The sequence below is a fragment of the Pleurodeles waltl genome, chromosome 12, assembly GCF_031143425.1.
Source record: "Pleurodeles waltl isolate 20211129_DDA chromosome 12, aPleWal1.hap1.20221129, whole genome shotgun sequence".
Lineage (NCBI taxonomy): Eukaryota > Metazoa > Chordata > Amphibia > Caudata > Salamandridae > Pleurodeles > Pleurodeles waltl.
In genome coordinates, this window is record NC_090451.1 from 310,645,387 (window position 1) to 310,717,475 (window position 72,089).

Sequence of the window (72,089 nt, forward strand, 5' to 3'; positions counted from 1 at the left end):
AAGTGCCGAACAAGCATAAATAATGTGAACGCTAATGGTGCCATGGTGCGCCATATATTAAATACAGCACACTCATGGTGGCATTAGGGGAGTGCTGAGGGGTGCAAGAAAAGTGGCACTGCAGTGAAATCAGACCCTTTGAGTATTACTTCCTTGTCCTTCTTCATTGCGGTATTCCTTATACAGGAAGATATAAGGAAAACAGAGGGTGCCCTTGAGCAAAGTACGCAAAGCTGAGATCAATGCACACAAGCAACTAGTTTAATGTGGGACAAATACCAATAAAAAATGAATCCCCGAAAAGGTAGAAATGGACAAGGGACCATGGGCCAGATGTAGCAAACCATTTGCGACTCGCAAACGGCGAAAATCGCCGTTTGCGAGTCGCAAACGTGGGTTTGCTATGCAGAAATGCATATTGCAAGTCGTTACCGACTCGCAATATGCATTTCCGACTCGCAAATAGGAAGGGGTGTTCCCTTCCTATTTGCGAGTCGCAGTGGGATGCAATACCATTTGCGACCGCGTACGCGGTCGCAAATGGCATCGCAGTTACCATCCACTTCAAGTGGATGGTTACCCACTCGCAAATTGGAAGGGGTCCCCAAAGGGACCCCTTCCAGTTTGTGACTGGACCCAAAAATATTTTTTCAGGGCAGGGAGTGGTCCAAGGGACCACTCCCTGCCCTGAAAAAATACCGAAACTAAAGGTTTCGTTTTTTTTTTAAGTGCAGCTCGTTTTCCTGTAAGGAAAACGGGCTACACTTAAAAAAAAAAAAAAACTGCTTTATTTAAAAGCAGTCACGAACATGGAGGTCTGCTGACGACAGCAGGCCTCCATGTTTGCGAGTGCCTATACTCGCTATGGGGCCGCAATTTGCGACCCACCTCATGAATATTCATGAGGTGGGTCATTGCGACCCCATAGCGAGTCGCAGTCGGTGTCTGAGACACCGTACTGCATAGCAATTTGCGACTTGCAAATTGCGAGTCGCAGGGACTCGCAATTTGCAAGTCGCAAATTTTAAATTTGCTACATCTGGCCCCTAATCCCAAAAAAAAGAAGAAGCCAGGGGGCAGGCAAAGTGCAGCAGCATCACTGAGGATAGCAGCTACAGAGGAGGCAGAGGAAACAATCAGCTCAAAGTAGTTTTCAAAAATTAGAGTGGAACACCAGATGACAGTCATACAAATGCCAAGAGTCACACACTGTTACATTCAGCCCATCAAATACCCATTTCCCTAGTGCACCTACACTGTATTCCAAAAGAAAACGGCACCCAGAGGACTTGAAGCCATGGGAATGCAAGATGCATCAACACATTTATGGTGGAAACAGAAGGTATGCAAACAAAATTCCCAAAATAGTCAACCACAAAGCTTTGAAATTTTGGAAGATTTCATATGGGACAGGAGATTACTAATTTGCGGGAATTAAAATCAGTCCAAGCCAGCATCAACCAATTACGAACAAAGGTTACATCACACCCTGAGACATATGAAACAATAAGTTTTGACACAAAATAGAGCAACCAACTGCTCCAAAATGTGACTGAGGTAATTTCAAATCAGAAGCACAACTTCATGTTTGACATTTTTGAGCCACATATTGCAAATATTAAAAAGTAATAGCTATCAGAGCCCTATCCACAAAAAACACAATTCAGTAGGGTAGAACTCGGCGTACACTAGCCCAGAAAAGACCAAAATTATGCTGAATGTGAAAGGGTCATAAAATGCAGCCATACCCCTGCAGTACTCCCCTACCATCTTTATGGTTACTAGATGAGTAGATAATAAAGGAGACATACCCAATTCCAAAAGCCGTTTTAAAAGTCAATGATACTCATGGGGTCATATGATGAGGAGGAAAAAGATTGGACCTCAGACCAGGAGCAATATGATTTTCATTGCTTAGTGTACACCTTGAGTGTCCAGGGCCACCTGGACTACTATCATATGCCCACCGTTTCTACTGGCACCCCAGGTAAACAGAAACCTTGCAATTCAGCTTCCATGCAACCTATGCTATTGAGGACGCAATAACAGGATATAAGCAAAACTGTAAATGCAGATCCAGCTCTTTCACAGGCTGAGTTCTCCTGAAAACGTTTTCCATAAGCTTAGGAAGGGCAGGCAAAATGTAAGGCTACATGACTTCCTAAACGTTCAGCTGCCTTTGATATTGGTGAGGCCTTTTGCCAGGACCTCCCCTCTGCTGTTTATCAAGAGTCATTCTTCACACCCTCAACAGTCATTGCCTACATTTCATCATTCACCAGAGGTTGTACTTTCTCATCCATGCCTGGAGATTTGGTTGCTGTAGGAAGAAGCAAACATGCATCCAAAACAACATCAACTGAGACTTCAACAAGAGGCTTTAAATATTCACTGATCACTGAAGCCAATGGCTGGCCAAATAGGGCAGCAGAAACACTGGTCAAAGAAATTGCTTCAAGAGCATCAAAGTGGGCCTAGAAAGAAGAACTTTTTTTCTGAAGCAACGAATTGGGCCGGTTTTAGGACCTATGGAGGCATTTTGGTATTAGGGCTTCTGATTTCTTCCCCCAAGGCACAGTCCAAGGTTTTTATCCATGTAGCTCTATCTTTAACTCCTGGTTTTCTTGCTCTATAGTGGTTACCTCTGTCTGGAGAGTCGGGAGGGCACTACCAAGATATGAGAGACATGGGGTTTCTTGCAAAAGGGCCTGTATCAAGTCCTGGGTCTGAAGGGTGTCTTAGGAATACCTCTTCACCCAGGCAGACCTTGTATTCATGGGCTTGACTTTCTGCTGAATTCAAGAAAGCATTAATCTGGATTGTCCTAGGAGTCTGAATAAGCAAAGCCGAGACCACAAATCCCCCTGAAGGCGGGCTCCGTTCACATTGCACAGACAACTGTGTACTGGGAGCAGCCCCAAAATGAAAGGGAGTTGGGAAAGAGAAAAATAATTAGGTAGGTGTTGCCTGACTTTCTAGGTCGTTCATCTCCAAGGTCACCCTGTTAGTGCAGCTGATGATCCATTTTGTTAAGAGGAAATAGGGGAAAGGTTTTACTCTCTATTACCCTTTCCCGCCATGTTCCACCCAAAAACCACTTCCCAGTTGTGTACCTTGTCTCTATGAGGGATAGAGTGAAGAGCTCCTAATGACTTCTTCTGTCGTGATGTGTCAGTATGTAGCATGGCTGATAATCAAGTATCTCTCTCCCAAATGAGAGTATGTGGTTTCTCATTCCCTAAAAACACAAGGAGTACATTTGCCTCAGAGTTAATTAAACAATGCAATACAAGTGTGTTTGTACTTTAAATCTGTTGCATCTTTTGTGGGTTCTTCAACTTGTCTTGCCAGTTCTAATTTTCAGAGGGGCTCCTTGCCCTCAGGGTCCTCTTATTGTTTCTCTTCTGGCTTAATTGTTGTTGCCTTTTCATTGTGAATGTCTTTGACTGCTGATCTAATCTAAGTAGCAAAAAAAAAATCAGCATACCATTGTCCAACTAGCCTGTGTTCAGTTGCTCCACTCTTTTTCCTAGCTAGCACAAGCATGCAATAATTGATCTTACGGTGCAAGTAATGACTGTCTCTTTTGTTTTCTTGCAGGTGATTTTCCAAAAGCAGAAAATGTCAACCTAGGATAAAGAATGGACATTAGATGCCACAACAAAGTCCAGTCTGCAGGATCAGATAAGTGATGTCAAGCCTTAAAAAAAAAAACAGGACCTCAGGACAAGCAGATGGTCAAGCAGATGGCACATGCAGGGGTGCAGCTTGTTTACACAACTGCTCCCTTGATGGTAGCCATTCCCCAAGGCCATGTGAGTAGGCAAGCTTTCCAGGGGCAGTTGGAAAGAGATCAAAATTAAAAGGCTAATGGCGGTAGGAAGGAGGCCAAAACTGAAAGGGCAATGGCAGCATGGGGTCTTGGAGCACTGAATAACAGGAGCAGGAGTATGGGGAAGGTCAAGATAAAAGGAGGAAGAGGGTGGATCAGAGCTAGGGTGACAGGAGATGTACAGGTAGCACAAACGGTGCAAGTGGAGCGAGACATGACTCACTACACCAAGGGGAGTATAGGTTCATGTGCCTTCTGTGAATCCAAAAATATATTCTCATCTTCACAAAGGATCCCCTTTATCCTTGGTTTGTTCTGCTTCTGTCACAGGTGTTAATGTTAGCCATAGAAGTAGGGCAGGCTTTTTGATTAGGACAAGTGTGAAAGTGCATTTATCATTTTAACATATATCTATTCGATTGGAATGGTTTTAAAATATATTTTTGTGTGATAGTTTTAAATAGAAGTGCATTTTTTAAATAAAATCTGAAATCTGAAAGCGTGTGATTCCTGGGATGTAGGAATTGTGTGGATCCCTTCAGATTTCACAAGTTTTTGTCACAGAAAGTCCTGAAAAATGTGTGATTTTGGAAATGTTTTAGGATTGCAGGGCACTGTGGGTAAGAAACCACTGTGGCATTCACTCAAGGTACACCATCCTGGACTCCAACAGGTGTCAAGCTTTGGTAATTTGTCCTGGGTGGACACAGAGCCTGAGCCTAAATACCACAGCCATCCACATTGCCAAATCAGGTCATTTTTTGACACAAAATGTTCATGTCTCCACATTGCATTTTTGTGCCTTTCCTATCAATGGTGCCAGATCGACCCATACAGTGGGGTGCCATTTTTATTGGGAGACATGTAGAAGTGTTGAGTAGTGGGGAAATTGTGGATCCCCACAGATGTCTTAACTTTCTCCCACATAAAAGTGAGAAAAATGTATGTTTTTAGCAAAAGGTTGAGGTTTGGAAAGCCTCCTGGTAAAAACCGTTGTGAGAGCCACAAAAGTCACACCACCCTGGACTCTCTTGTGTGACCCCCTGGCTTTGATAGTGTTAGAAATGGGGTCTCCAATTGGCAGTCAGTTTATACTCTGATCAAGTAGGGACCCTCTCTGTAGTCAGGGTACTGGAGACACAGCTCAGATAACCCTGCTCACCCCCTTGGTAGCTTGGCACAAGCAGATGGGCTTATCTCAGAGGCAATTTGTAAAGTATTTGTACATACAGTAAAACAGTGAAAATTCCACAAAAGGACTCCACACCAGTTCTGAAACATAGCCAATATTTATCTGAATAAAACAAGACCAAACTGACAGATATCTAACATACACAAGTAAAAGATATTGCATTTTAAAGTTGGAAAAGAGTCTTAATTCATAAGAATCTATGGATGTTTTTCTTTAGCACTAACCACCTGGTATGCATCAAAAATAAAGCTGCAAGGGCGAGGGTACATCAGAAAAGCAAGGGATCCGTTGATTCCTTACTCGCAAGTGAGGCCATGCATCGATTCTTTCCCTGCCAGGTAGACAATGAGTCAATTCTTTCCCCTGCAGGAGAACAATGCGTCGATTTCCGGACACGCAGCCTCAGGTCCTTGCTGCAATGTTGAAGATTTGACACACTGAATCGATGTGTGGAAAATTCTGACATGCTGTGCGAAGGGTCGGTGTTGAAAACAGGTGCTGCACCTAATTTTCAGCCGCGGGACAGGCGCTAAGTTGATTTTTCTTATGCGAACTCAGCGGTGCATAGATTTTCTCCCGTTGGTTACCAGCTTCCAGTTCCAAGGACCCAGAGACTGGATTTGGCACTACTTAGCAAGTCAGGACTCTAAGCAGAAGAGCCCAGGCACTGGCAGATAAAGTGTTTGATGTTCCTGAGACTTCACCACAGGAGGGAAACTCAGTTCAAGCCCCTGGAGTACCTTGGAAAGCAGTATGAAGAAAGCAATGTCCAGTCCTTTCACTCCCAGGACAGATGCAGCAGTAGCAGGCCAGCACAGCAAAGCGACAGGCAGAGTGGCAGGTCCTCCTCAAGCATCCAGCTCTTCCCCCTAGCAGAATGGCCTCACTCCAGGAGTGTTCTGACGTTGTGGGGTCAGCAGTCCAATACTTATACTCATTTCTGACTTTGAAGTAGGCAAACCTCAAAGCAAAGTATTAGTAGTGCACAAGACCCTGCCTATCCCTGTTCTGGTCTCAGACACACTTTAGGGGGTTGGAGACTGCTTTGTGTCAGGACAGGCACAGCCCTTTCAGGTGCAATTGTCAGCTCCTCCCTCCACTCTAGCTCAGGAAGACTCATCAGGATATGCAGGGTACACCTCAGCTCCCTTTCTGTGACTGTCTAGAGTGAACTCACAAACAGCCCAACTGTCAGTCTGATCCAGATGTGGATTCAGCAGCCAAGCAGAGGCACAGAAAGGTTAAGCAAGAAAATGTCCACTTTCTAAAACTGGCACTTTCAAACTTACAATCTAAAAAACAACTTTACCAAAAGACGTACTTTTAAATTGTGAGTTTAGGGACCCCGAACTCCACATCTCGATCTGCTCCCACTGGGAAATTACACTTAAAAGGTACTTAAAGGTGATCCTTATGTTAACCTATGGGAGGGATAGGACTTACAATAGTAATACCCAAATTTGGTAGTATTTTGCTACCAGGACATGTAAACATTCCAGCACATGTCCTACCTTTTTAATACACTGTGCCCTGCCCATGGGGTTGCCTTGGGCCTACCTTAGGGGTAACTTATATGCAGTAAAAGGGAAGGTCTAGGCTTGGCAAGTGGATGCACTTGTCTGGTCGAACCTGCACTTCAAAACTGCCCACACTGACACTGCAGGGGCAAGTCTGAGACATATTTACAGGGCTACTCACGTGGGTGGCACACTCAGTGCTGTATGCCCACGAGTAGCATTTGATTTACAGGCCTTGGGCACCTCTAGTGCACTTTACCAGGGACTTAGTAGTAAATCAAATATACTCATCAGGAATAACTAATCATAATCACAATTTAGATAGAGAGCACTTGCACTTTAGCACTGGTCAGCAGTGGTGAAATTCCCAGATTTCTAAAACAGCAAAAACAGATCAGAGTAAATAGGAGGAAGAAGGCAAAATGTTTGGGGCCAATCCTGCAAAAAGGGTCATTTCCAACAGCTAGGGTTTTTTGGGTGCCACCTGAGCTAGGGCCCAAATTCTGCAGTCATCCACATTGCAAACAATGGTCTGTTTTCATTGGAACAATTTGATCTATTGATGTTGCGTTTTGGATTCTTTCCTGTTGCAGGCACTAGGCACACTCACACAAGAGGGCACAACATTTATCAGGAGACATGTGGGCACACAGGGTGGCAGAAAATGTGTGGATCGAAATAGATTCTGGAACTTTCCCCACAGAAATGTAAGAAAAATATGTGTTTTTGCCAATGTTTGAAGTTTTGTTAAATTTATTGGGTTTGGTAGGTTTCTGTAGATATGGCCAATCCCAGACCCAAATGTCAATACTACCTACACTGCAAAGGAAGGATTGGTTTGGAGTGAAATAAATGAAATGTTTATGTTGTCTATTGGGCCCGTTCCTGTTTCCTGTCACAGGCACTACCCCCACCCATTGAAGTTAAGTACCTCTTTCATAGGGCGAAGTGTGGGAACACAGAATAGTAGAACATATGATATGAATTGGAATTCTCTGCATTTGTGGCTTCAAAATGTAAGCCAATGTGAACGAAAGAAGATGTTTTACAAATTGCTGTCTGACTCACATAATAATATGGGTAATCACAAGTTCAGAGGTGCACAAATAACATATGTTCCTAAACTGAGCATCTTGTGTTTCAGAAATGCCTAGATTTCCTAGATTTCCCTCATGCCCATTTTTCATTCCTCATATTTCACCATATGTATCGTCAATACACAATCAAAATTCATTGTAAAGAGCAGTTCAGTTGTTGGCTTTAATTATTGTGTGTTATTGGAGAATTCTACATACCTTAGATATGCCAAGACCAGAAGGGTCTATCAGCTATAACTGTATTTACTTTTGTAAATTAGCCATTTTAACAAAGAATTTATCATGAAAATGTCGTCACTAATGCTGTTGTTTCCCACTCATTTTTACCATTTTTTATTTTAAAAGTTAGTTTATTTGGTGAAACACTGAGGTGTCTACTCAAGTGAGCCCTTGCTGAATTCAGAATTGTATCTACAGTTCAGAAAGCTTTCTGGGATCACCCCTAAGTTTTCCACCAGTTTGTAGCACATTCAAGTAAGTTAAAACCTTGAGACGACAAAAATTAGGAAAGATAAACTACCTCTTAAAAAAATGAAAAACAGTGGTAATAAAATGTGTTTTTATACAACTCTGCTTGCTCATGAAAACAGGGAAGATTATGATTGTAGCACAAGCCTTTTGTTGATGACATTTTTAGAAAAAGTAGCGTGCATTTTCTTGCGCAGCACTTTTTCCCATATTTCCCACAACATCCAAAATGTAGCTAAATTTTGGCTATTTTTTCTGTTCTCACCAGGGTAATCTACGAAGCCTAGGAACCTTTGACACAAATACCCCAAATATCAAAAAGAGAGCTCAGCACAGAGACTAGCAAAGCAGCTAAAAGTTTATTATCGGTGACTGCTACTTTACTTTCTTGACATAACTTTTACCTGTGTTCATAGTTGTTGTCTTAGTTAGACATAATGTATGCCTCAAACGTATCAATGCATTGACTATATTATGTGAACTTGCATGAAAACATTGGATGGCTGAGCAAATCTTCTAAACCTAAAGTTCTGTTCACAGTTGCATTAGTCAATAATCATTGTGAGTGAGCATCATTAATGAGTGAAACATTTTATGATGGTATTATTAGTGATATAGTTGTAATGCCAATCAGGCAAAATATGATGGAAATAATATGTTCTCGTTTGTAATACTGTGGCTCCTAGAGCGGATCATTTTAATGATGAACCCTCTTCAAACTATCTGAAAGCAGAAGGCTAGTGATAACGATGTCAAACAGGTTGAATCAGACTATCATCTCTTTAAGGCTGCCAGAATAAACTCTATATAAAATTGGATGATAAAATAAAAGGGCACAGCCTCCTTATAAACACATTTGGGTGCTTAACAGAAGCATGGAAGAATGATGATATAATCAAAAGAGGTACTGTGTTATTAATCATACATATCAAATAAGTAGTCAGGAAAAAATAAGAAATTTAATTAACTGATTTACTGTCCAGAAAGTTTTACATTTATTTGTAATGTTGAAATGTAGGCTTTGAACATTTTTGCCTCTTACACAGAATTTATACCAAGGACATGGATCATCCAGTTATGTTACAAAGTAATGTACAGAATCCAGAACTTTTCTGAGGTGTATTGGCCAATTCAACACATTTTTTACAACCACATTGTTGAATTTTAACATCCAGATCAATCTGTGCAGAATCTTAAACTATTTAAAATTGATGTGCAAAATAGTTTCCAGCTGAATGCAAAACCTTTTAATAAATGTCCAAAATCTGTAAAGAGCTATAAAGGGTTTAACTGGAGGAAACTGTGTTTTAAGTGTTATCCACTGGTGGCTAACACTCCCAATCCATTGTCACTGAGTTTGCAGTGAGTGAGTCTCAGAGCCTGATTAGGAATCTGGTGGGTGCAACGTCAGAACTACAATACGGTGTGGGCAGGTGGGCCTCCACACGGCTGTATTATGATGTTTCCGCTGGGCTGGTCGGTGGAAGCAGTGTGGCAGCATTGGCCTCAGCTCTCAGGGAGCTGAGACTAATGCTGTCAGAAAGACGGTGCCTCCAATACCTTCGTAATGCACACTGTCTGCCACAGGATCTCTGATCCTGGTGGCAGCGGCAGTGTGCTGGCCGCCCGACTGCCAGCATTATAATATGAAGCTTGGGCCGCCAAGGTTGCGGTTGTCCAACCACTACCGCAGGTATGATGGTCCATGGACCACAGTACTATAATGAGGCCCTCAGTTAGTAGATTTACTCACAGAAAAAAGTTGGTAAATGGGTCAAAATCAATTTTCCTATACCTAGCAACATGAGCCATAAGCCATCAAAGCCTTGGTGAAAACCATACAAGAGGAGGTAGCCTATGCAGCCTGCAATTCTGCAAGGCAAATAGTGAATTGCAACAATAGATTTTATGCTGACTCTTGTAAAGTAGATGCTCCATGCAGATCTCAGGGTTGACCTTTTATTATACAACAGTGAACTGAGTGGGACAGAAATGGGATGCCTTCATGACAACAAGCCCTATCCATCCTAAGCTACTCACAGTCCAAGCCACCCAAATGCAGCTTTTGATTGAGTCGAAGTATACAAGCTGCACACTTCACCTATAATTTAGCCGTAGTAGTCATACTTCAAATATACGCTCTTTTCTATATTTCTAAAGCACACTATTTTAATTTTAACCAAAACATTGATTAAATGACTTGGGTATGTAGCAACATTAACAAACAGTGACAAAGAGCTGGATGTGATGCTGAGTCGTGTGTGAAGTGTAAAGTTGTATAGTCTTGGTTACCTGATGAAGGGACATTTTCTTTTTTTGTAGCTGCAGCAGTTAGGGCAGGTGATTGAACTACAGTGTCTAAATACCATGTCACTCACCAAAGAAGGTTTGGTGTGCTATGGTAATAAACGTGACATGATGCTTTCTCATCTACCAAGAGCTGCTACAACCCTACTCAGCAAGGCATATAAACTCTCAGTGAGGCAAAGCCATGACGTTTCAGTATTACTTTATAACTAAAATTGAATACTTAATAATATATCTTAGAAGGACTGTCCTTGTAATGCAGAAGTATTGCACTTCTCAGCAGACTTCACATACTTTAAGTTGCATAGAAACACCAGCTCTTATCAGAGGTGCTAGAGGTTTCATGTGCTACTGGTTCACTTTTTAGTAGAACTGACTTACTTTGATGGCTATTGCAGTCTCAGTAAAGAGATTAATATGTTAATGCCATTGAGTGTTGACTTTCCTTGTATAATTATTGGCAGGTCTAAAGGATAACAGTATGGTGTACACGGAGTGGCATCAGTTCTCATACACAGTAAAGTTGCAGCACAGGCAGCAGAGTGTACGCTTCACATAAACCCAGAAGAGGTACAGCACTGGTGTCAGCGGTGCCATCCTCTATAACAGAAAAACAGGGCTGGTAAAGAAAGTAGAGCATCACTGCTTCATTTAGACCTTGAGAGTACAGTACAGACTGCATCAGGATAATTTGATCTCTATGATAGATGTCAGTAGTTCATCCGGTCTTGTTTGTCTCTTAGAACCTGCTGTGCACAGGTTTTGACCAAAAAGTCTGAAATATTGTGTTACTAGATTATCACCACAAGAATATTGTAGCGTCAGAAAAATCATCAAAATAAATACTGCAGGTATGAATATCATTTCTTTTTGCGTTGTTTTCAATAGTGTTGCTAAACATATTGATGATAAACTATTTCATTTGTTGAGTTTTTTTTAAATATTATAAGTGTTATATATTTTTGTATTAAAATGTATATGTTGTTCTTTTTTTATATATTTCTTCTGTTTTTAAATTGTAAATAAATAGATAGTTGAGAAAATTGGATGACATAATTGTCATTTGAATTGCAACATATTGTACTGATTTAATTATTTTATTTGTAATTTAGTTATTTATGTTTAGTAATGGGATTTAAAATATAAAGGAGGAATGAGTGGTTAGATTATTAACAATCATTTTAATGCATTTATTACAATATAATAAGTGCTATATCTTTGTATTAAAATGTATATGTTTATTTTTTTTCATATGTTTCTTCTGTTTTAGAATCGTAAATAAATAGATATTTGAGAAAATTGGATGACATAATTGCATTTGCATTGTAATATATTATACTGATTTAATTAATGTATTTTTAATTTAGTTATTTATATATAGTAGTGGAGTTTAACATTTAAAGGAGGAAAGTATGGTTAGATTATTAAAAATCATTTTAATACATTTTAAAACATTCAGCAAAAAAAATTAATTGGTTTTAGTGTAATATTAATTAATATAACTGATGATTTTTTAAATTGCGTTTTACACTAAATACGTTTCTTTTTGTTAATTACTTTATGTTATCCGAGAACAATTTTAAACAAATGGCTAAATCAAATTTTATCAGTTTGTTTAAATGTACATGTAATAATGAAAAACTATTTAATAATGAATGCAGCATTTGTAAAATGTTTTTATAAACAAAGCATATTTTATAACTCATAAAGAAAATTATTAATTTAAAGTCATAAAACTAATATTTTTTAAAGTGTAAATTGTTTTGCATTGTATACATTTGTATATATTTAGGTTTTACGTTTTATTTTTGAATAATTATTAGAAATGTAACAATGTGAAAATCTGAAACAATTTCAAAATACTAAATACTTTAAAGTTGTTTAGCTTTCAAGACAATTATTGAAAATTATATGTATTTATTAAGGAAGAAAATTTTAATTTATTTTCAATTAGAATTTTTAAAATGTTGGGTCTGATTTAGAGTTTGGTAGAATGGTTACCCCATCCGCTGTATTACAATTCCCATAGGATATAATGGGATTGTTATACGGCGGACATCTTGTTTACATTGGAGTGGGGAAAGTAAATGTAACCCCTTTAATGTCTAGTGCCTTCCCTTTGTAGAATAGATTGAATTAGGAATAATAAATGTAACCTCTTTAATGTCTAAAACCTTCACAACATAAGGTAAATTGGCATGAGAATAGTAGATGCTACAGTGTTAATATCTAACACCTTCCCCAGTGTAGCTTAGATTGGAATGCTAATAACATGTATAGTACCTTTAAAGCCCAACACATTCCCCAAAGTAGCTTCATTGGAATAGGAATAGTAAATGTAACCCTTTAATGTCCTACAAATTCTCTAATATGGTGTAGATTGGAGTGGAATAGTAAATGTAAACCTTTTACATGTAAAGTTTTGGAGTCCATAAAAGGGCATTCCTTTGATGCAAGCACCAGAGGGATTTTTTGCCCTTAGTGTGAAGGAGTGAAGTTGACATTCTGCATATTGGGAGGTAGTGTTGAGAACATGAACACCATCTTTCCTGCACTTAAGGGATTACAGATTTTGATTAGCACTGATGTGAAAGTCAGTTATAATACATGAAATGACATGAAATGTAACCACAATATTGAACTACACTAATGTCACCAAAAACATATTGGCGTACTAAATATCTAAAATATCATGAGATTGAAAACAAAATATATAGTGACACAAAATATCATGATATCATTAAACTGAACCAATGCTGTCTTAAATAAATACAAAATCTATCATGTAAAAATCATATATAAAAACTTACAAAAATCCAGAAAATTATCAAAATATATTTTTGAAACATAGAAATTAATGTATTTCATATATAATCACAAAATAAAACAATAATTATTTTTACATTAACTTCAACTCACAATAAAACTTAAATAAATATGGAACAATCATAGACTTTGAATATAAAAATATATAATTAGACCAATAAATAAATAATTAAAATAGAACTACTAAAATATTTCACAATAAACCATTATTAGTAATTATAAAAACATTGAAAAAATATACCACTATATAAAACTATACATATATATATTTATATATATATATATATATTTATATATATATATATATATATATATATATATATATATATATATATATATATATATATAACATAAATGCTAAATCTTCACTAAAGCGACCCTCCATGGATTTCAGAAAGTCAAAACAAAGCCACAAGCTGCTTTCAAGACAAAGAATACCAGATAATCTAACCACTACACAAAGTAAGAAATCCTTTCTCATGTACTTTAATGATGATAAAGACAACTGAAAGTAACAGTCTTACACTAACTGAAAGCTAAACTTGGATAATAAATAATGGATGGCACTGTTGGTGCCCTCCACGATCCATGGTGAACATCATAACACAAATAGACATTTAGGGCCTAATTACGAGTGTGGCGGTCTGGACCACTGTCAATGCGGCGGTCTGACCACCACATTACAACCCTGGCTGTCGGACCGTCAGAGAACCGCCTGCTCCACCAGAATCTCAGATCCCAGCAGTCTGGAGGATGGTGGCGGTCCTAATCCGCCAGGGCAGCACTCAAGCAGTGTTGCACTGGGGATTATGACCTCACTCTCCATCAGCAGTTTCATGGCGGTACCACTGCCATGAAAAGGCTGATGGAAAACAGGTGACAAGAGCCTCAGATGGGCCCCTGCCTATGCACTTGGCATGGGCAGTGCAGGGGCCCCCCTGGGTAGCACCATCGCAATGTTCACTTTCTGCTTTGCAGACAGTGAGCATTGCGAGATTGCTGGTGCGCTCTGCAGGTTACAGAATTACCACTGGCTCGATTACGAGCTGGAGATAGTACTGTGGCCTATTTCCCGGTAGGCTAGCAAGTGGAAACTGAGTTTTCTGCCCACTGACCTTGCAGGAAACTCTTAACAACTCTGGTGTGGAGGTCACTGGGTAGGCGGCTGCCACTTTGTTAGGAGTTTGGCGGACAGGCTTTCCGGTTCGTCAAACTCATAATAGGGCCCTAAGTTTATGCACTGCTTCCTAACGAGCAAAGTGCTACCAACTGTGAACTATCAACAAATCCCCCTCAAAAATATGATTCTCTTTGAATGAGCAATTATAAACACAATATTAAAAATCTACCTACACACTACCTCACAAGCCTGTTATTTCCATTTTAACCAAAGCATTTGGATACACCTCCAAAAACCTATCCTATGGGGCCAATTAGAACTTTTGTGGCGGCCCGCCAGGCTGTGGTGGTGGTGTTCAGGACCAGGCCTCAAAGGCAGTGGCATTCTGACTGCCACATTATAATATTCCTGCGGGGCTGGAGGTGTGTTGCTTCTGCAGTCATGGCGATGCCATGCTTCAGCTCAGTATAAGCCCAAACCCAATACCGGTCATGCTTCGGTGCCGCAAGCCAGTCGGGAGTACTGTGTTACTAGTAAGTGACACAGTGCATGCACATGACCAGCGGGCAGTGGGGGTGCAGCTAGTGAGTGACAGCTCACATTTGGTTAGGGCAGAGTCACCCAAGGCCATTGCTGTGGCCCTTTTCCGGGCTTGCTGCCAACCTTCACCCAGCAGGGTACCTGACAGTTGAAGGTCGTGGTGAGACAGGTCATGATCAAGCTGGCGGTGGTAGATGCGAGCCCCCCACAATGGGCCGCCTCTGCCTCTTCGACTGCAAGAGTTTGGATGTTTTCAGAGGTGGCAGTCTTGTGGCAGTTTCCCCAATACCCTTGTAATTGGGTAGTGAGAATGCCATGGAGGCGGATGGGAAGACAGCAACAAATGCTACAGTCGGACTCTTCCTGCCATAGTTGTAATCAGGCCCTAAGTGTAAAATGTGCAACAAATGCCCAATTTGCCTATGAAGTACAACATAATAGCCCTACCATAGACATAGCTAACCACTACAACCTCCACATAGACGTGTCTTATTGGCAAACATATAAAGACAAACTAAGTCTCCTAATGTATTATTTTGAAGGTTCTTGGGTTGACATAAGACATTATTCAGGCCACAGATGTCAGCGCATGTACGGAATACAGTGGTGGAAACTATATGACAGCACCATAGCCCAACAATCCAAATCAAACAAGGCAATTGAAGGATGGCACAACGCCTTCCAAGTCACACTAGGCCAAAGCACCCTACTCTCTATCAATTGTAAGAATAAAAAAAAAAATAGCAAAGCTACCAAAAATTTCAAGTAATACTATTTATTACCCAACTTAAGCCTAAAATATCCAAACAAACCAAACAAATGTATGAATTGCTGCAGCACACAGTAAAAGGTATTTATTATTCACAAAGACCAACCATTCCTAGAGTGCTTAGCAAGAACACTACTTTAAGAAGGCTACCAATTGAAACTACTAAAAAACAACCTTGAAGATGAAGCAAGCCACATAAGTTTATTTATGAATATTATTTTGTTACTAATAATTGTAAACTATATAAATTGTTTAAAAGAAAACCTAATAAAAATGCATTAACATAACAAATAACAACAACCAATTACTAATAAACAATAACAAACAATTACTTAAATGCTGACTTAAAATAAATAATTTAACACAAGTAAACTTTTCCCACCTATTAACAATACCAGAATAATATCTCAAATTGCTGTAGCTGATGTCCATAATCTTCCTTAAATGTGCAGAAAATAGATGTACTAAAATGAATAAAACAAAAAACAACAACCATAAGGCAGATTAAAGTCATATCTATTGACATAATCCCTAGTCTTTCTAATACATCAAAAACCAGAACATTAAAAATGAAAAATTGCTCCTTGAACACTGAAACAAATGAATTTTAAAATTAATGATGGTTAAAACATAACCAGCTCAATTTCAATTTTTTAAAGCAAACACTTCCAAAAATAAGGGAAATCCTCTGCATATAATATAATGAGGTAAATATAACAAATTCCCCAAATACATTAAAACAAAACAACATTCGTTTAAACACAACATTCACATATTACAAATAATTATTAAACTACACTATACTGCAAACAATTCACTAAGCCCTACCACACAAATTTAGAAAAACCCACACTACAACCTAACAAAACTACTCAGACAAGCAATATAGTACACTCATCTCACTTTAGTACCCCTACCTGCATTCCCCTTCCTCATCTGCCTATGATGCAGAAAGCACAAGGGATTCCAGGATTTTTTTAATTAAAAAGAATGAGGTGAGAGCCGTCCCTTCCTTGTATTAGGCTGCAAATCAACCTCTGTAGCCGAAACAGTCATTCTGCCTCTTGTGGGCAGATTGGAAGATTTCCTTACAATCTGCCTTGAAGAGGGTCTGAAACCACACTGTACTTTTATGATTTTTTTAAAGAAAAAAATGGTTGGTTCATCCTGTCCCGGCATTAAGCTACACCACACACCCTTGAAGCCCAAACAGTCCTTCTGCCTCTCTGGGAGATAATAATATAGACAATATAGATTGCTCCAAAGTGCATATTGCACTGGCAGGATAAGAAGGTAGTTCTTCCTCATGCGGGGTGGTCTCGCTGAAATTAGGATTTGCATCCATGCCATAATACATAATTTAGTGCAGATGCAAATAACCTGTCAGGAGGAGCATTGACTTTGCACTGCACAGTGGTAATGCACAATCAGTGCATGTCTGAGAGTACTCTAGTCCTCCTCAGGTTGAAGGTTGCAGGAACACACTGCACTCTACTGCAAGAGGATGTCTTTCTCCTCGTCAAAGAGAGGTTGATCCATTTCCAGCAAAAGATGAAATTGCAATTTTTATCTTTGCCCTATCATTCACTAAAGCACTTGTAATTAGGGTGCATATTTATACAAACGGGGCAGTGTGTTCAGAGATTTGTTTTCTTTACAAATAAAAAATGGGGTTTAGGGAGGGCTGTTCTGGCACGAGGTCATACTATGCCCACCCCTGGAGCCTAAACAGTCTTTCTGCCCCTGAGAGGCAGGTAGGGGGAAAGCACATTAAAGTCACAGATTGTATTTTTTTTTTTATTCCACAACTGCTGAGGCTTTTCCACCACACTGAGCCCTTTATATATTTGGGATACCTCAAGCTTATACCTTCATAACTTTTCCCACAAAAATGGTGTCCTCTTTTCCCCAATTCCTGTGTACCCTCAAAGTACCAAGGGGCATATTTATACTCTGTTTGCGCCGAATGTGCGTTAAACATTTTGACGCACATTCGGCGCAAACCTTGCCCCATATTTAAACTCTGACGCCCGACCCCGCGGACATCGAAATTCTACTGTGTTCTTCATTTTTTGGAGGCGGGAAACTGCCTTGCGTTAATGATATTCAAGGTAGGAGTTCCAATCCAAAAAATGACTTTAAGGCCTGGGCGCCTTATTTATACCCCAGCGTCATTTTGATGCACAGGAGGGGGTGGGCCTTAAAAAACGGCGCACAGCCTGATGTGCGCAGTTTTTTAACGCCTTGGTCAGGGCAGGCGGTCAAGGACCTGTGGGCTCGGAAGGAGTCCGGAGGTGCCCTTCCCTGCCCCCAGGGACACCCCCTGCCACCCTCGCCCACCCCCTGGAGGACACCCATGGATGGGGGGACCCATCCCAGGTTTGTGCAGGTAAGTTGAGGTAAGTATTTTTTTTAAAAATTTTAAGGGGGCATAGGGGGGCCTAATATGGGCCCCCTACATGCCACTGTGCCCAATGACCATGCCCAGAAGTCCCCTGGCATGGCCATTGGGGAAGGGGACATGACTCCTGTCTAGAATCATTTCAATGGGGGTTGTGCGTCATAAAATGCTGCAAGTCCGCTTTGAGGCCTGATTTTTGCCTCAGACCTGACTTGCACCATTATTTGACGCACAACCCCCATTTTACTCTACGCTGACGCTGCCTGGTGTGTGCCATTTTTTTTTTTACTCAGACAGTCCGCAGCGCCGGCTAATGTCATTCCTTAAATAAGGCGCCCACATGGTGCGTAGGAATGGCGTTAGCCAGCATTAACAATTTTGATGCACAACAGCGCAGTTGTGCATCAAAAAGTATAAATATGGCCCCAAGGGCTTGAGGATATCCCTGAAGGTCATTGAGAAAGTAGGCAAAATAGAGATGCATTTTTGGTCATTTGGAAATAAATGAGCAAAAAGTGCTGGTCAAGAAAGCATATGTTTTCTTTGTTAAAAGGTGGCATCAAGGAAAGGTTGGCTGGGCTAGAATTACTATCTTCCCAGCCATCAGGGACAAACAGAATTGCATACATTTCTTTTATTTAAAACAGTTTTAGCATTTAATTTTTCAAAATTTTTTGTGCTTTCAAACTACTTGCAGTTTGTGGTAGAAACAGGTGTGAAACCTATGCATAATCCTGGAAAGCGATTTATTTATAAAAGGTAGACTAAAAATCTAAAATCAGCAAGTGGTCATTTGAGAATATATCTCAAAGATTTCCTAAAGAATTAACCATTGAATTAAAAAATGCTAAAAATAGGTAGAAAAAAAAGAAATTGGTACCAACATTTTCATCTGTGATTTGTTTTATCACAATGGCCGATTTAACAACACAACTTACTGTTATATCTGACAGACCCTTCTGGCTTTAAGTATATTGAAAGTTTGTAGATTCTCTAAAAACACACAATACCGTGAGCCAACAACTGAGCTGCACTATAGAATGATCTTTCACTGTGTACAACTTATGCATCAAATCACACAGTACAATATAAGGAATGAAAAATGGCTATGAAGGAATCCTATGTATTCTGAAATGTGCACAAGATACTGAGTTAGAGACAGGGGTTATAAGTACACCTCTGAATTTAGGTTACCCATAGCATCATATGATTCAGATGGCTATTTGCAAAATGTGTTCTTTCTTGCACTTTGACTTACTTTGGGAATCTAGAAATACTGATAAATCCAATTGCAATATTCTAAGATTCTGTGCTTCCACACATATCCTGAAAAAACAGTACACTACTTGTGTGGCTGACCTAGCACCTGCAAAACAAAACACCCTACCACATGACCTAGACACATCACATTTCACCCTGAAAAAAGATCACTTTTTGTTACAGTGTGAGTCCTGCTGAATTTTGGCCTCAGCTCAGCTGCCATTTAGAGAAACCTACCAAGCCCAGATATTTCTGAAACCTAGGCAACCAGGAGAGTCCTATGTTGTGTGACTTGTGGGGATTTGTCTCACCAGTAACTCCTGCAAAGCTTAAAGTGGGTAGAAACTCAAATTTTCTTCACACTTCTATGCTAGAAAGTACCAGAATCTATGGAGATTATTTGCCACTCCTTGTTTACATACAATAACGAGCCAATAGGTCTCGCTTTTGGGACCTTATAACGGTTTAGCAAGAGCTATTGACTTTACCAATGTCTTTAAGCTATATTGTAGAGCAATGTGGGTATTACACAATGATAGATAGATAGATAGATAGATAGATAGATAGATAGATAGATAGATAGATAGATAGATAGATAGATAGATAGATAGATAGATAGATAGATAGATCTGCTGTTTGGAGACTATGGGCCTGATTTACATCTTGGTGGATGGAAAACTCCGACAGAAATGTGACGCATATCCTGTTTGCAAACATTACAAGTGCATTACATCCAATGGCACTTGTAATACTGTGGATGGCATATCCGTCCCCTCTGTGACAGAGTATTCCATCCTCTAAGATATAAATTAGGCCCTAAGTCTAATTTGTGTATAACCTGAGGGATAGCTCTGATGTTTGAGGCACATGTTTTAAAGTCCTGGTTAACTTGAGGGTAGCCCTCCTGTGTGAGGTCCAAATTCTTAATTTGTGTATAACCTGAGGGATAGCTCTGATGCTAGAGGCCTGAGTCATTCACTTCTATGTAACCTGAGAGGGATAGCCTTCCTGTGTAAGGCCTGACTATTGATGTTCATTTATGGGTTGATTTTTGTGGAATGGCGAGGGCTGTAAGCTTTGTTTCCAGGGAAATAGCACTGATGTCTAACGTTAGAGCCTATGGGGCATATTTATACTCTGTTTGCGCCGAATGTGCGTCAAACATTTTGACACACATTCGGTCAAACCTTGCCCCATATTTAAACTCTGACGCCCGACCCCGCGGACGTCGAAATTCCACTGTGTGCGTCATTTTTGGAGGCGGGAAACTGCCTTGCGTTAATGATATGCAAGGTAGGCATTCCTGTCCAAAAAATGACTTTAAGGCCTGTGCGCCTTATTTATACCCCAGCGTCATTTTGATGCACAGGAGGGGGTGGTCCTTAAAAAACAGCGCACAGTCTGATGTGCGCCATTTTTTAACGCCTGGGTCAGGGCAGGCGTTAAGGGATCTGTGGGCTCGGAAGTCCAGAGGTGCCCTTCCCTGCCCCCAGGGACACCCCCTGCCACCCTCGCCCACCCCTGGAGGACACCCATGGATGGGGTGACCCACCCCAGATAAGTACAGGTAAGGTGAGGTAAGTATTTAAAAAAAAAAAATTATGGTGGCATGGGGGGGCCTAATTTGGGCCCCCCTACATGCCACTGTGCCCAATGACCATGCCCAGGGGATAGAAGTCCCCTGGGCATGGCCATTGGGCAAGGAGTAATTTCAATGGGGGTTGTGCGTCATAAAATGGCACAAGTCTGGTTTGAGGCCTGATTTTTGCTTCAGACCTTTTTTGACGCACAACCCCCATTTTCCCCTACGCGTGCGCTGCCTGGTGTGCGTCATTTTTTTGACTCAGACCAGTCCGCAGTGCCGGCTAATGTCATTCCTTAAATGAGGCGCCCGCATGGTGTGTAGGAATGGCGTTAGCTGGCGGTACAAATGTTGACGCACAACTGTGTCCGCGCAGTTGTGCGTCAAAAAGTATAAATATGGCCCTATGTGCCCTATGTAACGTTTAAGGTACATATGTTATCAGCATGTAAATGCAGTCTCTGTCTGTAACCATTATGATTCTTTTGAAATAAAAAACCCTCTTTAACTGCTTCTGTGCCTTGGACGAGGTGACCTCGTCCAAGGCTACAGTTCCCCTGTGCCTTGGACGAGGTGACCTCGTCCAAGGCACAGGGGAACTTGGGGGAAACCTAGCACGCCCCCCCGAGCACCCCCCTCACCCCCAACGCGGGGATGGAAGGTGAAGACCTTCCCCTTCCACCCCCGACCCCCCTTGTGACGTCAGCACGCGAGCGCGCGCTGATTAGTCACAGGGGCCTCCCCCATTGCATTGAAAGAGAAATGGTCAGCATTTCTCTTTCAATCACGTGGGGGAGGCCTGGAGGGCCTTCAAAGGGAAGGAAATGTATTTCCTTCCATTTGAAGTCTCTCCCAGGGTTATAAACCCCACTAGACACCAGGGATTTTTTTTTTTTGTGAAATTGAAATAAGGGAGCGACCCCTTGGGAAAGGGTCGCTTCCAGGGGGGGCATTTTTTCGGGAAGGCCTTTTCTGCCCCCCAGGGGAGGCAGAAACCTCTAGGCACCAGGGATAATTTTTTTTGTTTTATTTTATTTTTTTAGGTGGGGAGCGACCCCTTAGGCAAGGGTCGCTCCCCTTGGGGGAAAATTATATTTAGGCCATTTCTGCCCCCCTTGGGGGAAGATTGGCCTATTTTGATGAGGCCAATCTGACCCCAAGGGGGCAGAAACCACTAGACACCAGTTTTTTTTTTCTTTGCGTGAATTTCACGCAAGGAGGGCCGACCCCTTATGCAAGGGTCGCTCCCTGGCAAACTTATTTTAGGCCATTTCTGCCCCCCCTGGGGGCAGATCGGCCTATTATTAGGCCGATCTGCCCCCAGGGGGGGGCAGAAACCTCTAGGCGCCAGGGCAATTTTTTTTTGTTTGTTTTTTTAGAGATGGGGAGCGACCCATCAGGCAAGGGTCGCTCCCCTGGGGGGCAAATTGTATTTAGACCATTTCTGCCCCCCTGGGGGCAGATTGGCTGATTTTAGGTCAATCTGCCCCAAAGGGGGCAGAAACCACTAGGCACCGGGGATTTGTTTTTTGGCGCCAATGTCTCGCAGGGGGAGCGACCACGTAGGCAAGGGTCGCTCCCGGGGAGGGGGGTGGGTGTTGGGGGGCAAATTTATTTTAGGCCATTTCTGGCCCCCCTGGGGGCAGATCGGCCTATTATTAGGCCGATCAACCCCCGGGGGGGGCAGAAACCTCTAGACGCCAGGAGAAATTTTTTGTGTGTGTTTTTTTTGTTTGTTTGTTTGTTTATTTAGAGATGGGGAGCGACCCATCAGGGAAGGGTCTCTCTCCTGGGGGGCAAATTGTATTTAGGCCATTTCTGCCCCCCTTGGGGGCAGATTGGCTGATTTTAGGTCAATCTGCCCCCAAGGGGGCAGAAACCACTAGGCACCTGGGATTTGTTTTTTGGCGCCAATGTCACGCAGGGGGGGCGACCCCGTAGGCAAGGGTCGCTCCTGGGAGGGGTAGGGGTTGGGGGGCAAATTTATTTTAGGCCATTTCTGGCCCCCCTGGGGGCAGATCGGCCTATTATTAGGCCGATCTGCCCCCGGGGGGGCAGAAACCCGTAGGCGCAAGGGCAATTTTTTTTTTGTTTGTTTTTTTAGAGATGGGTAGCGACCCATCAGGCAAGGGTCGCTGCCCTGGGGGGCAAATTGTATTTAGACCATTTCTGCCCCCCTTGGGGTCAGATTGGGCGATTTTAGGTCAATCTGCCCCCAAGGGGGCAGAAACCACTAGCCACCTGGGATTTGTTTTTTGGCGCCAATGTCACGCAGGGGGAGCGACCCGTAGGCAAGGGTCTCTCCCGGGGGTGGTGGGGGTTGGGGGGCAAATTTATTTTAGGCCATTTCCGCCCCCCCGGGGCAGATCGGCCTATTATTAGGCCGATCTGCCCCCAGGGGGGGCAGAAACCACTAGGCACCAGGGCAAATTTTTTTTTTGTGTTTTTTTTTTTTGTTTGTTTGTTTTTTTAGAGATGGGGAGCGACCCATCAGGCAAGGGTCGCTGCCCTGGGGGGCAAATTGTATTTAGACCATTTCTGCCCCCCTTGGGGGCAGATTGGGCGATTTTCGGTCAATCTGCCCCCAAGGGGGCAGAAACCACTAGGCACCTGGGATTTGTTTTTTGGCGCCAATGTCACGCAGGGGGAGCGACCCAGAAGGCAAGGGTTGCTCCCGGGGGGGGGGAGGTTTGGGGGGGGGAAATTTATTTTAGGCCACTTCTGCCCCCCTTGGGGGCAGATTGGCCTATTATTAGGCCGATCTGCCCCCAGGGGGGGCAGAAACCTCTAGGTGCCAGGGCAAAATTTTTTTTGGTGTTTTTTGTTTTTTTAGAGATGGGGAGCGACTTATCAGGCAAAGGCCGCTCCCCTGGGGGGCAAATTGTATTTAGACAATTTCTGCCCCCCTTGGGGGCAGATTGGTTGATTTTAGGTCAATCTGCCCCCAAGGGGGCAGAAACCACTAGGCACCGGGGATTTGTTTTTTGGCGCCAATGTCACGCAGGGGGAGCGACCCCATAGGCAAGGGTCGCTCCCGGGCAGGGGCGGTTTGGGGGGGTGGGGGTATCAAATTTATTTTAGGGCATTTCTGGCCCCCCCCCGGGCCAGCTGAGCTAGAGGCCAAACTCCACAGGTAGGCACTTTGCAAAAAACACCTCTGTTTTCTGTGAAAAAATATGTTGTGTCCACGTTGTGTTTTGGGCCATTTCCTTTCGTGAGCGCTAGGCCTACCCACAGAAGTGAGGTACCATTTTTATCGAGAGACTTAGGGGAACGCTGGGTGGAAGGAAATTTGGGGCTCCTCTCAGATTCCAGAACTTTCTGTCTCCGAAATGAGAGGAAAAAGTGTTTTTTTGGCCAAATTTTGATGTTTGCAAAGGATTCTGGGTAACATAACCTGGTCCGAGCCCCACAAGTCACCCCATCTTGGATTCCCCTAGGTCTCTAGTTTTCAGAAATGCACAGGTTTGGTAGGTTTCCCCAGGTGCCGGCTGAGCTGGAGGCCAAAATCTACAGGTAGGCACTTCGCAAAAATCACTTCTGTTTTCTTTCCAAAAATTGGATGTGTCCACGTTGCGCTTTGGGGCGTTTCCTGTCGCGGGCGCTAGGCCTACCCACACAAGTGAGGTATCATTTTTATCGGGAGACTTTGGGGAACACTGGGTGGAAGGATATTTGTGGCTCCTCTCAGATTCCAGAACTTTCTGCCACAGAAATATGTGGAACATGTGTTTTTTTTGCCAAATTTTGAGGTTTGCAAAGGATTCTGGGTAACAGAACCTGGTCCGAGCCCCACAAGTGACCCCATCTTGGATTCCCCTACGTCTCTAGTTTTTAGAAATGCACAGGTTTGGTAAGTCTCCCTAGGTGCCGGCTGAGCTAGAGGCCAAAATCTACAGGTAGGCACTTCGCAAAAATCACCTCTGTTTTCTTTCAAAAAATTGGATGTGTCCACGTTGCGCTTCGGGGCGTTTCCTGTCGCGGGCGCTAGGCCTACCCACACAAGTGAGGTATCATTTTTATCAGGAGACTTGGGGGAACGCTGGGTGGAAGGAAATTTGTGGCTCCTCTCAGATTCCAGAACTTTGTGCTACAGAAATGTGAGGAACATGTGTTTTTTTAGCCAAATTTTGAGGTTTGCAAAGGATTCTGGGTAACAGAACCTGGTCCGAGCCCCACAAGTAACCCCATCTTGGATTTCCCTAGGTCTCTAGTTTTCAGAAATGCACAGGTTTGGTAGGTTTCCCTAGGTGCCGGCTGAGCTAGAGGACAAAATCTACAGGTAGGCACTTTGCAAAAAACACCTCTGTTTTCTTTAAAAAAAATGGGATGTGTCCACGTTGCGTTTTGGGGCGTTTCCTGTCGCGGGCGCTAGGCCTACCCACACAAGTAAGGTATCATTTTTATCGGGAGACTTGGGGGAACATAGATTAGCAAAACAAGTGTTATTGCCCCTTGTCTTTCTCTACATTTTTTTCTTCCAAATATAGGAGAGTGTGTAAAAAAGACATCTATTTGAGAAATGCCCTGTAATTCACATGCTAGTATGGTCACCCCAGAATTCAGAGATGTGCAAATAACCACATTCTCAACACCTTATCTTGTGCCCTTTTTGGAAATACAAAGGTTTTCTTGATAGCAATTTTTTACTCTTTATATTTCAGCAAATGAATTGCTGTATACACGGTATAGAATGAAAACGCACTGCAGGGTGCAGCTCATTTATTGGCTCTGGGTTCCTCGGGTTCTTGATGAACCTACAAGCCCTATATATCCCCGCAACCAGAGGAGTCCAGCAGACGTAACGGTATATTGCTTTCGATAATCTGACATTGCAGGGAAAAGTTACAGAGTAAAACGTAGAGAAAAATTGATGTTTTTTTCACCTCAATTTCAATATTTTTCTTTTTCAGTTGTTATTTTCTGTAGGAAACCCTTGTAGGATCTACACAAATGACCCCTTGCTGAATTCAGAATTTTGTCTACTTTTCAGAAATGTTTAGGTTTCTGGGAACCAGCATTGGTTTCATGCCCATTTCTGTCACTGACTGGAAGGAGGCTGAAAGCACAAAAAATTGCAAAAATGGGTTATGTCCCAGTAAAATGCAAAATTGTGATAAAAAATTGGGTTTTCTGATTCAAGTCTGCCTGTTCCTGAAAGCTGGGAGTTTAGCACCGCAAACCCTTTGTTGATGCCATTTTCAGGGGAAAAAACACAAGCCTTCTTCTGCAGCCACTTTTTCCATTTTTTTTTAAAAAAACTAAATTTTCACTGTATTTTGGCAAATTTTTTGGCCTCCTTCAGGGGAACCCACAAAGTCTGGGTACCTCTAGAATCCCTAGGATGTTGGAAAAAAAGGACGCAAATTTGGCTTGGTTAGCTTATGTGGACAAAAAGTTATGAGGGCCTAAGCGCAAACTGTCCCAAATAGGCAAAAAAAGGCCTGGCACAGGAAGGGGAAAAGGCCTGGCAGCGAAGGGGTTAAACCTCCATGTGCTCTTCAGAAGAGCGCACATGCCCCAGCTACAGACCCAGGCCTTGTGTTGGCATTACAGAGCCCTGGGCAGAGGGAGCGGTTTCATAGATAAGGACTTCATGCACTGCACGCGCATTACTGATCTTTCAGAAGTGGCATACCATATCCTGAGGACAGTGTGAAGCCTGTGTTGGCATTGCAGAGTCCTGGACAAAGGGAGACAGAAGTCTGGCTTTGTGAGGATAATAATGGCTGGTACATTCTTAAGACGAGTTAAATAAAAATAGCGTCCTGGTAGGGGCTTTAGGCAGGCCCCTTCCTGAAGCAGTCTATGTGGAGCAGCGGGGATAGGGGGGAAGCAGGTCTAACTCTTCAGGGTGTTCCTTGGTGAGCCCAAGTTCACTGGATATCTTTGAGAAATGGGAGACTTGTCATATTCTATAATAAACATGGCACCCTACTTGAGGGTGTACCCTCAGCACCTGGGACAGGAAAGGGCCAACATCGCAATATAGACAGATCAAAACGTTTCTCTCAAACCCAACTGTTTTTTGCAAAATGAATAGCTGTGGATTTTAGGCTCAGGCTTTTCCGTCACCTAAGTAAACCTACCTAAACCACACATTTCTGAAAACTAGACACTGCATCAAGTATAAACTTTGCCACAAGCCAAAAAGTGCAAAACATGCAGTCTTTTTAGTGGAAGCATATACATTCGGCCCAATCAAATTTTGTAGTCAATGGGACCAACATGTGTGTGGAGCCTAAGCTCCTCTATGAGTAGGACCCTGAAAGCTCTTTTTTGTGAAGGCATAAGGTCAGGTGACAGTTGCACTGTCAAACCAGGAGTAAACATCCATATATGTTTAAAACTGCCATCCTCCCATGTGCAGTCATACAAAAACACCATAGATTGTCTAGTAAACTAAGACACTTTGATAGCCTTACAATGCCATGTGTAAGCCCCTCAAAGTTCAAGCTCAGGTAGTTGAATAAGTACAATGATCACAACTGCATGGAGGGCATGCACGTTTTTGTAGAGCACACAACTTCTGCCTAATCAGAACGTGTACTCCTGGCTCCCATCAAGTGAACTTAGCTAAAGCCCTCTTCTGGTGATCATGACATACGTGTCTTGTGACAGCTGAGCCATGAAGCCGGATCATAACAAGGGCTCAGCCCTGGGGGTGGGGCATGGGGTAGAGGGAGAGAATTCCTAGCACTTACAGTGTTAAACAGCAGACTGGCAGGTACCAGAATGATTAGATGTGGTCTCATGACTGACAGACGTCATTTGCAATCCATTGTCATGTATCAGTTAAATGCACAGAATGTGGAAACAATGGGATAGACCCTAAACCTTTTTGTCCACTATTTGATTCATATTTTTGTGTAGATTGCCAATGCAAAGGAAAAGAAGCTGTTAGGTTAAAAATGTAAAGTATTCAAAGCAAATATTTTATACAATACAAATAAACGATCTTTGAGATGACTAAGACCCTCATTACAACCCTGGCGGTCGGTGTTAAAGCGGCGGTAAGACCGCCAACAGGCCGGCGGTAAAAAAAATGGAATCACAACCATGGCGGAAACCGCCAACATAGACAGCCAATTTAACACTCCGACCGCCACGGTGATACAAACAAACAGCATGAATGTGCAGATGGTGTGTTTGGCTGACCAGTACATCTCCCATGTGAGCGTCAAGTTTCCTGGCTCAGTGCGTGATGCTTACATTCTGAGGAATAGCAGCATTCCTTATGTGCTGGGGCAACTCCAGAGGCACCGTGTGTGGCTATTAGGTGAGGACATGGACCCTATACAGTGTGAATAGTTGTCTGGGTTGTCTCTAAGGGTTAGTGTGTGTCTAACAGTTGTCCCTCGACATTTGCAGGTGACTCTGGCCACCCCAACCTGTCATGGCTACTGACCCCAGTGAGGAATCACAGGACAAGGGCAGAGGAACTCTACAATGAGGCATATGGGCGAACTAGGAGGGTTATAGAGAGGACCTTTGGCCTCCTTAAGGCCAGGTTCAGGTGCCTCCATATGACAGGTGGTTCCCTATACTACTCACCAAAGAAGGTGTGTCAGATCATCGTGGCCTGCTGTATGCTGCACAACTTGGCTTTGCGACGACAAGTGTCTTTTCTGCAGGAGGATGGTCCTGAATGAGGTGTTGTGGCAGCTGTGGAGCCTGTGGACAGTGAAGAAGAGGAGGCAGAAGAGGACATAGACAACAGAAACACCGTGATCCATCAATACTTCCAGTGAGACACAGGTAAGAAGACATCACTGCCTCCTACATCTGATAAAATTTTCAACCTCTCATCTGTCTGTCACTTTCATCCAGTGTATGGACCCTGATTTGTCACTTTGCCTTTCGATTTCACAGATGTGGGTCCCACTGTGTGACCTCGGCTATGTTACCGCATGGACTAGAGCTGTATCACATAGGTATGTTGACAATACAATGGACATTGCTATTTCCCTCAGTTATTGCAAATACACAATTGTGAAAGCACAGACTGACTCCAGATTGTTTTGTGATTTAAGGGTGTTTATTTAAGTGCTAAATAGTGAAGGGGTTGTAAAATGGTCAGGGGTGATGGTGGAGGAATGTCCATGGCAGAGTCCAGTCTATTTGTCTCACAGGTGCATTGTCCAAAGGGGCATAGGGAGTGGAGCTAGGGCAGTTTAAGGATGGACAGGGTGACAAAGTGGGACAGAAGGATGACAATCAGGGTGGTCTAATTTCTTGGCGGGGGTCTTGGTATTGTTCTCTGTCTTTTTCCTGGATCTTAGGGACCGCTTGCGGGGTGGTTCTCCATCTGCAGGGGGTGGGGTGCTGGTGTCGTGGTCCTGTGGCGGTGCCTCCTGTCCACTAGCGCCGGCGGAGGTGGTGGGCAGTTCATCGTACAGGCTAGTGTCAGGGGCCCCTTGTTGTGCCACAGTGTCCCTCCTGGTGTTCACGAGGTCCTTCAGCACCGTACAATGGTGCCCAGAGTGGTATTGATGGATTTGAGTTCCTCCCTGAACCCCCAATACTGTTCCTCCTGCAGCCGCTGGGTCTCCTGAAACTTGGCCAGTACCGTTGCCATCGTCTCCTGGGAATGATGGTAGGCTCCCATGATGTTGGAGAGGGCCTCGTGGAGAGTGGGATCCATGGGCCTGTTCTCCCCCATCGCACAGCAGCCCTCCCAGTTCCCTGGTTTTCCTGGGCCTCTGTCCCCTGAACCGTGTGCCCACTACCACTGCCCCCAGGTCCCTGCTGTTCTTGGGGTGGTGGGTTAGCCTGGGTTCCCTGTAGTGGTGGACACACTGCTGCTTGACGTGTCCTGGGGACAGAGGTATGGGCCCGCTGGGTGGGTGCTGTGCTGGTGTTTCCTGAGGGGGGAGGCTCTGTGGTGGCCTGTGACTGTGTGAGGGGAACCAACTGTCCCGAGGTCCCAGATGGGCCAGGCTGGTCAGCTAGATCGAGTTGGATAGAGCTGCTGTCATCACTGTGGGCCTCTTCTGTGGGTGGAGTGGACATATCTGGAACCTCCTGCCCGGTGACATTGGGTAGGGGTCCTGCAGGGGTGTAAAGGCATGATTATTGCATCTGTGTGTGCCATGGTGTGCAATGGGTGGGTGACCCTGTACCCCAGTGCTTTCATTCCTGAGTAGGACCTTGTATGATAATTGTTTAGGGGTCTGTGTGGGTATGTGTAGTGTACATGCATTGGTGATGGGTGTCCATGCTTTGTTGTTGCATGCAGGGCTTGGTGTTGGGATGTGTGGTTTGTGATAGTGAGACATATCTGAGGAGATGGAGGTGAGGGCGAGGGTGGGGGTGGGGGGTATGTGATAGCATGCAGGTAGGGTTGGGGATGAAGTAGTGAAAGATTTAACTTACCAGAGTCCATTCCTCCAGCTACTCCTGCGAGGCCCTCAGGATGCAGTATAGCCAAGACCTGCTCCTCCCATGTTGTTAGTTGTGGGGGAGGAGGTGGGGGTCCGCCGCCAGTCCTCTGAACCACAATGTGGTGTCTTAAGACCACGGAACGCACCTTCCCCCGTAGGTCATTCCACCTCTTCCTGATGTCATCCCGGGTTCTTGGGTGCTGTCCCACTGCGTTGAACCTGTCCACAATTCTGCTCCAAAGCTCCATCTTCCTAGCTATGGTAGTGTGCTGCACCTGTGATCCGAATAGCTGTGGCTCTACCCGGATGATTTCCTCCACCAAGACCCTGAGCTCCTCCTCAAAAAACCTGGGGTGTCTTTCCGGTGTCATGGGGTGGTGTGGGTGATGTGTGAGGTAGTGTATGTTGTGATGTGTGGGATGATTTTTAGGGGTGTGTGGTGTTTTGTGCGTGGATGTGGATGTGTGATGGTGTTGTGTGCCTCTGCATGCTGTTCTTGTCTTTGCTTTGCTGTCTCTCTGGCCTTCTTCAAAATTTTGGGCTGTAAGGGTTTGTGGGTAATGTGGGTGTGTGTTTTATATTGTATTGGGTGTGTGGGAGTGGTGTGTGTATGTGTATCAGGTGTGTGTATTTCGATTTGTCCAATTCGGCTGTGTTTTGTAAATGTGTGTGTATTTTGAGCGCAGCAATGTGTACCGCCAATGGAATACCGCGGTTGAAAGACCACTGCGTGGATTCGTGGGTCGTGATAGTGTGGGTGTATTCCTGTTGGCGTGACGGTGGAGGTATTGTTATCGCCAGTTTATCACTGACCTTTGGTATGGCAGACTTGTGTGGGTGTCTAGATTTTGGCAGTTTCTGAACTGGGGGTCGTAATGGCTGTGGCGGAATTCCTTGGCCGCGGCGGTGTGTTGGCGGTCTTCTGCACGGTGGTAAGCAGCATTTACTGCCAATGTTGTAATGAGGGCCTAAGCTTGGTAGTATTGCTAAATCTTGATTGTATAGCGTATTTGTTTTACACATATAAAATTAAATTCAATGGACAGCTCGATAAAGAGGAAAAAGATAAAAACACAATTCTATGGTTTAATTTTTGTTTCACAAGTTTTAGGATTAAAAATAAGAACAACAGAATTGTTTGCTGATTTGTTTTTTGTTTCCTACTTGGAAACAAGCCATTGAACAGAAAACTGTTGGGATAAACCTTTGGGCTTTAATGTGCAGATTATGTATATTTCAGTGTAAATAGAGGGCTTGATAGCTTAGGTGACTATAACTGCTTCTTCCATACTTCTTCCTTTCGAAGCACATCTTACACACCACTACTCAAAACAATGAATCTAATAAATATGGCACAAATGCCCCACCCACTCTCAGCTTGACAGCTTGTTTTCCATAGCTTAATGCATGGCTGAATGTGTGGGAAGATAAAGTGCAGGGAATATTAAGACGGATGATCAGCATGTTTTGAGAGGTGAGAGGGAAAAAGGTGCAGATGTATCTCACTCCTGGAGCCGGAGGAAACCTTTTATCTGAAGCTCTAGTGCCCTGAGAATCCAACTATCTTACTCATGCATAGTGTCAGCCTTGGTAGGTCTTGTGTCTCTTTTATGTTAACATCTTCAACATGCGCCATGTGTCCCTTGGGCCATCACCGGAATGCACCCAATTTCCTGGCGTTGTAATGCACAGCAGCTACTAATTGGGTGAAGTGGGCCATTGAGCCCGGTGCCACCTTACCTCCTGCACTATTGATAACTGTGTCCCCTGCTACTGCCCAATACTGTGGACCGTTCTTAGCCACTGTATTTCAGGGCAATAAAAGGCATGCATCTTTTCTTATTTATAAAGTATTGAATGATAAAAGAGAATTCCACTGACATCCATAGCAAATATATTTACAAACATGTTGCACCAGATTTATCTATTAAAAAATTACACAGTAAAAGTAAAACCTTTCTCTTTACAGACATGCTATGAAATCTAAACACAAAACATATCTTCTATATCAGTATAAAAGTGTTCCATTATGTGAAATGTAAAACATAAACTGGCCAAGTCATCTTCACTTAAATTAGATTTCACTTACCCTCAGATCCTATGGACAGAGGTTTGAGTAGAGTCCTGGGACCTTTCTCCTGATTTAGGGAGTGGAAATGGATTATTTCCAAACTACTGCATCCTGTAGGAAGTGTGCCCTATTTATTGTAATAGGACATGCCTGCTTTACACATAGGTGACAAACTGAAAGTGTTATTGGACATGAAGCCTGTCTCCATTTAACACCCAACCAATGAGTACATTCCTGTTTCAAAGTGATGCACATTTCAATCAGAAAAAAAGAACACATTTTTCTACAGGGAAAAGTGAAAGGTTCTAGCAGAAAGGAGCAAGAGGAAAACAATGACATTTTCAGATACGCAATAAATAACCAAAGTGAAAGTTTCATTGTTTTTATTTATTATTTTCCTTTTAACAGGATCTGCAGGTCAGTAGCATTGCATTAACACCTAACAGAACAAGCATCTGACTTCATTTGTACAAAGTTGTGGTTCACATTACTGCCATCTTTGCATTAAATATGTTTTAACTTCTGCCAGTGGATAAAAAAAAAACGGTCATGTCCCTGCAATAAGTAAGAGACTCTGGATGGGGTTTTCTGTGCACTACGTATTGTTAGCACATCTGACCTTAATAAGTAAGCTTACAAGGGGACGCGAATAGGTCGATGAACCTTTTGACTCGCAGTTAAGATGTTTCCACCATAACTCCAGTACATGCAGATCAATAATCAATGACCAATACAAAATCTCAATAATCAACAATAATCAAAAATATTAATAATCAATAGAGTCAGTAATTTTCACGCACCATGACCTTTCAGCCATGGATAACCATACCTTTTAGTAAAAGTTAGAATATTTATTTCCCTGTATTAACAATGCTAAAGTCCTGTGAATTAACCTCAAAATCAAATGAAGCACACATAGAAACAACACTGGCTGTCCAAAGTGACAGAAGAAACGTAATCTAGTCAAAGCTTGAACTATTACACATTCTAATGTTTTAGTACAAATAAATAACAAGGACAATTTCGTCAACGTGATAACATACAAGTAGATTCACCACAAGAAACTCATCGAGTATTATTCCCTGTTAGCAGATTTTCATTAGTGTGGATCCTAAACTAACATCAGATTAGCATCAGCATGTTGGGCTTCATGCAAAACAATTCAGCAACATGAATTTGGAAAAACATCTAACTATGGCTCTATCAAAACAGTGTGGTTGGTACCTTGAAAGAAAAAGCAAATATGCATAACAGACACATAGATTCAATTATTACCTCCCCTCAATTGGATTGGCAAGATAAGATAGTCTTTGTCATCAGGACATCAGTCGATCAGCAAAGCATCAGGATTCAGCATCAAAGTTCAGAAAACGCAAATGTGGTCATTACAATCCTGGCGGACGGTGTTAAAGTGGCGGTAAGACCGCCAACAGGCTGGCGGTAACAAAATTGCAATTACGACCGTGGCGGAAACCGCCAACAAAGACAGACACTTTAACATCCAGACCGCCACGGCGGTACAAACAAACAGCACGGTGGTCACCGCCAACAGACAGACGGGAGACAATGTACCACCCACAGTATCACAACCTACCAATCCGCCATCTTTTCGGGGGCGGATTCACCACGGATAAAAACACGGTGGAAACAGGAATTTCGAAGGGAAAACACTCACCTCTACACACTCCCCATGAACGAGGACACCATGGAACCGAAACTCCAAATTCTCCCTGCGATAGTCTTCCTGCTCCTCTACCAGGAGCACGAAGTAGGCAGCGAAGACCACGGTGAGTACAGCACCTCCGACACAGGGGAGGCAAAAAACAGGGACACACACACACAGCACCCCCACCCTCACCCACCACAACACACACACTAATGCATATCAATACATCACAGTTACACCCCCCAAACCCCCCGGAAGAATGCAAAGACCAAAAAAAATGAGTGTAACCATCGGAATATATTAAAAACAAGTAGGCAGTAATATATATATATACACAATGTACAAAATAAATACCAGGCATAGTAGTCCAGGTACTGCACAAAGAAAGTCCCTGGAACACTGGGACCACACGGTATGGGCGAGGCCTACACAAGATCCCCGACCATGACGGAGAGAACACTGCAGGGGCATCAGAGAGCAAGACAACAGGCACCTCAGGGGGAGGGAAAGGGGGGGCACCTCAGCCAGTTGAGTGCACAACGCCAAATCCACGAGGGGGCCACATGCCCACTGTTCAATCCTGGGGCGTGCAAAGCCACAATCTCTCAAGTCTCTACAGTGGGTGGGTTGCCCACTGTTCAATCCTGGGGAGTGCAAAGCCACAGTCTCTCAAGTCTCTACAGTGGGTGGTCTGCCCACTGTTCAATCCTGGGGAGTGCAAAGCCACAGTCTCTCAAGTGGATGACAGCCTCCACTGGTTCTGGAGGGGGACTGGTGCCCAGAGTGCTTCATCCTGTCAAGGACAGAGGTAGTGGATGGATCTCTCCACTGGTTCTGGAGGGGAACTGGTGCCCAGAGTGCTTCATCCTGTTAAGGACAGAGGTAGTGGATGGATCTCTCCACTGGTTCTGGAGGGGGACTGGTGCCCAGAGTGCTTCATCCTGTTAAGGACAAAGGTAGTGGATGGATCTCTCCACTGGTTCTGGAGGGGGACTTGTGCCCAGAGTGCATCACTCACCCCGTGACGGACCCAGTTGCGTCAGTGCCCCTGCCGCTCATGGGCTAGCGGTGCTTGAGATGGCGGTGCCCTGTGCAGCGGTGCTTGAGATAGTGGTGCCCTGCTCAGCGGTGCTTCAGATGGCGGTGCCCTGTTCAGCGGTGCTTCAGATGGCGGTCTACATTGCAGGGTCCCAGTTGCTGGCGGTCAACGGGCCTTTTGCTGGCAGTCCTTCATGGCCCAGCTGGGCTGGTGCTGGCGGTGGCCTCCTGGGCAGCTGGGCTGGGGCTGGCAGTGGCCTCCTGGGCAGCTGGGTTGGTCTGGGGCTGGCGGTGGCCTCCTGGGCAGCTGGGCTGGGGCTGGCGGAGGCCTCCTGGGCAGCTGGGCTGGGGCTGGCGGTGGCATCCTGGGCAGCTGGGCTGGGGCTGGCGGTGGCCTCCTGGGCAGCTGGGCTGGGGCTGGCGGTGGCCTCCTGGGCAGCTGGGCTGGGGCTGGCGGTGGCCTCCTGGGCAGTGGGGATGATGGCGGTCTTCTCCGCCGTGCTGCTCTTCCCAGACTTGCCGGGTTTCTTGTGGCCCTTCCCCACCTTGAAAGGTGTCACAGCTCACTCCACACTCCCAACGGGACCCCTGGGAGCGGCTTTGGTGGCTGGAGGCTTCCCCCTCTCCCGCCGGGCACTGGCCAACTTCTGATGCTTCACAGGTGGGGGACTGTCTGTGCTGTGGCTCCGTGCCACACTGGCTGTCCTGGTGGCCGGTGCACTCCACATTCCAGTGACTACAGGCACCACTGGTCCCGGAGATGTTGTGGCTGAGGTGCTACTTCAGGACCTATGAGATGGACGGGGTGGGGGAGGTGTGGGAAAGAGGGCAAGGGTGGACAGGAAAAGTTTTTTGGACACACTGGGACGGGTAGCTGGAGGGGGTTTGGGAGTAGAGGAAGAGGTGGTGGCTGTAAGAGGTGTACGTTTGGTGACTTTGGGTGAAGGTGCATGCGCTGGAGGCTGTCGTGAGGTGGATGGCTGTTGGGTGGGTGTGTGCCTGCGTTTGTTTATCTTGGGAGGGGGCGTCACTGACACACTGGGAGAGGACACAGGGGACGTGTGAATGGTAGTGGGGTGGTGACTGCACGTGAGCGGGGTGTGGTGGTGGGTGTGCTGGAGAGGGACGTAGTGGCTGTAGAGGTAGTGCATGCAGGTGTGAGTGTAGACGAGACTGGGAGGGAGGAGGGAGACGAGGAGGAGGGGGACACAGTGGAGGCAGTGGATGTTGGTGTGTCTGCATGTGTGTGTTGCTTGTGTGAGTGCCTGTGAGATGAGTGGTGCTTATGTTTGCCTGAGTTTCCCTTGTGTGTTGACGTGTGTGCAGGCTGGTCTGATGGTATGCTTGGGATAGGCAGAGGTACAGGGGATTGGGTCGGGTGGAGGAAGTTGGAGGGGGAGGCTAGAGACGGGGACAATGGCTGCCATCAGTGCTGAGGCCACAGTCTGAAAAGCTCCGTGAAGGGCCGCCTGACCAGAATGAATGCCCTCCAGGAATGCATTGGTTTGTTGCAACTGCCTCTCTACACCCTGGATGGCATTCAAAATGGTAGACTGCCCATGACAGACCTGAGGAGGTCAATGGCCTCCTCACTGAGGGCAGCAGGGGTGACTGGGGCAGGGCCTGAGGTGCCTGGTGCGAAGGTGATGCCCACCCTCCTGGGTGAGCGAGCATGGGGCAAAGGCTGAGGGGCTGCTGGGAGGGCGGTGCTAGTAGGGGTGGTGGCGGCTCTACCTGTAGATGCAGGGGGCACAGATGTTGCTGTCACCACAAGGGAGCTCCCATCAGAGGACGAGTCCGTGTCGCTGGTCTCAGCTCCTCTCCCCGCCGTGGAGCTCCCCTCACCCTCCGTCCCACTGGTGAATTCAGACTCCGTAGTGTCACCCTCCAGGGCCATGTGGGATGCAGCTTCCTCATGCTTCGGTGCCACTGCTCCTCCGCCTGATGATGCTAAAGCACACAAGAACAGGGAGACCACAAAAAGGGGGGGGGGGGGAAACAGAAGAAAGACATGTTGAGTGCATGCATTACCGCTACCGTTGGCGGACACAACAGACACAGAAGCCCCATGCACTACGCCTCGCTCTTGGACTCAACTGTTCAATTCCTGGGAAATGGCCTACAAGGCTAGGCTATGGACGACATCTGCACACATTGATGACACAGGGGCATGAATAGCTGTTCTTGGCACTCTACAGAGGTGGGGTGGGGTGCCACATTGCCTGCCTTACGGAGGGGCCCTGCCTACGGAACTCGCCCAGGCCTACGGAAACCCACAGCCCACATCCCCCACCCAGACACCTCGTAATGCGCGCAAAGTCGGCTGAATGAGAGTGTACTCACCCCCTTGTGTCTGCTGTCATGCCCTCAAGCGCCCATCTAACTCTGGGTAGGCCACCACCAGGATCCTGAACATCAGGGGGGTCATGGTGCGACGGGCACCCCTCCCACGTTGGGAGGCCATCCCCAGCTGAGCATCCGCCGTCTTCTTGCTCCAGCGGCGAATGTCCTCCCATCTTTTACGGCAGTGGGTGCTCCATCTGTGGTAGACCCCCAGGGTCCGGACGTCCTTGGCGATGGCATGCCAAATATCTTTCTTCTGGTGGGCGCTGACCTACATGAAATGTACAGGGGAAAAAGAGAAGTCATTACCAACTGCACCATCAAAGTGATTGGCCCCCAACCCTACCCTTGCCATGTGGCACATGCATTCACCGTCTTTCATGCACGCAGCACTCTGCCCCCTTCCTTCTTACATCCAGCCCACTCCACACAGGCATAGCCCATACAACATGCTCCCTGTGTACTTACCTGTTTGTCTGGAGGACCGTACAATAGCTTGTACTGGGGGAGGACCCCATCAACGAGTTTCTCCAAGTCCTCCGATGTGAAGGCAGGGGCCCTTTCCCCAGACACTCGAGCCATTGTCTCTTCCAGACCGAGATCACAGCAGCACTTGCAGTGTAGGTCCTCTCGAGTGATTGAACAGATAGAAAATGGCGGTCACATCCGCGGTGGTGCGTACCGTCACCGCCGGCGTACATCCTCATTGGCTCCTGGGACCCATAGGGTCCAATGTTAACCAATGCAGCATTGTGCTGCGGTCTTCGACCGCCTACCACGACGGTGTACAACGCCAGCGCAGTTACCTCACATCCCATTGTCCCACTTCAGAGGTCAGGCAGCCGCCATTTCAGGGGCCCACATGGCTTCATTTTCAACTGCGTAACACAGACTTAGGCCTAGACTCAACACACATACAGGCCACCTTTTGTGTATGAATGGTGTTCTGTGTAAACTGTGGTTGACTCTGTGCTCGCTGTTGTCCTTCATAGGCACCGTCCGCTGGGACATGTGAGGAGATGGCGGTATCCTCCGGTGTACCGACCGTTGGTGGACCTGTCGACAATGGAGGAGCGACATTTGATTATCACCTACAGGCTTGACCGTGCCACAATCCAGGAACTGTGTACCCAGTTGGAGCCAGACCTGATGTCAGCAATCCGCCATCCCACAGGAATCCCCGCTCAAGTGCAAGTGCTGTCAGTGCTCCATTTCCTTGCAAGTGGCTCATTTCAAACAACTGTGGCCATGGCATCAGGGATGTCCCAGCCTATGTTTTCCAACGTATTGTCCAGAGCGTTGTCTGCCCTTCTGAAACACATGCGTAGCTACATCGTTTTCCCTCAGGTGGAGGATTTGCCTACAGTGAAAGGTGACTTCTATGCCCTGGGACATATCCCCAACATCATAGGTGCCATTGATGGGACACATGTGGCTTTGCCCCCTCCCACAGGAGTGAACAGGTGTACAGAAACCGGAAGAGTTATCATTTGATGAATGTACAGATGGCATGTTTGGCAGACCAGTACATCTCCCATGTGAATGCCATGTTCCCTGGCTCTGTGCATGATGCCTACATCCTGCGGAATAGCAGCATCCCTTATGTGATGGGTCAACTCCAGAGGCACCGTGTGTGGCTATTAGGTGAGCACCTGGAAGCAAGTCATTCGGAATGGTTGTCTGGGTCTGGAGTTATCCCTACAGGTTATTGTGTGTCTAACAGTTGTCCCTCGCCATTTGCAGGTGACTCTGGTTACCCCAACCTGTCACGGCTACTGACCCCAGTGAGGAATCCCAGGACAAGGGCAGAGGAACGCTACAATGAGGCCCATGGGCGAACTAGGAGGGTGATCAAGCGGACCTTTCGGGCTCCTGAAGGCCAGGTTCAGGTGCCTCCATATATCACAGGTGAAACCCTATTCTACTCACCAAAGAAGGTGTGCCAGATCATCGTGGCATGCTGTATGCTTCACAACTTGGCTTTGCGACGATAGGTGCCTTTTCTGCAGGAGGATGGTCCAGATGGCGGTGTTGTGGCAGCTCTGGAGCCTGTGGACAGTGAAGAGGAGGAAGCAGAGGAAGAAGACATGCACAACAGGGACTCAGTGATCCTGCAATATTTGCAGTGAGACACAGGTAAGAATACAAACCTGCCTACTACATGTACTTTAACAGTACTACCTCTCTACTGTCTGTCATTTTCACCCAGTGTATGGTCACTGAGTTGTCACTTTCCCTTACGATTTCACAGATGTGGGTCCCACTGTGTGACATCTGCTTAGATTCCTCATGGACTAGAGCTGTGTGACATAGGTATGTTGACATTACTATTTAAAAAGCATTTTGTCACTGTAATTGCTAATAACTATTTCGAAATCACAGACAGACTCCAGATCGTTTTGTGCTTTAGGTGTGTTTATTTAGGTGCTCAGTATTGGAGGGGGTAGTGAAATGGTGAGGGGTGATGGTGGAGGAGTGTCCATGGCAGAGTCCAATCTATTAGTCTCACTGGTGCATTGCCCATATGGGCATAGGAAGTGGATCTGGGGCAGTTTAAGTATGGACAGGGTGACAAAGTGGGACAGTAGGATGACAATCAGGGTGGTCTAATTTCTTGGCGGGCGTCTTGGCATCGTGCTTTGTCTTTGTCCTGGATCTCAGGGACCGTTTGTGGGGAGGTTCTCCCTCTGCAGGGGGTGGGGTGCTGGTGTGGTGGCCCTGTGGTGGGGCTTCCTGTCCACTAGCGCCGGCGGAGGTGGTGGGCAGTTCATCGTCCATGCTAGTGTCAGGGGCCCCTTGTAGTGCCACAGTGTCCCTCCTGGTGTTGAGTACTTCCTTCAGCACCCGTACGATGGTGCCCAGGGTGGAGCTGATGGTTCTGAGTTCCTCCCTGAAGCCCATATACTGCTCCTACTGCATGCTCTGGGTCTCCTGAAACTTGGCCAGTACCGTTGCCATCGTCTCCTGGGAGTGGTGGTAGGCTCCCGTGATGGAGGAGAGGGCCTCATGGAGAGTGGGTTCCCTTGGCCTGTCCGCCCCCTGTCGCACAGCAGCCCTCCCAGTTCCCCTGTGTTCCTGGGCCTCTGTCCCGTGGACTGCCACCAGGTCCCTGTTCTTGGGGTGGTGGGTTATACAGGGTTCCCTGTAGTGGTGGACACACTGCTGATTGACGTGTCCCGGGGACGGAGGTATGGGCCCTCTGGGTGGGGGCTGTGCTGGTGTTTCCAGAGGGGGGAAGGTCTGTGGTGGCCTGTGCCTGTGTGAGGGGAACCGACTGTCCCGAGGTCCCCGATGGTCCGGGCTGGTCATCTAGATCCAGTTGGACAGAGGTGCTGTCATCTTTGTGGGCCTCTTCTGTTGGTGGTGTGGACATGTGTGGACCCTCCTGTCCGGTGACATTGGGTAGGAGTCCTGCAGGAGTGTAAAAGGATGTTTATTAAATCTGTGTGTGTAATGGTGTGCAATGGGTGGGTGACCGTGTACCCCAGTGCTAGCATTCCTGTGTGGGACCTTGTGTGATGATGGTGTAGGGGGTTGTATGGGTATGTGCAGTGGGCATGCTTTGGTGATGGGTGTCCATGCTTTGTTGTTGCATGCAGGGCTTGGTGTTGGGATGGGTGGTTTGTGATGTTGGGACATATGTGAGGAGTTGGGGTGCTGGGGGTGAGGGTGGGGGTATGTGATAGCATGCAGGTAGGGTGGGGGATGTAATAGTAAAGCTTTGTCTTACCAGAGTCCATTCCTCCACCTACTCCTGCGAGGCCCTCAGGATGCAGAATCGCCAAGACCTGCTCCTCCCATGTTGTTAGTTGTGGGGGAGGAGGTGGGGTTCCGCCGCCAGTCTGCTGAACCGCCAGGTGGTGTCTTGAGACCACGGAACGCACCTTCCCCCGTAGGTCGTTCCACCTCTTCCTGATGTCCTCCCAATTTCTTGGGTGCTGTCCCACTGCGTTGACCCTGTCCACTATTCTTCGCCATAGCTCCATCTTCCTTGCAATTGAGGTGTGCTGCACCTGTTCTCCGAATAGCTGTGGCTCTACCCGGACGATTTCCTCCACCGTGACCCTGAGCTCCTCCTCCGAGAACCTGGGGTGTCTTTGCCGTGCCATGGGGTGGTGTAGGTGATGTGTGGGGTGGAGTGTGTGGTGATAAGTGTGGTGATATGTAGTGGTGTGTTGTGAGAGACGCGTGGAAGTTGTGTGGGTGATGGTGTTGTGTGCCTGTGGATGCTAGTTTGTTGATAGTGGTGTCTCTCTCTGGCCTTCTCTCTGTGATTCTGGTCGTGGGGGTTTGTGGGTGATGTGGGTGTGTGTTTTATATTGTAATGGGTGTGTGGGAGTGGTGTGTGTATGTGTATCAGGTGTGTGTATTTTGAATTGTCCCATGTGGCTGTGTTTTGGAAATGTGTGTGTATTTTGAGCGCGGCGGTGTGTACCGCCAATGGAATACCGCGGTTGAAAGACCGCCGCGTGGGTTCATGTGTCGTGATAGTGTGGGCGTATTTCTGTTGGCGTGAGGGTGTCGATTTTGTTTTCGCCAGTTTATCACTGACCTTTGGTGTGGCGGACTTGTGTGGGTGTCTGAATTTTGGCAGATTCCGAAATGTGGGTCATAATAGCTGTGCCGGAATTCCGCGGCCACGGCGGTGTGTTGGCGGTCTTCTGCATGGCGGTAAGCGGCTTTTACCGCCTGTGTTGCAATGACCGCCAAAGTCTCTAAGCAATAAAGTCAAGCACATCTCTTGTCAAGACACAAAAAAGGGCGAGAAAAAGGCTCTCCCCTCTCAGTGCTGTCTCGTTAAGTTGAATTCACTAAAACTATTTCCCAAATCCCTATTGGTCAAGGGATCGCATGTTCACACTTTGTCCAATAAAACTAAAACTGCAAATCTATGAATTCTACTATAACTCTGTTTACATATCGTTGATTGGTTGCCCTGCAATGTCCTCATCATCCGGCTCGTCAGGTAACAATATTGTTGCAGCTTCTACTCCAGTCAGTGTCTTCATTGTTCTCCTACTGAGAAAGTCAGTCTTACACACATTACACACATAATGTTACATTAGCAAGAACAGCATCTTCTAGCAGTCCGTTCTCATTAGAAAACTTTCTCAGCTACGAGCACATTTACACAATACAATGGAAAATCACAGGTAACGCTCTAAGACAGACATTTTATTAAACGTTAAGAAATACAGCTTGACATGAGGCCTGGCAACTAGGCCAAGACCTTTGTTATGTTAGGGCCTACCATAAAGAAAGCTAATACATAATGCATAACCTTTAATATGACATATTACTACCTTATTCAGACATATATTCAACATTTCACAGCATTAGACTATTAATAAGTACACTTGGACATTGGCGGCTACTCATTGTAATCACATTTTCAAATTTGTGCATTATTTTTCTACATTATTATATTTTCTACACAAATCCATTATTCAGAATACATGAATACTCATTAATAATTTTTATTAAAACACCTGTGCTAGCAGTGTTTAGAGCAGAAGGTTTTGTTTCATAAAGGTATAGAGATTAAAGGATTTTCCATTTTCAGTTTTTTTCTGGCCTGGTGTGAAATGCTTCCATATTGTGCTCAGCTGTCTTCTGTTTGTGAAAACAAGCTGACATTTGACACCTGAAAATGCAAATACAAAAACAAGTGTATGACTTTTAGAAACATATTTCTTATTTTTACAATGTTTTACCTTCTGTAACTTTGTACAAATAATGTTCTCATGTTGTTTCTGTTTTACCTACTCAGTAGCATTCGCCAGCATGTTTCTGTAAGGAGAGGAGTCTTCGTCATGGGATAAAGTAATCATTCACAGCTCGTCTGATTTTTACAGCAGGGCAAGGGGTGAAACAAAAGACCCTCTTGGCAGGTTTACGAGGATGGCCCGTAAACATGCCTTGCAGGGGATGAGGACGGGCAAGCACTTGAATGCTCAGTGGTCCATTATGCTGCCCAAAAATGTGATAATCCCACTCCGCGGCAAAATCCAAATAATGCGAAAATGGCCACAGAATCGCATAATTCCAGTGGCCCTGGGTATATGTAAAAAATGATTTTGGAATCAATGAACATGGGACAGAGGATTCACTGCTATTACATACACCACTGTAAAAGCTGACCTTAACCAAACTTCTCCATGGTTTCACCAGGTATGCATGAAGCACCTTAGGTCTTGACACCCTACTGTGCCCAATGTAATACCCACACTGACTCAGGGACAGCTAAAGAAGTCCCAGTTGATTAACAGACCTGCACAACTGGGGTGTCCTAACAAGGATTTTCTTCATTTTTGGATGTTCAAAGGCAAGTGGGTATGTATCTAGACAAGACTGATTTTTCCCAGTACCCTATTTTTCTGGTGTGCCCATTTGTGCTGACTCACATAGACAGAGATAGAGTCACTGGGCTGACCAACTAATGTGATGGTTAATGAATCGGGAAACAGACAGTTGCCTTAAGATACTCATCATCTGTCAAATCAATTGCAGGGAAAGGAAAGGGTCTCTGCAGTGCTGTCTTGAAAATAGGGACATGGCAAACCAAATATGTACATTTCTCCCTCTTTGCAATCCTTGTCCTATGGTACAGGTTGATAGAGCTGTTTTGAGCATAGTTTATATATAATTCTTGAGTTTTGTAAACATAAATTGTCAGAACCCCATTCAGAGGGACACAGGGCAAGCAGAAGCTACCTGGCCTAATGGTGGGGGTTGAGGATGTTTAATCCTGATGTCCCAGAGGCTGGCTGACTGTGGTTTTGGAGCAACTGAACCTTGTCCCCTTTACTCTAAGTGGTAGTGCCGGTCGAGCAGTCAAAGGCTTCTCAGGGGGTGGTGGGGATATTAATACAGGATTGTGTACACAGGCTCACAACTCAAAATATGCTCAATAGCAACAATACATTATTGTCCAGGCAATTACTTTCTTTTATGACAAAGGAAATATGTATATATGACCACAAAGTGAAATATGGCTATCACAAGGAATGCACACAGCCCACTGAGGTCAGGGCTCTATTGTTTAATATGCAGTCCTCCAGCAATAGTGATTATTCCCCATTCACTATAGCCAATATTCAGGTTAGGCCCCAGTCATAGTTTGAGTCTCAGGAGCCTCACTCCAATTCTGTTAGAAAAGCCATAAGTCTTCCTGCACTGAAGTACTATTTGGCAGACAAGTTCCCACGGGCCTTTTGACCTGTAGCTCAGTCTTACATCTCCTGCGGGGACTGTCCGACCAGAGTCTCCAAGAGCGTCTCTCTCACAGTTTTGGAAGCTGATGCAGCCGTGTTGGGTGAGTATCACACATGCAGATTTGAGGGGCAATGGTTAGGTGTTCTCTGTGCTCCTGTAACAGTACATTTATTTTCGTCTTCCTCAGAAGTAGGGAAAGGATTTTGACAGCTTTGTGACAATGGCACCAACAAAGCTATGATCCTTGTATTCGTCCGATGTCCCCCTTTGGCATACAGGATCACCAAATCTGCTCCTCCATCGGGTGATGCCCCATTCAGCACAGCAGCAGATTCATTTTCACAGTAGCCCATTCTGGCATGTTGGGCTGCCAACTTACACTCCACACACAGGCAACGGCCACTTCAGCACAGCAAACTTCATGGTGGCCCCCATATGAGGTCACCAATTAGCACACCACACATGGGCAACAGCCTAATAGAAACTATTCAGAAAAGCTTTCAAGAATTTTAAAGGGTGTTTAGTATATAGTAAACAGCGTTGCTGTAGTCCCAAACACTTTAAGGGTTTGTAAGCTCCAATGGCTTTGTACAAAAGTCTCAAACATATAAAGGCCCTTTCCAATGGCCATCGTCTTAATTATGCACCCAAGCTATAGGCAAATGAACATATTCCGCCTAAAAATATATTTCTGTTATTAACACTGTACTAAGTCCTTTTATTCATTTACATATGTTTATTGTTGTATTTAACCGAACTCGCAGTTGTATTTTTAAATACACAAACAAAAAGCACGTTTTTATGCCACAAAAGGCCAAATTTGCCTCCCATAAAAACAACTATGTAAATCAACTGCTTTTAAGAAAATTACCAAAGTATGTTTTTAAAATAAACTCATAAATACTCATTTTTCATTTGAAACATTTATTCCGATTAACAATGTCTTCCATAATTGTATCTGTTGTGTTTCTTGTTCTTTTCTTGATTTTGATATATGAGCCTTGAATCTTTAGTGACATCCTTTTGGAGGAATAGCAAAGTAATTGACCATTTAAAGAAATAAAAGTGACAGCAATCATCGTTGCCAGGCAACAAGTAAAACGTATGCTGTATGAAAACAATGGGATTGCATGCAAGCATATTGCTTGTGACATATCGGCACAATACATTTAAATAAGAAAAGAAAACCTGACGGAAGCTGTGCTACATTTACGATATTTTAAATGCCTGTGTACCTAGATTGTTCAGGACTACTGTATGGAAAAATTCATTCTAAAATAGGATCATAATTGTGTCGCATAATTCTCATTTACAGTGCTTTGAGAAAAAGTCATTTAATCTTACACATATTCCAGTCAACATTAAGGCTTGAAATACACTATTTGATGAATCACAACGAACATTCTGTGCAAGGATTGAGGTGTAGTTATGGGATGAGATGGCGACGTGTTACTAGATGTTGTGCTGTTAAGTGTCTGCAATGTAAAATTTACATAATTTCATCTATTATGCTTAAATCAATGCACGTTTTAGCGGTGGTTCCCCTATTATTACCCTGATACATAACAGGAACTCCCTCCCACATCCTCTCTATCCCACCCCGCACCCTCTCTGGCACGGCACAAACAATAGAAATGACAGGCCCCAGTCAGGACGAGCAACAACACTGATTTTAAATCTATGCAGCATTATGCTGTTGTGAGGGTGGACTGCATGTACACCAGTTCTTGGTGGTAATGAAGTAACTTGTTTGTCGAAGAGCTAAATTGTCGAATAGGTTGCTTCAGATTGACAAGACGTCGATAGTCGTACACAGAATGTTGATCTACAAACACACTAGCTCATAGAAAGTCCCTGGAACATACTGTGACACTTTAAATATTGTATGCAGCTTATTGAAAGACGAGGCACACATCTCATTGCACAAAGACAAACAAGAACAATTTTGCATTGCACACCTTCGCCCATGTTTTGTGGGAGTTGGAAATTGATTACGAAAACGTTTCGCCTTCCTTTAAATGCACCATTGAAAGGATTTATATTAGTTCCATCATTGTTCTCTTGAAGCAAGTTGGATTTGTCCTACTTCTATCCAAAGGTGGAATATGTTACTCACAATTACACAGCATTATCACGACGAAGATTTAATAATTATGGACCTACCAAAGATTGTTTTGTAACCTAAACTAATGCCCTGGAAAAGTACATATTAAATAATGTCATGGAAATTATGTGACTAAGATTAAAGCAATTACTTTGAGAAAATCAGCAGTTAAGAATCCCCCCTGTTGTTACTTCAGTGTTGAAAAGACTGAGGTTATACCTAACTATAAATATGGATTTTAATTATTCTGTAAGCCTATTGTGGAACCTGCATAAAACTTGGTCAGACGACAGTCAAAGTTTTGTAAGTTTTTCATATTTTCTTTCATTAAGGTAAAATAAGGGTTAACATCTAAAGGTAGTAAATAAGGCCAACAATAAAGATTTATGAGTTTGAATATCTGTCCCTAAGTGTAGTGAGTTCATTGGATAAGAGGGAAGGTATAGTTTAGTGGTGGTTCCTAGCTTTCAGGCACGGTTTAGAAAACTTGCCTTTCCTGCATGATCACCCCAGATTTGTAACTTTTTCCTGAACTCTATTTTTTAAAATATTCTTAGACCTCTGTGGCCTGTGTCACTACTACTCAGTGCCAGAGTGGTGCCCTCTTGTAGGCTGTAAAATAGTTTTATCCTATCGGTCTATTTAGGATTGTATGACAATACAAAGCATGCTTTTACCGCACATGCCTTTACCACGCACATGCCTTTGCCACACATGCTTTTACCACACATGGCATATACGATGAGGTAAGTGAAAACTGTATACATATAAACCTACAAATAGTATTTTGTGGTCGTTTCTACAATAAATATATATAAGGGTAGTAAGTGTTATGAAAATCACTTTTATTAAACATTGCAATGTGTAAACTTATGAAGTATACATTTAGTTATAAGTACTGGTGATATTTTGACAAAGACAGTATATTTGCTTTATGTATGTTTATGTGCTGACCCCTTGATGAAGCCAGAAGGCCCGCTTTTTCCCCCAGTCATGTGGGCACCAATCCTAGTGTGAGGGGATCTGCCCTCAGAACTGGTTTGAATAACTGCATAGAGGGGCTTCTCATTATCTTGCCAATAACTCCGGGTTTCACCATTTTGGATTTTACAAGTGAGGTGCCCTGTGCAATTTCTTGGAGTAGAGCAGACAGAAACTGCTGCAAAGTGAATAAGGGTACCCCAGGGATCTTTTACCCCACTAGTTAAGGAGAGGTCTGGTGTTATCTTCACTTGCAAGTGCCAAACACAAACATGGCATCCACTGGCACCCTCTTCAAAATGGTCCTGGATCTGAGGAAGATCAGACAAGGACTGAACTTGCTGTCTGAGACCTTAGAGAAGCCTAAAGAGCTATACTTCTTCACTCCAAGGGTCATAAGCCTTAGCGCCTGCTCAAGCTACATGAAGACAAGCTACAAGAGACCTTTCTGCAACTCCCCAGCATAACAATTCGAAGTAGACCTGCCTTAGACCCTCTTAATGGCTGGACTTCTACTTTCCCTGAAAACCAGGAAATTAGAAAGGTTTTAAACTTCAAGACCTCCAGAGATCAAAATTGCCAATCCAGTCTGCTTAAGGTGTGTTGCTGCTAGGCTGAATATTCAGGTGTCTTCTGCTCAGAGCTTCTCAGCAGCAACATATCCAGTTCAGCACAACCTCATGCAGATGGTATTTGGCTTCATTGAGCCATTTTTGTCTACATCCTACAGTTGTGTCCTACTGCAGGATTATGACCACCAAAATAGTGACTAATTGCAAATGTAAAAATATCGACCAGGTAAAGTTGCAAAAAGTATCTAGCTGGCAATAAGGCTTTATTGAATGCCAAATTTGAATGCTTCTCTCTGAACTTTTTCCACCAAAACTGATGGCTTCATTGGGACTGTGTCCATAGGCTATCTTACCTTGTGGAACCCTCTTGAGCTACAACCTTCTGCCTTGCCCCTCTGAAGATTTGTAACTTCCACTTTTGAGACGGAGGTCCTCATTATGAGTTTAGCAGTCAGTGGACTGCTGCAGTGGAGATGACGGTCGCACTGCCACGGACCCAGCGGCATAGACCACCATATTACAAGTACTGGGAAGACACCTGCAGGACATAGTCAATTTCTGTCCGGGCCGATGGAAGGCCTCTTTAGGCCAGCGGTCAGACAGTTTCCAACAACTGTATTACGAGTTTGCACACCGCCAGGACTTCCGGGCAGTGCAACAGCTATGAAAACAATGGCGGAAACAAACAGCATAAAAGGAAGCACACACCTTCTGAAACACAGACACGTCCTTAAGGTGCCATGGTACGCAAATTGCAAGTATTTCCAATGCTCCTGCTGGCCATTGACATCCAGGACCAGCGACGCTAACATAGACACCAGCCATAAGTACCCCAGCCTAGCACACACTGAAGGGAAGGACATTAGTTCACACACACACGCACAAACGCACAGTCACCATACATACATGTGCAAGGAAAGCCAGGACACGTGATGGAGCACCAACACCAACGGTGGCATTGAAGAAAAATATTATTGGAAATAAAAAATATGTTATAACAATAACTATATACAAAATGCCACAAGGGCCAGTGCATCAGTGTCCAAATGTCCTGGGCACACTGGGCATGTAAGGACTGCCCAAAATGACTCCTGACTGCAATGTGCAGACCTCCACAGGGCAGGGGCATTAATGGGGAATGCAGGCAACTCAGGGATGGGGGGTTGGGAGGGGTGATCAGGGTTTGTACGGGGGTCCTTCCTCTTCTTATTAGGCTTCCCCTCCTTACTGTACTGCTTCTGGGGGGATGCTTTAGCCTTGCCCCTCTTTCCTGTCGTCATAGGTGGCACAGCGGTGGAGGCCACCACAGCAGGGGACCCAGATGGAGTGCTATCAGGGCTTGAGGTGTGAGAGGCAGGTGTGCCTGTTGTGGCAGCACTGCAGACAACCTCCAGTTTCCCCTACGCCTCCCCCACCCGGTTAGCATCAATAATTTTGATGCTAACTGGGCCTTACCGTTGGCTAGCGTCATAGGTGAACTATGATGCCCGGCTGGCATCCAGGAAGTATACTTTTTTACGAAAACCTGAGCTAACGCAGGTTTGCGTCAAAAAGTGTAAATCAGGGCCTAAGTACGAATGTGAACTCACCCCTTTGTAGCTGCCTCAGGGTACGCCACTGCCAAAATGCGGGAAATAAGGAGGGTCAGGGTCCAACCGGCACCCCTCCCTTGTTAGGAGGACGCCCCCAGCTGGGCCTTACCGGTCTTCCATGCCCAGCGTCTCAGGTCCTCCCACCGCTTCCTGCAGTGGGTGCTCCGCCGGGCATGGACCCCCAGGGACCACACTTGCTTGGCGATGGCACGCCAGATCCCCTTCTTCTGATGGGCTCTCACTTGCATGGATGACATGGACAAAAGGAGACATTCATGTAGCGTGGCATCTTAGGGACTGATTTGGACACAACACATTCCAGGAACAGAGGCACATTTCAACCTTTCAGTTGTCCTCACAGGAGTTGCACGACAGTAGTGACCGCCTACCGCCATGACGTCTTACGCCGGCGGGATTCGCCCACTTCCATCTGTCCTGTGCATGCAGGACAGGCGGCTGCCATTTTGCTTCTACAATATGTACAGAGGGGGTTAATGAGGTGCGTCATGGATCTTACATAGTGACCTGTGCACTGCTTCACTGTGTCCACACAGTCCTTTATGCACATAATGATTGCCACTCCCACCTATTCCCAGGTACGGTGAAAGAATGATGGTGAGGAATGCTTCTGTCTACAGGCCCCTGATCGATCTTGCCACCCTTGAAGAGAGGCACATCATCCAGTATTATCGGCTCAACCGTCAGACCATCATGGAGCTTGTGAGGCTGTTGGAGCTGGATCTGTGGCCTGGTATTCATCATCCCAATGCCATCACATCCACAGCACAGGTGTTGGCAGTCCTCCACTTTCTTGACTCAGGGTCCTTGCAAATAACATTGGGCTGGGCCACTGGAATGTCCCAGCCCATGTTCAGTAATGCCTTGAAGAACTTCCCATGTGCCCTACTCAAACATATTGGCAGCTATATCAGGTTCCCCCAACGTGACGATCTGCCCACTGTGAAACCAGCCTTCTACCCTGTAGCATATGTGCCACATGTGATTGGGGCTATTGATGTGGCCCACATTGCCCTGGTGCCACTCAGGAGGAGTGAACAGGTGTTTAGCAACAGTAAAAACTTCTACTCAACCAAGGTTCAGTGGTATGTCTTGCAGACCTCTACATCACTCAAGTTACTGCCTGGTTCCCAGTGTCAGTGCATGATGCCTACATACTGCGGAATAGCAGCATCCCACACCTGATGGCACAACTGCAAAGGGATCGTGTCTCGCTCATCTGTATGTATCGTGTCATATATGTGCTTATGTATACTGCACACACTACACCACCTTCCAAATTTACCTGCAGTTTTCAATATGCCTATTTCCTCTGTGTACACAGGTGACTCTGGGTATCCCAACCTGCCTTGGCTACTGAAACCTCTCAGGCATCCGACTACAGCAGCAGAAAACAGTTTCAATGAGGCCCATGGTAGGATCCGACAGGTAATAGAACGCACCTTTGGAGTGCTGAAAGCCAGATTCCAGTGCCTGCACTTTACTGGAGGGGCCTACTGTGCAGACCAGCAAAAGTGTGCCAGATCATTGTAATATGCTGCATGTTACACAATTGGCTCTCATACGTAACATCCCATTACTGGATGCTGAGGAGGGTGCAGCTGTGCCAGTGGCTGATGAAGGGGAGATGGGGAGTGATGAGGAGGAGGATGACAAGGATGCAGCTGATTCCAGAGCATAGCTGATACAACAATACTTCCACTGACATACAGGTATGTGTCATCAAAGCCATGATATGTAACCAGTAGCAATGTGTGCCATGTGCAGGGCTGCTACCAGGGTTGTGTGTTCAATGTGGGTATAGGGTGAACCCATTTCTTTAGATGTGGTGCTGTTAACTGTATTATAGAACGTGTAAATGATTGCTCCCCCTTCTGGCACTGTCACATAAATTGGTAGGTCAATGGTCTTCCTATTACCTATGTAATGGCTGTACATTTTGTACTCATAATAGATAAAGACGTAGACAAAAACTGTGGTCAAAGGTGTTTATTTTAATGATACAAGTGCAAGGACTGATTACTGTGGGAATAGCAAGGGGGATCATCTGAGTACTTAGTCCACCTGTGGGGAGTCGAGGTCCTGTATGATGGCCATGTGAAAACGGAGTTATGACCGTGAACAGTCAACAGGGTGTCGCTGTGACACACAAGGGGCCATGTTCAGAAGTGGCTCATTTCCTGGAGCCACTTTGTCCTGGCATCAGTGGAGGTTGGATGTCTGGTTGGATCTCCACGCTTGCGTGGGGACTCCTCAGTTACTGGGTAAGGGGTGCTGGTGTCTTGTGGCAGGGCCTCACTGCCACTGGTTGCGGCTGACGTGGAGGGCTCAGATGTGATATGGCTAATGGTAGGGGCCTGCTGGTGGGAGGTGGAATGACACAGGATGAGGTAAGTTCCGTCAACACCCCTGCTATGAAGGCCATGGTGGCATTATGGTCTGCCACTGCTGCATGACCTCCTGATGGTTCTCCCTGTGGAGCCTCTGGGTCTCCTGCAGGATAGTGAGGATCAGGGCCATGGTGTCCTGGGTTTGGTGGTATGAACCCAGGACGTGGGTGAGGGCCTCCTGGCCAGTCTGATGTAGTTACTGCCCCCTCCCTTGGACCACAGAACCCCTCCAACTAGCCCTGGCTCCCTGTGCCCCAGGCACAGTGTACCCTCTCCCAGTAGCACCAAGGTCTTCATTGTCTGGTGCGGGGGCCCTTGACTCAGGCCCCTATGATGTGGGGCACACCTGTAATTGAGAGGTCCCTGAGGCATAGGTTTGGGGGGGAGGGGCTAGCTGTGGTGTTGTAGCCATACAGGAGGGTTGGTCGGGTGTCTAGGTTGGGGTTGCCGCATGTGGACTGGCCAGTTGCCCCAGATGGCTCAGGCAATTCGTAGTCCTCCAGACATCCACTGGGACCTTCATCCTAGGGAGGACTGTTTGACCCTTGCATCCTCTTCTGGATGGCATTAGCAGGGTTAGCTGTGGATGAAAAGGGTGAGAGTTAGTACATGGAAATGTCGTTGTAGTGTCATGGCGTGCCGCTTGCAGTGGGTGGAATCGTTACCCAGAGATGGCAATGACATTTGCAGCAATGCTGACACTGAATGGTGAAAGGCCTTTGGGCCATGCTTGTCATATCAATTGTATCTGTGGGTTTGCGTTTGACATTACTGTAATTGGCATAGGTAGTGAGGTGGTGTTGGCTAGCAGTCTGGGTGGGCTGTGGGATGAATGTCCATGCAGGTGCACCATTGTGAGGTGTGAGTGTGACTCGGATCCGGCATGCCTAGTGATGGATTGTGGGAGTGGTAGTTGAGGAGATAGTGAAGGTTTAGCGTGCTTTGTGTGGGGTGGGTGTGTGGATGGTGGGAGAGGGGTGGTGTGGAATGCTGAGTTGAAAGGTGGGGTGATAGTGGGGGGTGCATTCTTGTGATATGATGAGGAGTGGTAGGTGCTTGGGAGGCATGCAGGACTGGAGTGGTTAGTGCTCAAGGGTGGTATAGGTTTCTTACCAGTATCAATCCCTCCAATGATTCCAGTCAGGCCCTCAGGATGCATGATGTCCAAGACCTTCTCCTCCCAAGTTGTCAAGTCAAGCAGAAGAGGTGGGGGTCCACCGCCAGTCTTGTTGAGGGCGATGTTGTGCCTGGACACCATGGAACAGACTTTCCCCCTGAGGTCGTTCCATCTCTTTCTGATGTCCTTCCCTGTGCGTGGGTTGCTGCCGACTGCGTTCACTCTGTCGATGATCCACTGTCATAGCTTGGTTTTCCTGGCCATTGATGTTTGCAGGACTTGTGCTCCCATCAAAGGTGGCTCAACTCTGCCGATCTCATCCACCATGACCCGCAACTCATTGTCGGTGTAGAGTGGGTGCTTGTGGTGTAACATGTTGTAGGGGTGAATGCACCGTGTGTATTCAGTGGTCAATGTGCAGTGGTTCGTGGGTCGTGTATCTCTGGGTAATGGTAGTTTTCGTAATGGTTTGAGTGGGTGAGAAGGGGTGTGTTTTATGGTGCAGTAAACAGGTGTGTGTAGTGTGTGTATGTGTTTCAGGTGTAGGGTATTTGAACTGTCCAATCTGGTGTTGCCTTCTATTGGTAGTGATTTTCTAGCCTGTCGTGGTGCGTGACACCAATAGTTTACCACCAAGCATGTTCACCATGTTGTATTCGTGCTCATAAAATGGCATCGGGTATAGTGTCAGAGTGGTGGGCCGGGAGCCGGACAGTCACTCTTTTGCCGTCAGTGGCACTGGCGGTGTAGGATTTCTGGCTGTGTTTCGTTGGCTTGGTGCTTGTAACTCATCATACAGTTGTCACTGTGCTGCAGACACTGGCAGGATGGTGGCGGGAATTTCCATGGGGGTCTTGCCCAAAGACAGCCAAACTCATGATGAGGGCTTAAGTCCAAAGGTAAAACCTTTGACAGGGTTGAACATTGTTCCTGTATCTGAACCAGACTCTATTGCAGTTGGCCTCAAATTGAGCCTAGTTCCCGGTCTTCTGTAACCAGTCACCTGCAGCTAGTGTTTAACTCTTTTAGGGGCTATTTATATTTCAAACTTTAATAATTCATCTCTCCTATTCCCTTTATTGGTTTTTTGTCATTTTGATATCATGTATTCATTATAAATTACTTTTCATATTTATTTTTCAAATTCAGTTTGCAATTTTTATTTTGCTGTGTTTTGCATATTTTACTATTTTATACAGCATAATATTTTACACATTGCCCTAAGTTGAGCCTGTCTTCTCTGTGTCATAGCTACTAGGGGGTTGAGCTCATAGTGGCTTTAAGGGTTCACCCTGATGTTGATTGTGATTATTATTTGAGGTGGGTACCCACCCCCCTCAACTAATGACTCAATTTCTTATGGTAATTCATCAATTTCTTCAGTACATTAAGATCCATTATCCATTGTTTTATTTGCGCCTTAGTCAAGATAGAATGTTACTTTTTAGTCCTGGTGTTAATTATTTTAAAATGCATTCTTAACAAGAGGGTCTTTCAGGCAGCCCTCTTCATTCATTGGCCTGTTGAAGTGTCATTTATATTTTACTTTCAACCATCACAACTCACAACATGCTCAGAGGGTGTTTCCATTCCATGCGAGTGACAGAGTTCTACGCAAACACAATGTCATCACCTACAGTAAATGTAGTCCCTTTTAAGATCAGAGACTTGTGGGCCAGTCTGTTTTTTATATGTATATCAAGATCTATGTCTACATCTACATCTATACATAGCTATAACTATAGGTTAATAAATATAGGTATAGATATATATTCCTTTTACTTATTTTACAGTTTTCAAGGACCTTTGCCTCTGTTTAGAGTGTTTTACATTCCATGTACACTCCTTGCAGTGCCCATCTCATGAACTAGGTTTTTAATCCATTCAAAAATGGCTGTCCTTAAATCTGCATGCATGCAAATACACATGCATAAGTGGCTGTCTTTGAGGCGCTTTCAACCTATCCCAACATTGGCACCCATGCTTGAGCATGTGCATGTCAAAAGATGTTAGCTTTTGTATTGGCACACATTCACAAGCACAGCCAGCCATGTTTACATTTTTTTGTGAAACTTTATTACAAAAACATTAGAAGACAGTAGTCTTGTATTGTGTTGTGTTTGTGCACACAAGAATGACAGTTTTTTAAAGTGTTTGTTAAAACGCATTACAAACACATTGAAAACACCTTGATTGGGAATGGCAATAGTCTAGCAGCTAATGCCAAGCTTATTGACTTTGTCAAAACTAGTTTAAATTGACCTTAATGTGTGGCATATTAGCACATTCTGAATTTCTGCTACACAAGTGGTCAGATATGTTGAAAAACACTACAAGTCATTTGCATCTATAACGTCTGATCCCAGGTGAACAGCAACCTGAGTTATTTAATGTGTCCTTGGAAATCAAGAGTTTGTAAGCTGTTACATCTAATACATTCTAGACCTTCTTGCATGGATGCCATCACATTTCCAAGCATCTGATGTTCTTTTGAGCCCACTCACATGCTCCTTTTACCCGTAATGTATGCTATTCAAAGTAAAGGGAGTATGGAGGATGAGACAGTTGATTAACATGGGGTATGCCATTCCATTCATCAAACAAAGTTCTGTATTTTTTCTGAACTGAACTTTAAATATAAAAGATCCAGATCTTCCTACTCAGGCTCTCATTACGTATGGGCAGGGAGTGGTGTGATATTTATTGCACCTGAAAAAAATCCAACTTCACTAAACCGGAATGTTTTGGGTCCAATAAATACCATTCAGTTATGAGTTTTCCCAGGGAATGGGGTGTAACATGCAGATTATGATATCTACAACACCAATGCCTGCATGTTGTAATATTTGCTGAGCATTTTTCTCAGACAGACATTAGCAGGTTTCACAGAGATATAACCAGGAAAGTGATTTTGACGGCAATCCTTGAAATTGTGTCATAGTCAGTGGCAGGAGATGCCGCACATATAAAAAATTAACTGATAGGAAGGAGAGCCTAAAAAGGGTAATGTGACAGACTTCTGAAATAGTGACCAAGTATAAAGTGACAATTCAGAAGTTAATGAATCATTTTTTAAAAAATGATCTCACAATTAGGGGCTGATTTAGATATTGGCTGATGGGTTATTCCATCACAATGGTGACGGATATCCCATCTGCCTAAATATAAATCCCATTATATTCAATGGGATTTAGATTTAGGCTGATTAGATATCCGTCACAGTAGTGACGGAGTAACGCGTCCGACAATATCTAAATCAGACCCTTTATTGGGGGAAAGACAATGGTCCGGTGAGAGACTAAAAATCTGGCAATAATAACTCAGGATTGAATTGTGGATAACAGATCTGATTCAATCCTTTAAATAAATATATATATATGTATATATATATATATATATATATATATATATATATATATATATATATATATATATATATATATATATTACACCATCCAAAGGTCCAACTTGTGGCGCGCAAATTTCACGGGTGCAAACGTGAGGAAAGGACCATTCCTCTACAATCTCCAACACCAACAATTGAAAAACAATTGATTCGTTTGCACTCCAGGAGAGTTTTATTACTTCTATTCAAAAAGAAGTGTAAAAAGACACTTTTTACACTTCTTTTTGGATAGAAGTAATAAAACTCTCCTGGAGTGCAAACGAATCAATTGTTTTTCAATTATTGGTGTTGGATATATATATATATATATATATATATATATATATATATATATATACATATAATACTGATACAGGCTAATCTATGGCAAGCCAATCCCAAACACGTTTTAACAAATGTACTATTATGGCTAAATTAACAAAGTGGAGAGGGACCAAAGCTTACTTAACACGTTTATATGCTGACTTTACCACTCTTGAGTACCAGTTTTGCATGATTGAGGCAATCCAAGTTCGAATTTATTTAGAACATAGTTGGGAGAGGAATTAACTCCTAGTGGTCTATACTTTTATTTAGTATGTTTCCAATAATTCTTAAGTAGGATCCTCTTAATTTCAACATGGTGTTGGAATGCTGTTAAATGTGCCGTTCAATATAATGGAGAGTAAATAAATGCACATATTGCACTGGACCTGTTGGTAAGGAAATACTAGTAGAGGAGTACAGATTTAAAGATTGTCTCAGAGACATAATAGAGATGTTTATTGAAACTCTGCTTAAGAAATATTTACTTTTGTGCTGATATCCGTGGGAGCAATGAATGCTTAACAGGAACAATGGAACACCCTTACAGGATGGGTAACAATTAAATAAAGAGACAAGAGGGGAAGTAAATAATTCAAAGCACAATACATTGTGCACCACATTCTGGACAGGGGAGGAGCAATGAGCTTAGAAAGGATGTGATAAATGTTTTTCAGCATTGATTAAAGGGAGAGTAGTCCATATTTCAGAGTGGATGACTAAGAAGGATCATTGAGTGTGACCCTTTTCATAGATCAAGCATCCTTGAGAAGAACAGGAGATTGACTTCTAAGTGCTCTGGGTTTGCCTAAAACATAATGATGACATTATGACATTGGCGGTGACTGTTAAAGTGGCGGTAATACCACCAGCAGGTTGGCGGTAATTACCACCAAATTAAAACCATGGCAATGAGAACTCCTATAGACAGCCAATGTACCACACCATCTGCCAGGGCGTTAACACCACGCACCACAGCGGTAGCCATCAACAGCTTGGCGGAAGACAAGGTACCGCCCACAATGTTATGACACAGCAGACCGCCATGATTTCCGGGGCGGTACCAACGTCATCAAAAGCCTGGTGGAAACAAATCACAGAAGCCCAAAGACTCACCAACAGAGACCCAGAGAAGCTCAACACCGCCATGGAACCGGAACTTCAAGTCTTCCTGATGCTCTTCTATGCCATGCTCCACCTGGAACACCAACTCTGACGAGGATGACGACGGTGAGTACAGCCACCTAGCACACAAGGGAGGGAGGGAAGAAAAGGAGAGTGACACACATGCACAACACATACCATTCACATGCACACACCATACACAGAACCAGCTGCAGACGTAAACCAATGGCACATGACACATGGCATAATAATACAAGGACTAGAGGTCGGCAGTACTGAAATCGTAATTGCAAGGCAAAAGCCACCATATGAACCAATTGTAGAATAGAGATACATAAACAATTGTCCAGAAAAAGCTGATGCCCAGTGCAAACTCCATAAGGCCCATATGGTTACAGAGCACAGTCCAAGCCCCAACTTGATCCTGACTAACTACGCACAAAACTGTGCAGGGGCAACATCACAGAAGTAGACAGGCACCTCAGGGGGAGGAGGGGTGGGGGGCACCACAACTGAAGTCGGGAACTTGCCCACTGGTTCAGGAGGGGGCTCCATGCCCATTTCCCAATGCTCCCAATGCTGGAGAATGTAAGGTCACAGTCTCTGAGGTGGGGAACTTGCCACTGGTTCAGGAGGGGGCTCCATGCCCATTTCCCAATGCTGGAGTGTGTGAGGTCACAGTCTCTGAGGCAGGGAACTTGCCCACTGATCCTGGAGGGGGCTCTTTGTACAACAGTCCCTGGATGGTGGCCTAGATGCCCTTTGCTGGAGGTGAGGGCTGCTGTGTCTCAACTGGAGGTGAGGGCTGCATTGTCTCTGTGGTGGGAGGTGTCACCTGGTCAGCCTCTGCTGGAGATGAGGGCTGCTGTGTCCCAGCTGGAGGTGAGGGCTTCTTGTCTGTCATTGTTGGTTGAGTGGGAACCTTTACTTGCATTGGTGGTTGAGTGGGAACCTTTTCTTGCATTGGTGGTTGAGTGGGAACCTTACCCCTTCTGGCTGGTGGAGTGGGATCCTTCCCTTTCCTGGATGGTGGAGTGGGATCCTTTCCCTTCCTGGCTTGTGGAGTGTTTTTCTTCACTGTCTTGCCTCCACGACTATGAGGTGCCTCCACTGTACCCGTGGACTGTCTGGTTGAGGTGCTGGGCTGGGTCATTGGGACCCTGCTCTTACGGGCAGGACAGGGGAGGGAAGAGGTCAAGATGTGAAAGGAAAAGCTTCTTAGGGGAATTGGGGTGGGATGTGGGAGGAGGGATGGGAGTGGAGGTTGAGAGAGTTGTTGTTGGAGGAGTACATCTGCTGCACTTGGGTGCAGGTGCATGGGCTGTATGCTGATGTGAGGTGGATGGCTGTTGGGTGTCTGAGTGCCTGTGTTTGTGTCCTTTACAAGGGGGGGCAGACAGGGTGGGAGAAGACACAGAGGACACGTTGATGGATGTTGTGCAGGTGTCTGCTAGTGAGGTGTGTGTGCTGCTTGTTGTAGTGTTGCTGGTGGTGGCTGTTGAGGCAGTGTATACAGGTGTGAGTGTAGACATGACTGTGAGGGAGGTGGAGGAGGAGGAGAAGACAGTGGAGGGAGTGATTGTGAATGTGTGTGCAACTGTCTGGTGTTTGTTTGAGTGCTAGTGGACTGAAGTGTGGTGCCTGTGTTTGACTGTGCCAATTTTGTGTGAAGTCCTGTGTGTATGCTCATCTGTATGTGTGCATTGGATGGGTTGGGGTTGAGGAGACTGGGACTGTGAAGTGATATTTGGAAGGGGATGGTAGAAACAGGGACAATGGCTGCCATTGGAAAGGAGGCCAGAGCCTGAATAGATCTCTGTTGGGCCGCCAATCCACCGTGGACGCCCTCCAGGAATGCATTGCTTTGCTGCATCTGGGATGCAAGCCCCTGGATGGCATTCACAATGGTTGACTGCCCTACAGAGATGGATCTCAAGAGGTCAATAGCCTCCTCACTCAGGGCAGCAAGGCTCACTGGGGCAGGGCCTTAGGTGCCTGGGTCAAAGGAGATGCCCACCCTTCTAGGTGAGCGGGCACGGGCAACTCTGTAAGGGGCTACTGGGAGTGCGGTGCTGGTACGGGGGTGTGGGTTGTACCTGCAGCTGGGGTGGTCACAGAGGTGTCTGCCACCACCAGGGAGCATCAATTGGAGGACGTATCTGAGTCAGTGTTGCCACCTCCTGTCTTCACTGTGGTGCTCCCCTCTCCGTCTGTCCCACTGGTTTCCTCGGCATCGGTGGACCCTGCCTCCTGGGTCCTGTGGGATGCAGCTCCCTCTGTCACCGATGCCCCTGCTCCTCCGCCAGATGATGCTAATGCACACATGAACAGGATGACAGAAGGAGAAAGGGGGAGGGAGAGAAAGGGAGCACTGGGTCAGTTACAGCACCAATTCCACTGTTGACATACACAGTACCGTCACACACAGGGATCAGGAATAAGCACTATGCATTGCACTGGCATTCAATTGGCTTGATGCCACAGCAAGATGAGGGACAACCACCGCTAACTCACCCCTCCTGGGGCCCACAAAGCCCTTACTGACATGGAATGCAACCAAGCTAAGTTAACTGCATTTGCTATACACACATTACCCTTGAGCTGGATCATGCTGCAAACTCTGACCTGGCATTAAGGGGCACCCACTAACTCACACCCATCACCCGGATCCCATGCCACCTACCAATTATTGTAATAACGCACACTATACTCACCACCTTGTGGCTGCTGTGATGCCCTCAAGCGCCCATCCAGCACTGGGTAGGCCACCGCCAGTTTGTAGGCCATCAGGGAGGTCAGGTTCCCACGGGTACCCTTTCTTCATTGGGAGGCCCTCCCCAGCTGGGCCTCCGTGGTTTTCCATGCCCAGCGTCTCTGGGCCTCCCACCGTTTCTTGCAGTGGGTGCTCTGCCTGCTGTAGACCCCCAGGGTCCGCACTCCAGTGCCGGTGGCACACCACAATCCCTTCTTTTGACTGACCTGCAGAGGTAATACAGACAGGAGGACACCATTACACATACAATCCAGCCTATCACACAAATGGCCCACAAATCCCGTTTCCAACTCCATTGGCACACACATCGCCCGGCGGCCACCATGTACACTACCAACAGACATCCCTCCCAAATGACATGATACCTGCATACACATCTCAATGCAACCTTCCCACATGCATCGTGCCCAAGGTGTACTCACCTGGTGGTCTGGAGGCCCATATAGCTGTTCATACTTGGGTAGGACCCTATCCGCCAAGCACTCTAACTCCTCAGAAGTGAAGGTAGGGGCCCTTTCCCCAGTCACACTGGCCATGGTAGTTTCCAGACACAGGTCACAGCAGCACACACAGTGTAGGTGTTCTCCTGTGGAAGTCAGGAATCAAGTGAGGTTATAGACAGAAAATGGCAGTCACGCCTGCAGCGGTGTACACCGTCACCGCCGACGCTGATCCCCATTGGTCACTGTACCCCATAAAGCCCCATATTAGCCAATAAGGAATTGCACGGTGGTGCAAGACCACCTTCTGCCATGATGACCAACGTCGGCAGAGTTACCTCACTTCCACCTATCCCTAGATACCAGACAGGTGGTTGCCATTTCATCGTGGTGGACTACATACAGATCTTCCATAACTGCATCATTGCCAAAAATTGCAACACATTGCCATTCCCATCTGTCCCATCACATTAATGTTGTATGCACACTAAGGTGGTGGTTCCATTGTTCAAATTGTGACAGCCTACTCACTCTTGTATCCCTTAGGTACCTACCACTGCAGATAAATAGGAGGAGGAGATAAAACCCTGTATATAGACCTCTTGTACACTTGGCTACACTGGAGGACAGGCACATTATACTCACCTACAGACTGGACAGGGCTGCAGTCACAGAGCTGTGTGCCCAATTGAGCCTGGCCTGATATCAGCTCTCCGTCATCCTACTGGGATCCCCCCTCTTGTACAGGTTCTATCAGTGCTCCATTTCCTGGCAACTGGTTCATTCCAAGTGACAGTGGGCTTGGCAACAGGAATGTCACAACCAATGTTCTCAATCGTGCCGACAAGAGTATTGTCTGCCTTTGTGAAACACTCTGACTACCCAAACCTATTGTGGCTCCTGACCCCTGTTAGGAATGCCAGGACAGGGGTTGAGAACCGTTATAATGATGCACATGAGCGAGCCAGGAGAATAATGAAGAGGACCTTCGGCCTTCTGAAGGCCATGTTCAGATGTCTGCATCTGACAGTGGATCCCTGTGCTACTCACCTGAGAAGGTCTGCCAGATAGTAGTGGCATGCTGCTTGTTGCACAACCTGGCCCTCTGACGACATGTGCCTTTCCTGCAGGAGGAGGGGACTGGAGATGCCCCTCTGGCAGCAGTGGACCCTGAGGACAGTGAGGATAAAGAGGCAGAGGATGAAGATGTGGACAACAGAATATCAGTTATACGTCAATACTTCCAATGACACACAGGTGTGACAGTGCAACTGACAATTACTCTGACTATTGATGTTTTCTGTGTGGCTGAAGCATGAAGGCATTCACCTCCTTTGCATCTCAACTTACTGTCACCTATGGCTTGTTCTTTTACCGATGTTGGGTGATATGACAACAGTGTCCTGATGTGTTTACTGCAGACAGCTACAGGTCATTATTTGTATGCTATCAAAGTGTTCAGATCATTTGCAATAGATGTGACTGCTCCCATAAATGCACATTTTCAACACATAAAACAGTGTCACTCAAATTGTGTTTAAGGTTGTTTATTACAGTGCAAATAATAGACTGGAAAGTGCAATGGAATGGGGTGATGGTAGAGGAAAGTCCAGGGTATTGATCCAGTCTGTTTGTAGCACAGATCCAGTATCCAAGGTGCCATGGGAAGGGGAGCAAATGCAGTTCAAAGTGGACAAGGTGACAGGGTGGGACAAAAGGGGGACAATCAGGAGATTCTCATTTCCTGGTGGTGGTCTTGATCTTGGCAAGTGTCTCTGGCTTCTGTCTGGGTTGCAGGGAACGTTTGCGGGGTGGTTCACCTTCTGCAGGGGGACGGGTGCTGGTGGCCTGTGGGTTCTGTGGTGGGGCCTCCTGCCCACTAGCTGCAGTGGAAGTGGAGGGCTGGTCAATAGCCTGGCTAGTGGTAGGCACCCGCTGCTGTGCTGACCATTCCCTCATGATGTTGGCCATGTCTGCCAGCACCCCTGCTATGAAGATCATGGTGGTTTTGAGAGCCAGCCTCCCAGTGTCCCTGTTGCCCTGTGTCCCCTGAATGGTGTGCCCACTGCCAGTGACCTCAGGTCTCTGATTGTCTTGGGTGTGAGGTGTGGACTGGGGTCCCTGTACAGGTGGGCACACTGCTGATTGACGTGTCCTGGGGACAGAGGTGTGGGTTCGCTGGGTTGGTGCTCTGGTGTTGGATACTGATGGGGGAGGCTCTGTGGTTGACTGGGAGTGGGCTGGGGTGACCGGCTATCAGTGGTCCCTGATGGGCCAAGCAGTTCATCCAAATCCTGTAGTCCAGAGTTACTGTCATCACTGGGGGCATCTTCTGTTGAGGGACTGGTTAGTCGTGGCACCTCCTTTACACTGAGATTGACCTGGGCACCTGTAGGGATGTAAGTGTTGTATTATGCTTCACTTCATGTCTGTGACATATTGTACATCCCTAGCTTCCTCTCTATCGTTGCTTTTGCCCTGCCACCTTTATTTGTGTACAGTGTTGTATTGTGGGATTGTAAGTTCTCCATTCTGTGCATGCTTTTGTGATGGGTGTCCATGCAGGGCTGGGAAGGCTGTTCATGCATTGGTATGGCATCCAGTGCTTGGCATTGGGGTTAGTCATATGTGTAGGTGCAGTGTGTGGGATGGAGTGGAGTGATGGGAGTGAGGGTGAGGGGCTGTGATGGCATGCATGTATGAGGGGTGATAAGTAGTAAATATTGAGTCACCAGTGTCCAGTCCTCTGGCAACTCCAGTGAGTTCCTCAGGATGCAGTAATGCCAAGACTTGCTCCTCCCATGATGTGAGCTGTGGGGGAGGAGGTGGGGGTCCAGCACCAGTCCTCTGTATGGCGAGCTGGTGCCTTGATGCCATTGAATGTAGCTTCCCCTGTAGGTCGTTCCACCTCTTCCTGATGTCATCCCTTGTTCTTGGATGCTGTCCCACGGCATTCACGCTGTCCATGATTCTGCGCCATAGCTCCATCTTCCTGGCAATTGATATTTGCTGTACCTGTGCTACAAACAGCTGTGGCTCTACCCTGACTATTTCCTCCACCATGACCCACAACTCCACATCTGTGAAACAAGGGTGCCTTTGTGGGACATGGTTGTTGTGTGGTGTTTGTAAGTGTGTGGGTGTTAGGTACTGCGGTTGGGTGTGTGAAGTGGGGTATGAGGGATGTGTGGGTGTATGTGGTGTGTGTGTCTAGCTGTCGCGGTGGACTTGGTGTCAGTCTGGTGCAATAATTTGTATACGTAAAGTGCTGTGGGTGGGTGGGTGTTGTGTGTGTATGAGTGTCAGGTGTGTGTGTTTGGTACTGGCCAATGTTGTTTAGTTTAGTATTTGGGTGGCCATTCTGAGCGTGCCGGTGTGTGCCACCAATGGTTTACCGCCATTGAATGTCTGCCATGGTGATTCGTGGGTCATGATGTGGTTGGCATTGTTCTGTTGGCGTAACGGTATGGGTGTTGATTCCACCACTTTAGCACTGACCTTTGGGCTGGCGGATTTGTGTATGTGGCTGTGTTCTGTCGGATTGGTGTGTGTGTGCCATAATATGGAGAACGGATAACCGCCACCACGGAGGTATGTTGGCAGCCGTCACCATGGTTGTAAGCGGGATTTACCCAAAATGTCATAATGAGGGCCAATGTTTCCATAATGGACATGTTGGATACTTATGAAATAGGGCATTTTAAGTGATGTAGCATGTCTTGTATATTGTATGAGAATTCAGAGCTAACCAATTATTGATTGTGTCAACTTTTACAGGTTTTGTGATTACACCAATGCTTGAGTTTCCAGCTACTATGAGAGAGGCACACCATGTCTAAGTAAGTCCATTAAAGCATTGCCTAATATTATTAGAACATTGGAATGTTGGGAGCTCCATTGAAGACAATGGAGTACTCGGGCTTCTATTGGCTGGTAGAATCCTGGAGCTCCAACATTCAGATGTTTTTCACACAGCAACAACTGTAAACAAGGGCCTCATGGAGCCAGAGGGAATTTCAGTCCCCACGGGCTCCGTGAGGCCTTTGTTTTATTTATTGGAACATTCTGCCCTCTAGTGGCAGACTGTTGCAACAGCCTTATAGCCCTTCGTATCTGGGCTATACAGCCATTAAAGTCCCACTCCTTTGTTATTTTGCCTCAGGCCTTTAACGCTGGAGTGGAACTTTAATGCCCGGCTACAGCGGGTTATAAGGCTATAACATCACCAGAGTTTGGATAGTGTATTTATAGTCTTGTATAGTTATGAAAATGCTGCTGTTATGCTGCGGCTTCAGCTGGTACCCTCAGTTCTTTGTGGATTCTTTATCTTGAAATTCGATATTAAGTAAGTTATGTACAGTGAAGCTGAGGTATTTAGAGATCACAATTTGGGGAGAGATGTTAAGTTCTATTCTATTCATGTGGAGTTCACTGACAGCAGTTTGAAAGGAATAGTATAAGCTAAGCTTTTCCAGAGTTTATCTTGAGTTTCATTTGTGACATCCAGGACCCAATTTCAGACAGGTAGGTGGCAAGGCGCCATCATTTTTATGTTATTGATCTTTAGGCAGAGGTGTTTGTCAGTGGCATTCAGGTGGAAGGTGATGTAAGATTTGAAATAATATTCCCAAGTGGCCTAGTATGGAGATTGAACAATGGCATAGGAGCTACTAAGGAGAAGATATTTTAATACATTGGGATATTTTATCTACATATAAAACCAATACAATTTAATGGTGTCAATGATCATCCTGTTATTTAGAGTACAATGTACAGAGATGAAGATTATGGTTTATGGTATCGACTGAAGATTCTTTGAAATATTAAGATGGTGCTACCAGAGTCATAGGTAATAACTATAAAGCAAAGTCAACAATTCTGCAGCCCATAGCTGTCTAGATATCGCATAGAGCCAAGGTCCAAAGAAAAAATCTTCTTACAAACCACTTTATTTGTTGAACATAGGCGGATGAACGTTATTTCTCTTGCAATATGCATGATTTTCATTAAAAAATTCTGTGAAGTTATCCTATGTTAAAATAAATCCCCTTAATCTAGAACAATTATGCTTGAGGGGATGCAACATGCAGAGGTAAAACAGTGGTTTGCTTGAGGAGGGAAAATGTATTATGGCCATGACATGCAATTCCTAATAGATGTTTCATGCTCTAAGTCACCGTTCACAGCCAAAAAAGACTTGATTTACATGAAACCTTATAATCAGGAATTAAACAAGATTAAGACAGCGCAATAAAAATCCTACTCAAGCATTCTGCTGATACTCATATTTCTTCAAAGAGTTTGGTATGTAAATGCATTCAATATGTGCTTCTATTAATGCACCGAGACCAGAAAAGTAATTCCAATTTTCCAGCATGCTTTCTTTTTTAACTATGCTTCATTTGATGACTTTTAGCCATATGATTAGCCATCTGGGAGACAGGCTGGAGCTTTGATGTGAATTGTGGTTGAGCTCCTCAATATCAAATGAGGGAGGCACTGTTTCTGTTAAAGAGAAAGGAAGAGAACAGGGTGAAGGACAAGACAGAGACTGGGAATTCTAAAAGTTATTCTTGGTGCCCTTACACATCCCTTAGGGGTGTCATGCTTCATCATAGGGCATGCCCTGTGTATGACTGGTGCTGCAATGGCCTACAGGCCACAGGAAGGGTTGTTTTAACTGAGAACTTTTTTATGTTATGCTGTATGATAATTAGTAAAAGTATGAGTGTATCCTCGGGGTGTGAGGTGGAGTGATAGTGTATATACAAGTGAGGGAAGATAAAACTGTCTAGGAGATGCCAAATAGATCCTTTAATGTGATGGCTCGCTCTCTTGACAGGGTTAAAAACATAATAAGGTGGTCAGGGCTACTATGGAGTTATATGGTACCCAAGCAGCTTAAAAAATAAGTGAATGCAATCAAGTCGCCATGTTTCACTCCTTAAGGCCCAATAAAGTATCCAGTGTGCCTCTTCAGGACCTAAATATACTGGGGGGTGTGACCTTACCCCCCACACCTAAGTTCTCATGGGTGGCAAAGGTGTTGTCCTTGAAGATGACACATGGTGTAATGAGTAAATGATTGTCCAAGCCTTTGGAACAATCAGATATGCCCCATAGGTCATAGGCCCATGATTTCTGGACCTCAGAAGTAAATGTTAGTTACATCAATTCTGCAGTGTCGAGCCTCAGCAGACCTGTAAGCATATTGTCCAGGGGGTAGAGGTCTAATCATATTTTCTTACTCATTGTTAGAATCACCAGAGACTATTTTCGAAGGTTGGCCTTTCCTTATTGAAATGTTGTGAAGCCTTGCACATATAACAATATTTGTACAACATGATGCAATACGACACTCCAGTCCACCACCAAACATTTGAAGACAATGAAAGCTTCCTCTGTTTAGTATTTGACCAACTACATAGAGTGACACAGGGGACCCTGTGTGCACTGTCTTTTTTATACTATTCCCTATTAAGAGACACAACAACTATATCTACCTGTTTTTTTATGGGGTTTGTGGACATTATTCCACTAACTCCCCGCTTACTGGTTTTAATCATGTCAGAGGTATTAGCATGAGGATAAAAATCATTAGTCGCTACCTCTAGTCATTTTTAACATTTTCTATATACCAATCCTTCACTTCATTGTTTTTGACCGGCTATACTCGATTCTCAAAAAGATCTCTGGCAAAGAGCCCCCTTGCGGGGCCCGTCAGGCATTGCAGTGCCGGCCTGACGAGGAGCTGGGCCCTATTATGAAGCATGTCACCGGATGGTGAGTGAGGGCTCTTGCTTCGAAAAACTTCGGTTTCCATCTACTGATTGAACCATCTACTTGAAAGAAATCCACAGTATTGTTTGGAACCGTGTGTAATCTTTTTTTATTTACTAGTATTCCCGATGCCCTTTTTATAACTGATTTTGTATGCTTGTGTGCTCAAATTTAACCTCCCCTCTCTAATTGATCTTTGTTGAAAATATGGTGTAAGAATCCAAGGTCGCAAGCAATATGCACAGTCCACTAAACAATTATAAAACTATTTAATTTTATAAAGTAACATAACTTTACAATAATTATTGGCTGTCAAATTATGAATTCATCTATACCAAGCAAGGATCGATCACCAAACTCTCCTGTGGCTAGCCAGTTACATAATGCACAATGTTTAACTATATAAGACATGTGGATACTTCCTGGAAACCCTGCCACAATGTCTGGTATGAGGTACGAGGTATTATAAACCACCTGGATATTTAGGGAGTGGTGACATTCTCTATGGCAATAAATGCATTCTGATTTTGATGTGGGCCAAATGAGGATGTGTGCAGCAGCGACAAACCCAATTATATTTGGGAAATTTGCAAAAGAATTAAAAGACACCTTTGTGGCTTGTAATTCAACTTGGTATGAGTAAAATGGATATGAACATTTAATTTATCAAGTGTAGCATCTGTAATGTTCCAGAATGTTCTCAAATTAGCCTAGAGTAACTGTTACTGTGGTCTGATAACCACACTACTCTAATAGCTATACTGAGCTGAGTAGACCATCATAAGGCAGGTGCCAACTCAAAAATGAACCTTAAAATCACATTCCTACTAAATCTCTACCTATTATACACATTCTCATTGGGTTATTCAAACAATTACCCTCTGCCTAAATATCCTCCCACTTCCTCGCCTCCTCCTCCTATGCTGGGCTCCTGGAATGCACAACCTCCTCACAACATCATAAAGTGCTGCCTCTGTGAAAGATTGCAATGGTTTTAGGGAGAGCATTAATACCTTGTTATGGGTTACCACCTGGGTCAAGTTGGTGTTCATTTGTACATGCAAATTGGTGCGTTTCAGATTGCTCACAAATGCTTAGTTTAGTCAGTTTGTGAATTAGTAAGTGAGAGTCACAATTTCCGCAATGCAATGAGCAATCGCAAAAAAAAGAAATCAGTAAATATTGAGTTCACTATAGAATTTTAACAAACTTATATTTTCAGACTCATGATGCATTAAAGAAATTCTATTTATTGGTCGCAAACACTTTTGCAAATCGTTCACAATTGTTTAAGACTTAGTACACTGTGCCTGTTATCTTCTTTTGTAAATAATAGAAATTAAGGTGTGATCTGATTGGCAGGACCGATCTCTCCTAGAGATCGCATACCAGGTGATTAGGATCCATTTTTCTTTTTTTAATGGGAGGTCGAACATGGACAACATGACAAAATAATAGATTTCCATCTGGGCATGGGTTACAAAGTTATTTGCTTGTGTTACAACTTACAAAAAAGATGCATTATGAAAAACCCATGCATGCTGTAGAATGAAAAGCATGATTGCAGTTGCTCACTGGACTTAAATGTTTTGACAAATGCCACCATGTCTCCCCTGGGTCAGCAGTCATCGTCCGAAGGTTGTCAATGTGCATAGTATGCAAAATTTAATTCACTTAAATGCACTTTAAGGCTTAGCATACTTGGAAGAACTCTAAAAGGCTTTGGTGGAGCATGAAAAAAATAATTACCAAAATACTGTCAGAAAGTATATTACTTTATGAGGGCAGTTCCAGCAAGGAAACATGAAATAAGTCGGCCATATCACCTCTGACTATGGCATTGGTCTGAATCCCTAAAGAATCATATTCTCAAATACTGGCCTCCCATTTTGATTCATGTGAGTATTTTATTATTAAAGCAAATATAAATGAGTTTTCCGCCTTGATTACAATCTGTATTGCAAGATTTGTGAGTCTGTAGTTTCAAGCGATCCATGGTTTCTTTGGTGTTTTAGTGAGTGTATCTGTTTTAAGGTTTTTGAATATGTTTTGTTATAGCTTGCATTTATCTTCAGTGCTTTCAGCAAATTATCCTAGTCGTTCTGAAGTATTCTGTTGTTTTCAATGTTGTTGTGTTCTCTCTATTCTTTCGATCTATCACTTAAGAGTTAAAAGCATTTAACATAACAAGGAAATTGTACTCATTCACCTCAACTTGTTTGGGATATGACAAAGTATGCCCCAGTTAAATGAAAGGAATGCAATTTCCCATCTAATTAATAAAATGGGCGAATGTTTGATGTAAAATCAATCTCAAATTTATAAGATAATTAATCAGTATATAAAATGGTAATTTAGGATATGGTACAAGCTGCGATCAGCCAAGTACCTGCTCCACCAAATCCACGATTCTCTACTTCATTTAGCAGTGGGGAAACTGTTCAGTTTTTCTTATGATCGGTCCTCAGGTCGCATCACAATCAGAACCCTTTGATATGGTGGACCATCCATCACACAATGGTGAGGTATAGAGCTGTGAAAGGTCTGCCTTTTATAGGGTGGGCCTTCCAAAGTTGAATTTTCCTTCCTGGGCCTGTCATGCAAGGCATGGCAGTTATGAGCAGGAAAATTAAATATTTTCTCTGAGAGAAAGGCAGAAGCCTCTCTGCATTTCAAGGACATCTGTTTTGGGGGAAAAAACCTTGCTTTGTGGCGTTGGCTCTGAAACACAAAACATCATGCACAGAAGGTTGCTATGATGCAACAGCCTATTCTGCAAGCATGTTCAGTGTTAGCAATGGGGTCTCTAGTTCGCAGGGGTATGTACCCTTGTCCAAGTACAGATCACAATCCTAGTCAGGGTAAGTCACAACACAATCCAAATTATCCCGTGCCCACCCTCCAGTAGCTTGGCACTGAGCATTCAGGCTTAACTTAGAAGACAATGTGTAAAGTATTTGTGCAGAACTTTATACAATAACACAGTGAAAACACCACAAAAAGAAACCACACAGGTTTAGAAAAATATATGATATTAATCTAGTTAAATTATTGATAAAATGATGCAAAATCAATGTCAGAAATTAAATTATGAGTTCTTTGAGGTTTAAATCCAACTACAGTACTGAGATGACACAATAGCTCCAACTGGGCTATCATGATGTTACTAACGGGGTTGTTCCCAACAATCTGACACCACTGGTGCTGGTCACAGAGTTGCACAGACCCCCAGGTACAGCACCTTATGAAATTGGAGCAAACGAAGAACAAGTGTGCCGCATGGTGTCAGAGAGACGTGTAGCTGGAGTGAGTGCGGCGTCAGTCCTTATGATGTCCCGGGAAAGAGGCGTCGGTTCTCGTGCTGCGAAGCAGGTGGACGTGAAACATCGATCCCGTCTGGACACACGGGGGGTGATTAAATCAGAGATACGTCAATCCTTTGTGACCCAGCAGGATTGCTAGTTCCGAACCGTCAGGACATAATGTGTCGATTTTGCAGTGTCGCGATGACCCTGTGTGAAGTCAGCGGAGTCACTGCAACATCGGACTTGCGTTGCATCCCGCAATCATTACTGGCAGTGAGGTCCATGGATAAGGAGCAGGCTGCAGCGTCGCTGGCATCGCAGAAGGCGTTACGAAATCACTGAAGTCGGTGTACTAGCAAAAAGCTAGCAGTGGAGGTCTTTGTATTCCCTGAGACCCCAAAACAGGAGGCAAGCTCAATCCAAGCCCTTGGAGAGCACTTTAGGGGGACAATAGCGTTCCTCTAGCACAGTCAGAGGTCAGCAGGGCAGCAGGGCAACAGCAGAGAAGCAGTCCTATTCAGCAAAGCAGTCAAGTGTGTCCTTTAGGCAGCCAAGC